The sequence below is a fragment of the Cyprinodon tularosa genome, unplaced genomic scaffold (assembly GCF_016077235.1).
Source record: "Cyprinodon tularosa strain WSP-4 unplaced genomic scaffold, ASM1607723v1 ctg24, whole genome shotgun sequence".
NCBI classification, from domain to species: domain Eukaryota; kingdom Metazoa; phylum Chordata; class Actinopteri; order Cyprinodontiformes; family Cyprinodontidae; genus Cyprinodon; species Cyprinodon tularosa.
The window spans coordinates 1,859,732-1,931,820 of record NW_024038896.1 but is presented as its reverse complement, the minus strand read 5'-3'; the positions used below and the strand labels follow the sequence as shown (position 1 = coordinate 1,931,820).

General features: G+C 36.8%; 3 protein-coding genes across 6 annotated transcripts in view; 2 read left to right on the top strand and 1 right to left on the bottom strand.

The window, feature by feature from the left end:
* The window catches only part of si:ch211-142k18.1, a 14,010-nt gene extending 402 nt beyond the window's left edge, over positions 1-13,608 (top strand). The window contains exons 2-3 of the mRNA XM_038287565.1: positions 11,082-11,608; positions 13,088-13,608. Coding sequence (XP_038143493.1) covers positions 11,088-11,608; positions 13,088-13,247 — 681 coding nt within the window. The 5' untranslated portion in view covers positions 11,082-11,087 and the 3' untranslated portion in view covers positions 13,248-13,608. The remainder of the gene's footprint in view (positions 1-11,081; positions 11,609-13,087) is intronic.
* A 2,172-nt stretch (positions 13,609-15,780) lies between these two features.
* Positions 15,781-29,647, top strand: chrna2b (cholinergic receptor, nicotinic, alpha 2b (neuronal)). The gene is made up of 7 exons (XM_038287564.1): positions 15,781-16,030; positions 16,101-16,307; positions 23,644-23,795; positions 24,712-24,756; positions 24,870-24,979; positions 26,308-27,475; positions 28,719-29,647. The coding sequence occupies exons 2-7, from the start codon at positions 16,241-16,243 to the stop codon at positions 28,842-28,844; spliced, it is 1,668 nt and encodes a 555-aa protein (XP_038143492.1). The 5' UTR covers positions 15,781-16,030; positions 16,101-16,240; the 3' UTR covers positions 28,845-29,647.
* Positions 29,648-32,663: 3,016 nt separating this feature from the next.
* ptk2bb (protein tyrosine kinase 2 beta, b) lies at positions 32,664-63,905 on the bottom strand. 4 transcript variants are annotated; one of them, XM_038287515.1, is made up of 31 exons: positions 63,769-63,905; positions 49,674-49,909; positions 49,197-49,375; positions 48,997-49,084; positions 47,793-47,872; positions 47,543-47,605; positions 45,487-45,541; positions 45,237-45,377; positions 45,047-45,121; positions 43,499-43,600; positions 43,286-43,403; positions 43,146-43,188; positions 43,020-43,054; positions 42,890-42,934; positions 42,694-42,791; positions 42,527-42,608; positions 42,341-42,441; positions 42,106-42,221; positions 38,680-38,780; positions 38,484-38,573; positions 38,164-38,368; positions 37,469-37,577; positions 37,301-37,360; positions 37,101-37,223; positions 36,854-37,006; positions 36,578-36,613; positions 33,957-33,981; positions 33,838-33,872; positions 33,589-33,723; positions 33,372-33,452; positions 32,664-33,207 (listed from the first exon to the last, which is right to left on the bottom strand). In XM_038287515.1, exons 2-31 carry the CDS (start codon positions 49,869-49,871, stop codon positions 32,989-32,991), a joined length of 2,991 nt encoding a protein of 996 aa, XP_038143443.1. In that variant the 5' UTR covers positions 49,872-49,909; positions 63,769-63,905; the 3' UTR covers positions 32,664-32,988. The 4 variants fall into 4 exon arrangements, with proteins under 4 accessions (XP_038143443.1, XP_038143444.1, XP_038143441.1 ...); XM_038287516.1 differs by having other exon boundaries at positions 43,020-43,048; XM_038287513.1 differs by having other exon boundaries at positions 36,578-37,006; positions 43,020-43,051.
* Between the last annotated feature and the right edge of the window lie 8,184 nt (positions 63,906-72,089).

Genomic DNA, 72,089 nt, shown 5'->3' with positions numbered 1-72,089 from the left:
GTTCCTAATCCATAGGGTTCAATATGACGTCGGTCCACCCTTTGCAGCTAGAACAGCTTCAACTCTTCTGGGAAGGCTGTCCACAAGGTTAGGAGTGTGTTTAAGGAAATTTTGTCCAGTATCTTAACCAAAAGCGCAATTTTGTAATGGTCGCACACTGATTTGAACGAGAATCCTAGCTATCATCTACATGCTAATTCATCATAATTTTGCAGACCTATGGTGAGTCTGAGGACCTTCTGTGGAGGACATGTAATTCACTTTACACTCAAACTCAGTCAAATATTCATTTCTATAACTCATTGACATTTTTTGCCTGATGGCTCATGTTTGATATACACGGGTCCAGTAAACATAAAAAAGAGAAATGAATTCAAAATTCAATCTTTGTATGATTAATTAGTTAATCACTGATACAAATTGTGGCTCAAACCAGATAGCTTCAAACACAAACCTCAAAATAAATCACTACAAAACACTCCACAAATCAACTGACAAGATAGCTTCCTATGGCAAAACGTCATCAATTGCAAAGGTAGTAGCGATCGTTTCATCAAAAACGTGGTTTTTTGGCTCGACTATGACCTGGATCTATTGAACACCAACACACATCTAGCTGATGCATTGCACATTGTGAATTATGGCTTAGAACTCAGTGCTCAGCCATGGAAACCCATTAATGAACTTCTTTCAGCCACTGATATTTTTTTTCTGACTTTAATCAGAAGGCCAATGAAGTTTGGAGTCTGTATGATTGACTATGCAGAAAGTTACAAACCTATTGCACTAATGCGCTATTCCTCTGACCTGCTCCGCACTTTCTGCCTAACCACCTTCGTGTGAGTTCGTCTGTTCTAAAACTTCCATTTCTTATAATCACACTGACAGTTACATGTGGAATATAGGACGAGATTCACGACTTGGATTTGTTGCTACAGGTTGCATCCTAATACAGTTCCACGCTGAATTCACTGAGCTCCTGAGAGCGACCCATTCTTTCACAAATGTTTGCTAAAACAGTCTGCATGCTAGTGCTGCTGAATTTATACACCTGTGGCCATGGAAGTGATTGGAACACCTGATTCCAATAATTTGGATGGGTGAGCAAATACTTTTGGCAATATAGTGTATGTTGTTCTTTCTAACTAAATTTTTTTTTTTGTCATAATTGGAATCGTACAACTTTAAATACAAATAAAAGTGTTATCCATAATCCTCCATATCTATAGAAGACTAAAACTACTAATTTTCTCAAGTAAAAAAAAAGAATTATAAAGAAATTTTGTCCCATATAGGTGTAAAACTAAGAGAAACTATAAGAAAGTTCCTTGAGACTGTACTTCAACTTAAAGAGTTTTGGTATTCTGAGCTGTGACTAAAATGTGGGGTACTCATACTCGCAGTCATCAACTCTTGCTTATCTTTGACCGGGTTGATGGGGCAGCAGTCTCGGCAGACACTCCAAGATTTCACTCTCCCCAGACACCTCCTCTTGGGGGGAAGCTCGAGGATTTCTAGGGCCAGACAAGAGACATGGTCCCTCCAGGGTCCCCCTTGGTTGCCACTTTGGACCTCCTCTTGATGGGCCATGCCTAATAGACTTCCCGATATACGCTTCCAGGGAGCATCAAAAAAGATGTCTGAGCCAACTCAGCTGACTCCTCTCGATGTGGAGGAGAAGTGGCTCTACTCCGAGCTCCTCACCCTATCTCTAAGGGAGACCACCCTGTGGAGAAAACTCATTTCAGCTGGTTGTATCTAGGATCTTATTCTTTTGATCACAATCCAGATCTTGTGACTGTAATTGAGGCTAGGAACGTAGACCGACCAATAAGTCGAAAGCTTCGCCTTTTGGCTCAACTCTCTCTTCACAACAATAGACTGGCTGCAGTGTCCGCATTGTGTGGGGACACTGCAGCCAGTTCTTCCCTCATTAAGAGGAGGACCCAATACTTACTGTAGAATCGTCGATGTGAGGCAATGCATCTCCTCTGATCTGAAGCAGACAAGTTACCTTTTCCCAAATGAAGAACCATGGACTCGACATGGAGGAGCTGATCTTCCTTCCTACCAATTTGGACTGGACTGCGACCATGTCATGAATGAAAGTCACACGTATACAAAGTTCATCTATGTTTATGTTTAGATTGTACTTTGATCTGAAAAGGCTGTAATCAGGTAAAATATTCTGTTTTAATACTTTGACATATAATCTATGAATAAAACAATGTTAAGGGAGCCCATCTCTTACAACGTTTGAGCTACATGATGAAGGGTAAGACATACGTACATGCCTAATTGTTGGTTTATCAGATCCCATTCCCTCTGTTAGAGAGGAGACACAAAAAAACATGTAGGGAAACCACTAGAAGCATGAGGTTATCCAAACTTGATGTTTGTTAAGACAAATAGGATGTTTTCAAAGTTTCTATATGTGGAAATGCAGATAAATACATTTGGAAATATAAACTTTATCTTGACCAGACTAGGAACCATATAAGGTTTAACTTTACTTATTTTTTCCTTTTAGTTATCTTTTACTCAATATTACTTTCATTTAATTGTATTCAGTTGATTTGTGTTAGCCAGAAAAAGAGTATCAACTCTTACCTAACTTTCTTACCAGAGACATCGTTGTCATGGTGCTACTGAAGTTAATGTGTTTTGACAGCTGTAAAATACACCTGGTCGGGCTTTGACAGGGAGGTCTGAATGGCAGCCATCCAACAAACACTCAGATTAGCTCCTAAACTCACAGCAAAGGAGTAGGATGTGTGCAGGCAAGAGCATCTGATTTAACACAGCTAATGTTAGAAGTTAAATCAAGTTTCACTAAAACATTTCTGCACATTAGATAAGAATTTCATACTCAGGCCTAAAAACCAGAAAAAAAAACCTTTCCTATATTATGTGGCAGTAGGTAGACATTTACAAACACTTTCTAAGAAGAACCCTGATAATCATCCCTTGCTTTCTTGGATTACATTAAATTGTTCTAAATTCTTCCTCTTTTTCGTTAAATATACCTAACTGCCATTAACCGCTCTCATGTGTGACATTATGTAAAAAATGTATAAAGATAAATCAAGATATCAGGAAGAGAATCACAGACCTTCATAAAGCTGGTTTATCTCGGATACACTTTTTAGATCCCTTAAGTTGACAAATTAATCTATTCAAACAGCGATAAAATTGATATGATTGTTGAGGCATCATGCTGATCAAGAAAGAGACTGGTTCTGTATCCCAGAGATACACAGTCAAGATCATCCCAAATACTTAAAGGAGACCTTGTGAAAAAGTTTTTTGGACCTGATTGCAGAGTAAACAGTGTCCTTAACTGAAAAGCCACTCTGCTAGAAGAAACCAAAGGAGAACATTTGTGAAAAAGTCAAAGATCTTATTTAACTTTTTTTCTAAACATGTCTTGCTGTTTTTTTAAACTAAAATGTAGTGTATGGCCCCGATGACTATTGTTATATTCAGATTTCTACAAATCTGAAAACTCCATTCCAACTATGAAGTTAGTAAGCGGAGGTATAATAATTGTGAGGGTGTTTTGTTGGAGGATATACTGCTGCAATTCAGAAAACACACAGACTTATGCAAGATTTCAAGAAATACTTCTTCCAGATGAACAATGACCTTGAACTTAACCTTAACTGATTTTCAAATAGTCTAAGAGAACCCAGTCAGCTCTTGGAACGGGCCATCACAAAGCCCTGAACTGACTCCCTCACTGAAATGTGTGCAAACAAGTTGACCAATAAAGCAACACTCAGTAACATCAGTTCTGTCAGGATGAACAAGTGATGGTGCATCCTCAGAAGCATGTAGATGAATATTCAAAACATTCCACATAAATCATACAGTTTCACACAAGTCATATAGTCCAATAGACAATTAGAGTAACTTCACTATAAAAAGTTTTTAAAACTGTCTTAAAATTTCTCTAATTATATTGACTTAAGGAAATAACTTAACTATATTGACTTAAGAAAATTTGAACTAACTTATATAGTAGAAGTTGGTGAGTATAAAAATGTCGTGTATCTTTTTACATTGTGTTTGTAAAGTTTTGGTTTTAATTGCACAAATCGCTTCAAACCAAATATATTTTGAGAATTATTCCCCTGACCGGACTTGCATATCCTTCTTTTTAAAGATTACAACAAAGAGCAAACTGCGGCAAATTGATGGCTTTCTTTTTGTTTAAACACTTCTGCTATTTTGGGCAGAGTGTAAAGTCAGCCCATAAAAGTCACTTCACTGTGACGGATCCTTTGAAGTGAAGTCAGGAAAATTTTCACTACACGCTCTACAGAGTCCAACAAAAACATAATTTGTACCAAGCTGCCTGAATCTTAACTTTCCAGGCAATTTTAAGAAACAAAGACAAAAGCTGCTGCAAGTCTGTGATGCACTGAGGAGTGAATCTGGCTCTAGTTGTTTAGCAAAAAAAAAAAAAAAAAAAAAAAAAAGACAGTCAGTGTAATTGTTTTTTCTTTTTGTTTAACAGACAGATTACATTTTCATCTGACTACCTTTTGTCATTAAGCCAATGTTGTAGCTTTGAGTCAACACTCATTTGTTAAACTAGAGCTGAAACAAGCGTAGACAAAGTTTTGAGCAACAAAATGTTTTAGAATTGCCCCAATTAGGGGACATCAAATGCTACTGACTTAAGGCAGGCTTCACATTGAATTTATCAACAAACAAGCTATTTTCCTCTGTTTATAGTTGACTAATAAGCTTTTACAAGTAAAATAATAGGCCTGTTCCGTCTGAATAAGATAATTGCAAAAACAGATTTAATGCATGCTGTCATTGAGACTTGGAATACATCTGGAACATTCATTAAATATCCTTTTATTTCAAATGTAAATTTATTCTAATGGCAAAAGTTGCATAAGCCTCACTGTAACCTTTTAAATACTCTTGACAAAACCACAGCAACCATTTTTAAGTTATTCTCTGGGTTGTTTTATGGTGCAATTATACTGTTAGTGTCAGCAGATTTGGTATTAGCACTATGAACATGATACCGATAAGAAAGAAAAAAATACCCATTCTTTTCTCTTGGTCTTAAAGAGTTGAACAACTGTTAAGCTAAAACCAAATGTGCTCTGACAGCAGAAAGATGTCTGTGGTGGCTCCCCCTCTAAGGACTGGTTGAGGCTTTCAGATAGTTTCCATTTCTAGATGGAAATGTAATAAGCTGAGAGAGCCACATAGGTTCACCGGAAACCGTAATCGTTTATTGTTTTATTTTATCTGATGGTTCACTTTTTTCCCCCAGTGTATGTTCTGTAAAAAAAATCCCAAGATGTTGAGACAGATCCTTAGAAAACCACCAGAGACAACAGGACCTATGCTGCAAAGAGGCCTTTCAGCTTTACAACCTTGGCGCGACAATAGCCACCACATAGTCTAGCCACACAATGTGAAAAAAAGCTCATTGCTTCACAACCACAGCTACATCAGCAGAATTTTGTGCAATATATTTTTATATAGTAACAATATAAAGCCACAGAATTTAAACTATTTTCTATTTGAAAACAAAAACACAGATATATAATAGCTAATTCATGTTCTTTTTTTTTTTTGTGGAAAAAAAAAACATTCTGAGGAATGTAAAATGCATTTGCTATGTTATACACCTTAAATGAGCTGTATACTACAGGGCCACTTTTAGCAATTCTTTTTTAGCAGGTCTTAGGGTTGATTCCCGGCCAAGGGTCACTTTGCGAGGAGTTTGTATTTCCCTCCATGCATGCATGGAGTCTATCGAGGTATTCAGGCAGTCCAAAAACATGGCCATGAGATTAATGGTCTCTTTAAATTGGCCTGAGCTGTGAGTATGTGAGTATGGCTAGTTGTCCTGCATTTCTCTGTGGTTCCCCTGTGATGGGTTGGCAATGTGTCCAGAGGGACTCTGCCTTTGACCTAGTGGCCACTTTAGATAGGAACCAGAGTAGCTGTAAGCCTGCAAGGATAAACAGATATTGATAATTTGAGATTTTAATGTGACAGACCAACCTAAAATAGTGCAAGACTGTGAAGTGGAGCGGGGGGAAAAAAACACTATTTGCACAAATGTGTATTTAGTCCTCTGGAACACGCACAGTTTAAACCTTTGCTGCTCTTACCGCTGTTCAACAACTTTCCACAAGCAAAGACTGGAATGTTTTCCATTTGCTCTTTGTTAAAGAGCAATTCTTTTGTGTATTTAGATCAGTTGGAGAGCTCCTCAAGTAATCATTTTTCAAAAGTCGTGCTGCTTCAAATTAGATTTAAAGCAGGACTTTAACTGAGCCATTCTAATACATGACTGTGCTTTGATGTAAACCACCAGCAGCAGGTTGTACTGTGGAAATTGTGTGCCTAATGTTTGTAAATGTCTACTTAACTTTGTGCATGCCCTCCATGGGGTGTTCCTTGGTCTTCATGATGCTGTTTGCTCACTAATGTTTCTATTAACCTCGATGACCTTCCTAGAAGAGTTGGATTTAAACCAAAATAAAAATTATACACAGGGTCCATTTTACTTTTGATTTCTCTAGAGAGGGGGAATGTATTCCAAACAGGTTAGCATTTTATCTGAGGGCAGCAGAAAAAAAACAACAAAACAGGATGGTGATACTTCCACACCGATTGATACCAAACAGTTAACTTAACATGCATGTACCTGGAGAAAACCTTGGCTGGGATTTTAAACCAGGTCCTTTTTGTCACATGGTAACAGTGCTAACAAATAATTTTTTCATCTAATCATATTTTTATTTTTTATTTTTTTGCAAAAGAAAACTGTGTTCATTACTTCAACATTATGGCCGATTTTGCTTTTATAAATTACCCCCAGGTAAAACTTGAAGGTGGACAAACTAATATATAAGGAAAAATCTTACAATAAACTCTTTTAAATATATTATATCTAAGATCCAGAATGATAAAAAGCAAGTGCAGGAGATATTTGAAATTCTGATTGGTAAATAGTATAGATTTACTGTAACTATAAAGCAAGCTTTCAAATAGAGTCTTTCCAATGATACCATTAATATGAATTTAGTCAGATAGCAGAAACCTATATATGTAAAACACTAATGCAGTATTCGTCAAGATAATCCACAGTGCATGTATATCATATAATCTTGATGTGGAGTTTCCCTAAAGTTTAACAAAATAGTTGGTTAATAATTTGCATATAGAAAAATAAAATCCTTGCTAAAGTATCCAGCATAATACTCAGAGAGCCACATTTTTTCAGCCATCTGCATGTTGGAGATGAGTAGCAGACAATTTTACTTGTGTGGAAACTTATATGAAAAGGTTTAATGCTTCTGGAAATGTCTCAGTGTTATTTAAGGGGTTTTGAACACTTCTCTTGGTCTACTACAGGGGCGTTGCTAGGCACAAAGCTTTACTGGGGCACTGGCCCCCTAGTGCATATGCCCCTCCTTCCATACATAAATACAGACAAGCACACTGCCCCACCCTGATACATTCCTACCAAAATTACCAGTTGAGATATTAATGAGTATAAGAGCATATTTGTTTTAACAAACATGAACATTTTCAACATTGCAGCTATAAAAAATAAGACATCAACAACTTTGACAAATAAAAAGTTTCCTTATACACATTCTGAAGTAATCATTAATTCCTAGGTTACAGAGTTTTAGTTCGGGGGAAATTTTAACTCATCCTGAGCTAAGTTTTCCTTTTATTTTTTGAGCATTAAAGGCACACTATGCAACATTTTTCAGTTAATTAATGTGTTCCATAACGTTATGGATGATTAAATGATTCATTTCAGGTTGAACAAAGGTATTCTCGGCCGCCCTGGTGGTCTGTGGGGGAAATACTGCACTTTCAATTGCAGGAGCACCGACCCGCACCCACAGGCTCAGAAGTCTCGTGAGAGTCAGTCTTGCTTTACGGTGAGAACTGCTACACCCCCCAGTTAAAAGCATTCTTGTTGCTAGCACAGTGGCGATCTTTGTGCAGTTATGCTACGTTCACGCAGCAAAATCGCGTCTGCTGCTTCATTTTTACTGCTTGTACCAGTTAGTTCTGACGCGCGGCTGAAGCAGCTTTGCTGCTCTGGCTGCGCGGTGCAAAAGTGTGTCTGACGCGCCTTGGGCGGAGCTTCACTATCCTTTCTCTGCCTTGCAGCTATATTTGCTGTGATCAGTGGGAATAAAGTAGTTTTAAGATGCTTTTAAGTGAGAAAATACACCTGAAAACGTAATCAGTGCAATCAGTTCATTCAGATTATTATCCTGCCTTCAATATTTTTTCTGTCGGAGCCGCTCAGACCCCCACATACCAGCGGTGCGCCGACAGAAGGAATCCCTTCATCAGAAGCCTCTGGCCGGGTCGCCTCCTCGCGGTTCACCGCAGCAGCTGGTAGGTGTTTTTCATCTAAATAATCCAAACTGCATATTCTGCCGGCAGATTAAGAGGAGTGATCATCAGCGCTGTGTCTCTCTCCCTGCGTCAGATGATTAAACGACGCACTGCTTCAGCTGCTCAGACGCGCTGCGCCTGCTGCTCAAAACGCGCCGCGGGACCTTTTGCTGCGCCTTGACGCGCGTCAACCATTGACTTGACATGTAAACTCGCTGCTTCTATTGCGCCAGCTGCGGTGTGAACGCAGCATTAGTCATTGGTTGCGTTCGCCTGTCAGCTAAGCTCAAAACAACCGCGCCTGGCTTGACGGAGAAAGCAGGAGAACAGCTGTGCATATTTACGACAGTGCACTTTTACTTTCGCCCTCTGGGGGGAGCCTCGCTGGAAAATCAACACCGGTTGCATAGTGTACCTTTAAAGTGTACCTCCTATTTATCATTTTTGCAAAGTGGTCAATCACTTGTGACTCAGCTTAGATAGTTCTTCCTTTTCAACTGATAAAATAGCAAGATGATGGAGCCTATCTTGTCCCATTGTGCACCTCGGCCAAGTGTGGAGCCTTCTCAACACACTGAATGAGCTTTCACAACTCCAGCTGTAGACTGGGATTGTGAGGGAGATCTGGATGACCTGCGTTAGTGTTGGGAATATGATGTTATCAAGCAAGTTGAAAACACACTGCATATCCTTGATAACAAGGCTTTCTTTTTTAACCAGGAAAAGCTCAAACCATTTTGAATTAAATGAACGTTTTTTTACTCCAAATTTGTGCTGGGGATGGTGGGACAACTTCACTTGTTTAGGACCATCGTGTTTCCCCCTTAGTCACTAATGTCCCCTTCTTGTTTGTGGAAGCTGGTTGTTACATCCTCATCACCTTCATGGTCCTGTCTCTCCTGTCCTTCACCTGTCTCTTGCCTGTCAGTCTCGCCTCCTCCTCCCTTTCCTACTCCAGCACCTGCATTCTCATTCTCTACAGCAAACATAAAAAAAACGCAAATTTATAATTATGTAAATATCTATCATATTACTTATAACGTTCCTAATGTAACTGGTTACATTAAATCACTAATTCATTACGGGACCTTACCTCCCTCTCTCTCATCTTGTTTTACTGCTTCCCTGTCTCTGCTTCGTGTGAGGAATTTCCTGATATCCATCTACAAACCAATGCAGTAATTTTCAGTTAGTAGCCTATAAATCATGTGGTTTCACTGGGAAAATAATAAAATTGACAGGTAAGAAACATTACCAGATCTAAAAGTCGTGGCCGCACAGTTTCCCATCCAACTCAGTTGAGAGCAGCGTGTTAATTTACCTGCAGTTCATGCAGTGACATGCGCTGACGTGGGGGCACTAATACGTCCTCAATTTGGAGTTACCAACACACTTGCTGCGCATTTGAGTAGAAATATACGTCTCCTTCCGTTGGAAATATCTAAATTGATGCATTAAAAAGATGTAATACTGTTGCAAATATTCATGAGATTTATACTGGGGCACAGCTCATTTATACAGGGGCACGTGCCCCAGTAAATGGGGTCTGGCGACGCCGATGGTCTACTATATTTAAAAGTAAAACAATTTGCCCATTTGGAGAGTTTTTGAATACTAAAAGCAGATCTGAAAACAGAAATATGGATAAAAGTCCTGCTTATTAATCAAATGCAGAGTGTAAAATGCTTAAAAGTCACAGCTCAGCCAGGTGAATTTAAAAGTCCCTGCTTAGCCATGTGAATATGAATCTTTTAACCCCACTGCCACTACCTCTGATTCAGCAACATCAGCACTAGTGGCTGCATCAGAGCTAGTAATTTTGGAGAATTAGTCCACCCAACATTATATTTCCAAAGAAAATTTCAGCCCTAAATAACTGCAGTCTTATTTACTATTTCATCTACTCATCATATTCTGTATGTATGCCTTCTAGGCGTACTGGATGTTAAGCAGGTCAGATAGGCCCCCTTTTGAAACTTGCACAATAAAGTTAAGATAGCATACATCTTTTTTGCATACATCTTTTTGTAATGTCCACTCTTCATATAGCACCTTAATATTTGGATTACACATGATTTAAAAAGTCATGCATACAAAACAAAATAAAGCAGGTGAATAATGTGAGTCAGTAACTAAAAAAATTAAGTATGAGGAGCTTGGATCAAATTAATGATATACACTGAATGTAATTAAACAGGTACCGCCATTAGCAGGTGGCGTCACATTCAGAAAACCATGGTACCTCTTAGGGGGTCGAGAGTTATCTGATGTAGCCTCTTGAGTCCCGCTGACATGCTTGGACCTTTTCTTTTCACATTAGTGAGTAGCGCTTTACATAGGAGATATAGATATATATAACAGAGACAGAGGCTAGCTAGGAATCGCTTGGTTCTCAGGACCTCTGGACCTCTCAGTTCAAGCCACACCAACACGGACTACCACTCTGGGTCCCGAGCAAAGACCCTTAACCCCCACACTGCTCTCTGACCGCCACACAATGGCAGCTCACTGTTCCCCAAAGGGATTGGTTAAATGCAAAGAGTTCATTTCATTGCTCTGTACTTGTGACAGTGTAACGACAATAAAATGCTGGAAAAAAATAATAAATATCAAGCCAAGAAATATTTCTTCTTTTGACAAAATGTAACAGTCGTTCATCTTTATTTCTTCAGGTTACCATGTGGCAGTTTTGGACGATGCTCCTCTTGGCCTTGATGTCCCGAGTAACCACGGTGTTCTGCCAAAGTGGAGACAGTGACTGGGGTTCAGGCTTTGACATCTACCCTCCCTTAATGGCCACCAATAACACATTGAAGGCCTTTGATGATGAGCCTGAAAATGTCAAAAACAACTATCTATTAGCCTCGCCATCACCGCCCCCCTTATTCCACTTTGAGCCCCAACCAGATGACTGCTCAGTCCACTTCAGCACGAATGGAGCAGTTTCAGCTCGAAGGCTGAAGGCATTTGAAGAAGAGCTGGACTTTCTACGGGCCATCCAACATAGAAACAAGGTGGTGATGGAGAACTTGGAGCAGTTTGTGGGTTCAGAGCTGGGGGATCAGAAATATGAAGATGTGATTAAAGAAAATGTCATTAGCGTTCAGGAAGAGCATAAGGGCTGCAATGAAGATTTGGAGAAAGCTGAAGAAGAATTGAAAAATCAGCTGAAGGGAGATGGCTTTGCCGTGATGCAGAAGTGAGTACTGTAAAAAGTTAATGACTAACAATAGATATAGGATGATAATTAACTTTTTATTAAAATGAATGTTTGTATCTATGTAGTTCAGTCTAGTATTTCATTTAGAAAGATATTTATGAGGAACACAGAATTATGGTCTGTTGTGGCTGTGAGCGTTGGGCCAAGATTAGCGGTGTCCTTAAGAGTGTAAAAAATATTGTTTAGTCTTAGTCTGTAAAACACAAGTTGGTTAAATATTCATTAGCAGTTTTTAACACAAATACACTTTCTGTGCTCATTAAGAAGATTATAGCAGGATTCTGGCTTAATATTTGACCACTCCTTATAGGAGTCGGTTGAGTTAATTGGTTCTGCCCAATGCTTCTTAGCTTTATCCACCAGTTTGGTTAACAATGGAACTTTAAAAAGTCATTGCAGAAAATCACGGGCCTGTTTTTTTTTTTTGTTTTTGTTTTTTTTTAAGTTTTGAGTATGATATTTAAAAAAGAAAAAGAAAAAAAGTTATCATTTGATGTCTTGAATTTTAAGGTCCTATGTTTTTCATTAAGTATCAATCACAGCAAAACTTTTCAGACTTATCACCTTGTGAGACAGCCTTTATAACATTCTTTAGCTCTTAAAAAAACATTTTGATAAACTAATGGCAGTATGTATTTGATTTTGTTTGACCCAAGATGATTTTTGACCCCCGAAAAATTTAAGAAAAATAATTTAAACTAATGCATCTTCCTCTGATCATGTTAAAAACTATTATATTATGTTGTACAGCTATTCCACCACAGAAAAAGAGCAGTTTAAATTACCCATTAGGTCCTAAATTAATTAATCATATCTAGCCAGTAAACCTTTTTTGTTGCAAAGAGAAGACATTAATAAATCACTTTATTTTAAATGAAATACTCTTACCTTGTTTGCAAGAAATCAAACACATATCTTATGTAAAAATCAACATGATATTTTCATCTTGTGGTTAGTGTATATATGTATTTCTCTCTACACAGAAATATATTCTGTATGATCAGACAAGTAACCAACCTGGTCGTCAAGTATGCGTACCTAGAGCAGAATCGCCAAAAGGTTTTCTGTCCAATGTGTTGAAACGTCTTGTTATCTTAAACCTGAAAAAAAATCCTGTGAAGGGACCTAAAAAGAGCTGACCATTAGCATTGTTCTACAAACCTCAATGTGATTAAGCAAGGAGAGCGTGCTTAAAATTTATGTGATAATTAAAGAGCTTAGTTGTTTGAAACACAGGTTGATGAGTAATGACTGGCAATGTCTTGAAATTGCAAAGAATCAGAACCTCCAAAACAAGACCTTTTTATCATACTTTCTTCAGTATGATGGTCTGTCTTTACCATCACAAAACACCTTTCATACAATATTTTACTCCTGATAAATGTATGTAGGTCAAAATTATTTCTTTCACTTGTTTCACCTGTTTTTTTGTTTTGTTTTTTCTGTATTTTGGAGCAGAGTAAGAGAAGAGTCTGTGGTCTTTGAAGAGATGCTTCGTGCTGCAGCGGACATTGCCAGCAGGTTGGAGAGGTCATCAAAAGTGCTCCATGCTTCATTTACTCAGCAGCTGAAGACGTTATCAGAATCCACCACTAGGAAAATGATGAAATCAATTTGATTATTTAATAATTACACAAACTGTTTTGTTTCCAGAATGACAGACATTTTGTGTGTGTATGTTTTTGTGACTGAGATGCAGCAGTATGTCTTCTGAACCTTTAACAGACTCATGTTAGTAAAGGAAATGTATTGCTGAAGAAAGTGATAAAAGCTAAAAGAAAGGGGAGGTTTTAGAAGTTGTCTTTTCAAGGAAAAACATAAAGCCAAATCTTGTTGAATATTATCTTAAACTCAGGTTTTCTTTGAGAGGTAAATGGCAACAGTGTGTGGTGTGAGATTGAGCCAAGTCTAATATTTATGTATAAAAAAAAAAAAACAGAATGAAAGTGAACGACTCCATCTGGTTCCAGGGTAAGAACTGAGGTCATGAAACATAAAGAATAAGATATTTGTTAACTTAGACTGTTTTTTTTTTTTTTGTTTTTTTTCAGCAGTTATAAAGAAGATCTTTTTACATACTGATAACTCAGCTGATACCTTGCCAAATAAAATTTACCAGCAACAGATTGAACTCCCACCAATTTAGGTGATTTGTGCTAGAAATACCACTGATGTCTAATGGACTAATCACCAGACCGGAGTGTACCCCACCTCTCACTCACTCACTGACCACTGGAGATACCAGCTCCAAACATCTCCACCCCACCCTGAGACCAAGCAAAGATAAGCTGGACAATGAATGAATGGATAAAAGCTCTACATCCTGATGCTTGTTTTAAGATGCAGGTTATCTTTATTACAATGATATAATGAGAAATATATTAAAGTGTATATAAATGCATAGGGTTTAGTTGTAAGGGTGTTTATTCTATAAAATACATGTGTTATTCTAAAACCTTTTTTCAAATTTTTGCTCAGATATGTGGCATTATCTCTGTCTCTAGTCTCTCTGTTCAGTGAAAAACAAAATACTATTTGCTATCTATCAGAACTCAAAACTTTGGATGTATTGAAGAAGACATTGTAAAGACTACATCCCATTGCATACCAGTGAAACATTTTAAGACCACAAATATGGGTACTTTATGTTTTTAATCAAAAAATGTGTACCCATCTACTTTATTTTGTTAAATGAATTGGACTCTAGAAAGTGTTGCATACATTTGTGGAAGAATTCTTTAATATCAGACACACTGTCTCCAAGGTGACAGCATGGTGGTGGCACCATTATGCTACGGTAAGGGGATGTTTTCCTTGAATGGCTTAAGAATGGCATTAATCCTAAATGAACAGAGATATGATATTTTGTTTATTAAAATGGTGTCAAATAAATCTCATTGGGGATCTACGTATAAAAGACCACTGAAAAGTCCTGCTTCAAGGCTGTACATACATTTTTAAATTGCTCATATAAAACATTGGAGTGAGTGGCTAAATTTTGCCAAAATCTGAAAAAAAAAATAAAGAGGTATTAGGTATTACTCAGACATGGTACAGCCTGCTCATTTGTTGTTGATTTGATTAGGGGAAATCAAATCAAATATTAGAATAAGGCCTCCATTCTCAAAATTCTATGAAAGTTCACCTTCTATATTTATTTAAAAAACACAACATGGAGGAGATAATGTAAAAACTGTTGTTATTCTTGGTTTTCTCGGATCTGGATAAGAACATTTTCAAGAAAGGAGCACTTATAGGGGGTTTCTCAGACATTGTGTGTTGGTATTAACACTATATATAATGTTTGTTCAGATAAACCATCTTTGTTTATTTATTTTTCTTTGTGTTTCTCCAAACATTTGAAGGACTAAATCGTCTCCAAAGATATTAATTTACTTAGTCTGCCCTCTAGCTGCCTTCACGAGAAATATTGTTAAACAAACTCAGCTTCTTAAAGTTAAAGAAGGCTTATTAAAAGGGGAAAATATGTGGCATAAAGCTATAAGTGAACATTTTCTAGTGTTTTGGATTCAAAAGTGATTTTTCAGTCTACTTTATTGTAAAATTGTGTAGCAAACATACTGTGTCAGAAAGAGAGAGAGAACATTAACAAACATATTTATTAATACCTATAATAATGACAATGATAACAATGATAACTTGCACTTATAATCACATGACATATGTAGTTCTAAGTGCTACAAACAACAGCTAAAAAACAATAATGAAAAACAAAAAAAGTTAAATAAATGAATCATTTAGCCAGTAAAAGCTTCTTCTGCACCCCTGGTCTGACAGAGACTATTCCAGTAAGAAGAAACTGTAAGGTCTGCAAAAAAAAAGAAAAGAAAAAACCCCCACAAAAAATAGTGTATACCTCCAACAGGTCGTCATAACAGCCACATGATCCAAAATATTTCAAAGATAGTCATAATTAAATGCAACGTGATAGTCCTTCATACAGAGGGAGAAGAAAGCTTGTTAATAACCTCCCTTTTGCATAATGCTTATGCTTATTAAGTGATCTTATTTCGTTTGAATGCTTTTCTTTGTTCTATTAGTCTCTGGTTTGTACAGAGCTTGAAAATGTATGTGTTTAAACTACAGAGAGAGAGAGAGAGAAAGAATGAGAATAAAAGAGGGGGGATCTTGCTGTGCGCGATGTCCTGCCAAATAAAAGCGCACATTCCCTGCTGGCTGGACCAACCTCTGTCCACATCAACAATTCTCAGTCATTATAGCTTAGAAACAAGAACGTCGGAAGCGTGCGTAAAATGCGCATCAGTTTGGATTGGCACCGGCGCAAACATGGATATTTTTTCCACGTTTCCTTATGATTAACTTTCTAAAATTGCAGGTTAAAGCTGGAAAGGCAACACAACACTTCAGATGTGACCGAAGGTACATCAACTCAACCTTAGAGACAATGCAGTAGTTGGTGCTTTCCAACTCTCTCCTCTCCCTCTAGCAGCAGTTGTGCAGTTTTCTTGATATGCATCCCAGCTGTGAAGATGACACATGTGTCTCCCACGGAGCGGACTGTGACGGGCGAGACATTCTCCGCTCTCCTCTGTGATCAGGACGGACTTTTCTTTTCCAAAAGAGCGCAAAATGATTTCCATCCACCTTTTCCTGAGAGGGACGGTCATTTTCTGGACGCTGCTTCTGGGTCATTCAGGTGAGCGCTGCTTTCTTTTCACGTTGTAACTTTAAATGGGAATTTAGAAGACATTAGCCTGTAAATAAAAACTTAATTTAAGGTACCAAAACCTGTGAATTAGGATGATTTTATTTTTTCCCCCAAATAACATTCCTCCACAGTTCTACTGTAGGTTTGCCCTAAAATCAATCAAATCACTGATTCTGCACTAAAGACTTTTGCCAGTTCAATAAACACCACTAAACATAAAATTATTTTTTAGGTACATATTTTATAGTGTACCTATTTTCTAAAATTTCATGAAACTTGTGTCGCCATATGTTCATTTTACCAAATGTTCTACATGAAAGCCTTTTTATATCATTTAATTTTCTATATTTTGTTAAATACATAAAATTATGTATCTATTAAATAAATTGTACATATATTTTGCAAGAGTAAGTAGCATCAAGGATGTTCTGATATGGATTTTTCTCCCCTAATATACAAGTAGAAGAGGCTAAATCCAAATCTTTAGTTTTTACTGCAGACTGGAAAAGAACATATTTATAATTACAAATATTTTAGTTGACCATGAACTAGTTCCAAGCTCTCCTCTGAAGAACGTCTGTGTGTATTTATCATGTTATTTTCCTTAAGGGGGATCTTAATTAACTATTGGCTTAGATAGTGTCTTCGCACAGTTGCATTGTGCATTATTTATTTCAACAGGTTGAGGTGTCAATTTGTCCAACATTTTGTCCTCTTTGTTTTTGTTTTTTTATTTCCTCTGATGAAATCTGTACTCTGGCACAGTTGTTTTAAAGCTAAAGACTGCAATCCAAAACTTGGGAGACATTCTTGACAGCAACAGGTAATCTGATTTAAAGGTTAGATGGCATGTTTGTTCAGTTAACAGACACTGAAAAAAGAAAAAATTAACAGAGCATAAAGATATCAATAAAGCCACTCCTCCACTGGCTGGCGAATGATGGATGGATGGATGGATGGATGGATGGATGGATGGATGGATGGATGGTATTTTTTGTCTTTTTAAGTTAAGTATTAAGGCCAGGAAGGACTAGAGCATACATAACTGTATATACTACCTATACAATTGTACGTTTTGTGTAAAAAATTTTTATACAATTTTCCATTGATTGTAATGTAAAGTGGGACCAAATTCTTTCTGTAGATATTTGGAAAAAATCCCAATAAACATAGCAATAGATTTGTGAAGATTTTCAGAAAAAATTTAACCCAAACTAAATATATGTATGTGCGCAGCAGAAAACTTGTACCAGTTAGCAACAGTCAGGTAAAAAAAAAAAAAAAATCAGGAATTCATGTATTGAAATACTTTGTAAGATATTTCTTGAAATTCATCTATATAGTGTGATTGACATTAGAGCAAGCAAACACTCTTTCTCATAACAATTAAAACTGCTCTATATCAATTATATACATTTTCACAAGAATGCAATTTGCAAAGACCAAGCATTTGCAAAAGCTTGCTCAAGGAAGGCTAGAAAAGAAAAAAACATTAAAAATTTGCATCTCTATTCTTTTTTTATTTAGCTTTTTACTGCTTCAAAATCTACATGATCTGGTTTTGGTTCATTTGCCACCAAGTTTAAGTAAGGATTTTTTTAATTTAAGCCTTACTGTTTTCTTTCCCTGATGCAAGTGCATGTTGTTCCTTTGCTAACTTTTTACTATAAGCACTTGACAGCCCAATTTTACCAAGAGCGCCTCTGGCTGAGGAAGCTGCTGACTCGATTCTCCAAACCAGTCAGTGTTTTATAGACCTGGCCAAGAGGCCTGGCTGGCATCCAGCCTTCTGAACCCAGTTTGTTGGATTCAAAAGGTGTCATCTCATTTCAAGACTCCACTGCCAGGAGGTTCTTTGATCTATGGTGCCCAGGATCCTTTATGTTTAGCCCCTCCTTTGGTGTCTCCCAGAAGCACTGACAAATGTACGCACTTCACCAGTACTGTCAACCTGATAAGAAGGCTCAGCTGGGATCTTCTTGGTCAGATTAGAATTAACAAACAAAGGCAACGGATGCGCCCAAAGTAGTTTAAAACCATTTACATGATTTATGATACTTTAAAACACCTCCTTGACCATTATCTTTATTTTAGAAGAGCATTTTGTTTAAATGTCAGTTTTATGCAGCATTTAAAGTTTCCACTGGGTTTTCCTGCATGGACAGCTTGGTTAAATGTTTTGGCAGTAACTGATTTTATCAACATGTTTTTGAAATAGTTTTTTAACTTAAATGTTTAAATATTGTATAATTTATTAAAATGCTGTCCACTATTTCACCTTAAAGTGAATCATAAAGTAATCAAGAACACAGTAATACGAAATCATCATAGGATATCTCATAATTTCTCTGGGGTGAAGTATAATGAGCCATGGAGCATGACCAATTCTGAAATGTCAGAATGTCAGTATAAAGCTTTTTCTTTCTAATAAAGTAAATTAGTTTAACAGACTTAAGTAGGTAGATTCTGACGTTTTAAGGTTTAACCTTACAGTAAGAGCCACTTGATTTTTCTAAGGATATTTTCATCCCTTCAAACATTATGCACTTATAATTACTTCAAAAATGAGATGTGTTGTTTTATGCCATAGATGTTACAGAAAAACATTAGATATGGCATAATGAAAAATCCTTCATTGAAAGATAATTAGTTGTCCTGCAGTGATCTGAGCATTTCTATTACCGTATTTTCACGACCATAAGGCGCACCGGACTAAAAGGCGCAGTCTCAGTTATGTGTCCCATTTCTGTATTTAACACACACATAAGGCGCACCGGACTATAGGGCACGTTTTTTATATACAGGTACATGTCCTCTACTACCTTTAAATAGCTCTACTGCGTATTTAAAAATACAGCGGGGGCAAAACTGAGTATGACTGTGCTTTATTCATGTATTTATTACAAAGTATTAATCAAACCTGGCAGCTGGCCGTGAGACAGACCACATCGCAGATGACACAGCGCTGTGATCACTCCTAAATTAACTTAAAATCCTGAAACCTGCCGACGGAATATGTTCGCTTTTATTGCCGGTATCCTGGTGCCTGCCGTTTAAATTATTTAGATGAAAAACACCTGCCAGCAGCCGCGGTGAGGCTGCTGTTGAAGGGATTTACTGTCGGTGCAACGCTGGTATGTGGGGGTCTGAGCGGCTCCGACAGAAATAGATAATCTGGATGAACTGACTGCAATTATTAAGTTTTCAGGTGGACTTTCTCACTTAAAAACATATTAAAACTACTTTATTCACACTGATCACAGCAAATATAGCTGCAAGATTTAGAAAAAACACCTGCCAGCCACCGCGCTGAAGAGGAGGAGACCCGCCCAGAGGCTGCTGTTGAATTAAGTTTTCAGGGAGAAAAATACAGCGGGAGCATAACTGAGTATGTTTGTGCTTTATTCATGTATTTATTACAAAGTATTAATCAAACCCATCAAAGTCATCATCCTCTGTTTCTGAATAAAACAGCTGCGCTAAATCAGACATGCCAATTTCCCCTTCTTCACTGTCAGTCACCTTCCGTGCAGCGCAGCTCCTCAGAAATAATGCCGGCTTTTGCAAAAGCTTGAACAACAGAGCCAGCAGACACTAGTCCAAGCAAGTGCCTTCCACTTATCCTGAAACTGTGGTCTCTGTCGGCCATCCATCGCTCCCACGCCGCTCGGAGCCTTACTTTGAACCCCCGGGATAGCGGCGAGCACAGCGTTCATTTGATTCACCTTTTTTTCACATCGGCTGTGAGATGGGCACGCAGCAATGGTGATGCGTGGAAAAAACCACCTAGTCTTCTCAGATACACCTGCCTCAGCCACGCATCCACCCAGCCTTTTTCATTTAATATCATATGTCATCAGAGCGCTGTGTCTGTCTCGCTGTCAGCTCCCAGATCTGCTTCTCTGATTGGTTGATGCGGCGCGTCCAGCAGCAAAACTTCAATTTTTCCATCTCGAGCAGCAGCAGCGCGTTGGCGGCGCTTCAGATGCTTAAACGATCCCGACACGCTGCACCAAAACGCGCTGCAGGACCTTTTGCTGCACCTTTACGCGCGTCAACCATTGACTTTGCATGTAAACTCGCTGCTTCTGCTGCACCTGCTGGGTCCGGTTCACACCGATGTCGAGCGGTTGAACAGCGAGCACAGCGTTAATTTGTTTCCCCATGTTTTTCACATCAGCTGTGAGATGGGCACGCATGGAGTTACAGATTAACAGCGATGGTGAGGGGTGGAAAAAAAAAACACCTGGTCTCCTTACATTCAGCCACTCTTTCATCATCTCCTCAATGAGGTGGTCTCAAAAGTCGCAGTTACAACACACATAGGGCGCACCGCACATTTTGAGGAAAAAAAAAGACGTTTAAGTGCGCCTTATAGTCGTGAAAATACGGTAATTATTATAAATAGATTTTTTTTATTATTCTAAAGGCTTAAACATTTGCCCTTAACATTTGCTCTTATTTGCAATCTGTTTTTGATTTAGATTTTGTATAGGACATCTATGAACATCTATTTTCAGGTTTGTCCACAGATTACAAATTAAATTCAGGAATACATTTGTCGGGGCCAGTCCAACATATGATCATACTTTGTAAAGCATCCCATGTCATACAAGGCTGTGATAATAAAGCTGGAACCAGACAACACGAATAGGTTTTCATGTTGTTTATCATTGTTTATTTAAGGAAAGGACCTCTACAAAAGTGCATGAACTGACAAGGAACAGCAGACAACTGGGACGCAGGGGAACTATCAGGACAAAACAGGCGAGGGGAAGCAGTCAGTGATGAATGGACATAGATAAACAGGGAATCTGGCGGGGGGACGAGGAAACCGACAGGCATTTAACCACTGGGAGAGTTAATGACTGGCATGAGAACAAGAGGTGACAATCAGGGCAATGTTGTGAAGTTAAAGACGTAAGTCAGGTAAACAGAAGGAAGGTGACTTTATAAACACAAAAAACACAAGGGAAGCTGAAAAAGACACAAAATTATCTACTACTTCACACAAATGTATGAAATGGTACAGTAAGAAGCCATTAATGAATAATAAACCAATGGAAATAAAACAAAAAAAAGGTAAAGGAAAAACACACTACCTGCAGATCATCCTATCCTGATGTGACTGTGACTGGATATTTTGGGTCATTATCCTGACAGGAGGTAAATCTCTGGTTCAGGTGAAAGTTTTTTGTAGTGTAACTGGTTTCTTCTAGAATTACTCTGTGTTTAAACTAATTGATTTTCCTATCAGCTCTGACAGTGTTCCATTTCCTCAGCTGAGCAAAAACATCTAAACAGCTTTACACTGCCCCAACCTTGTTCCAGCATGGTGGTGTGTTCACAGTCATATGTGCTGTTAGTATTTTCCTTAACATGTAACACTTTCGCATATTGGCCGAAAAGCTCAATTTAAGGTTTTCTCTGCCCCAGATCACTTACTTTCATGTGTTTCTTTTCTTCCCTTACATAGCTTGTTCAAAGCTGCAAATTTAGTTCTTGTAAATTTCTTTATCCAATAGGCTTTCTTCTTGCTCTGTTAAGAGATAGTATGTATCTTTGCAGCTCCCTCAGATTTTTGTTGAACTTCTTGGTTGCATTTTTGTCTCTACTCTCTTTCCATGTTTGGATGATGGAGCTGATCTTTGAGAGATGTTCGAAGACCAAAAGCCTTGTTTATTTAGATAACCCTAATTTAAAGGTGTAGTGGAGGATTTTTGAGAATTTTTGAAAAGACCCTTCCTCTCCACATAAAAAGAAAGTGAGGGAACGCTGTGAAGGAACACCTATTAAACTTGTGCGGGAGCATGCACAGGCACATTTCTCCTCGTTTTACAAGCAGTGATGCTAAATAGATTTCTCCAAAATAGCATGCCAAACTTTACCTGTTGAGTAGAAACTTTGCAACCAAGGCATCAGTGGGAAGCCCAAACTGTGCTGTCAGTGTACGCCATCATGTGAAAGAATCTCCCAAAAACACTCTGGTCTTGCTTCTTTCTTCTGAGAGCTTTCTCTTATTCTCATTTGCTTTCAAAGAACTGCTGTGAGAAAGGCGAGCTTCAACGACTGGCTTAAACTGTAGCTCAACGCATATATGTATACACCTGAAAGTGCAAATATGCAGAAACATATTGCCAGAATGATTGATAATTAGGAGTAACACCACCCGGAAAAAGAACACCCTCCACTATACCTTTAAAGCTTATTTTGTCTTTCATTTTTAAACTGTATGCATAAACTGTCTAATATGTTATCTGGTCCTTCTAATGCTGTTTTTTTTTAGTTTATTTAGCAGCATTAAATTAAAAGGGATATAAATAAAAATGTTTTCTTTAGCTTGTAGATTGTTATTTGTAAAATATGCTTTTCTTTCAGATTCTCAAACATAAACTGTTTTGTGTTTTATCTCATTAAAATCCCAATAAAATACATGAATATGTATTTCCTGAAATGTGGCAAAAAAAAGAAAATGATTTTAAGGCACCGTATAGACAGGCTTTTATAATATTATCCACTGCCTAAGCTTTAAAAAAAAAAAACTATCAAACTTCATGCTTTTCTACAGTTACTCAGCTTATAGTAGTAAATTGATGTAAAAAAAGATGTAAATTTGTCAGGAACTCAAATTAAGAATATAATGCACTGTGAGAAGCAGCAGATATAGATAAATATCAACTGTTTTTGTTAATATAGAGTATTCACCTTCTTTTCTACATTTCAGCAAGCTCTCATGTGAAGGTTGGAAAAATAGATCTGTTAATATGTTAAAAACAAAAGAGGGAAAAAAGTCAATAGCACAGCGGAAGGACTTCTTAGATGTTTAATGTTGACTTCTGTGATGAAACACCCCCATTTTCCCAGCTCTGGCACTTTCTTCACCAAGACCAAAAATAATGCCAAAGATTAACAAGTGTTTGTTGAATAGAAGAGAAAGCAATGAGGAAAGAATGCCATTACGATTCATTTGTCCACTATTGAATGCTTGTCTGCACTGAGATGGACTGGTGACCTGTCCAGGGTGTAACCCACCTCTCGCCCGTAGACAGCTGGAGATAGGCCCCAGCACCCCTCGTGACCCCAGCAGGGATGAAGCGTGACAGAAAGTAGTTGGATTGATGCTTGTCCATTTAATTGGAATGTTTGTGTTAATGAAAAATTAATAAGGAATACGTGCAAATACAGACTAAATGCATTGATATACATAGCAGTTAAGGATTGTATTTAATTTAGAAACTATAATAGAACAATATCACGATTATTATATTCTTATGAACTTATGAACAAAAACATTTTAGGCAACTAAACATCTTATTTTCCACAGTTTTTGGTCATGTCAAGACCCACTCTCATGCAGAAGATGAGCTCTTTAAGACGCTGTTCTCTGGTTACAACAAGTGGTCAAGACCTGTGCCAAATATCTCTGATGTGGTCATTGTCAAGTTTGGACTGTCCATTGCGCAGCTAATTGATGTGGTAAGTTTAAACTATGTATTTGAAAAATAGTGTTAATAATTGTAACAAAAGGATTAAAACTATCTTGTTGTTTTAATGGAAAATACTTTCCCCAAAAATGCCTAATAGATAAGTCTCAACCAATCAAAAGATTAAAGGATCTTCATATTTAAAAATAATGCAGGATGCAATGGGGGAAGTACTGAACTATATTGGGTCCAATTATAGAACTGTAGGTGCTGCTTTTAAATCTAATGATAAGTAATTGCAGTCACAATTAAAAGAATGTAGAAATGAACCTAAACCTGAAAAAATAGTTTGTTCAAGAAGTACATGCAAATAATCCTGGATCTGTATCAAATATGAAGATCTATACAATTGAATGTTCTTTCTTTTTACTGTATGGCGTCTGTGTAAATGCTCTATGAGGAGCTTTACTTCATACAGACGCTCATGAAGTGCTCTTCACACGCATGTTCTGCATGTTAAATGTGCAAATAGAGTATCACTGGCCCCCAGTATATAACACACATCAGTGCTTGTAGCCAATCACAGGCAGGTTGCTTTGTCGGGTCGGTAATCTTTCAAAGTGACAAAAGTTGACATGAGTGCACTGAAAAATCAAACCACACATGATCAGAGAAGGAACAAGCACTCCTGTGATGTAATTGAGGCCCCATGGTACTCTATTTGTGCATGTAACATGCACAAATAGAGTTCATGAGCGTCTGTATGAAGTAAAACTGCTCATAAGAGTATTTATTGTGGACTTTTGGCAGAATACTGACTCCATACTATGGCAGTTTGTTCTGACTTACAGAGATGCTGTCCAATAAACAATCTAGCGTGTCTAACTCTGCAATGCTTCAAGTTTATACTGACATTTTAAACTACTCTCAACCTATCTTTTCTTTATTCAATTTTTTTTGCTTTTTAGGATGAAAAGAATCAAATGATGACTACTAATGTGTGGCTAAAACAGGTTACAACTTTTTAATCTGTCATTCTTTCTAAGAACTGTATCAACCTTCTATACCAAATTTTTAGTGAAATAAAAACTCAAAGATCACATAATTTTCTGCTTGTCCCTCCCAGGAGTGGAATGACTACAAACTTCGCTGGAGGCCATCAGACTATGACAACGTAACATCGATCCGAGTTCCATCAGAGCTCATATGGGTACCAGATATAGTCCTTTATAACAAGTAAGTCTAAGCTCCCTTTCCATTCTCATTTTCCCATGAGAACTTTCTGTTTTGGATGGATTTGTTTTTATTGTATGCCCATAACCATACACAGGTATGTTAAATATGTGTTGTTAAGGCTTACTGAATTATTAAGTAATATAAGTACATAAATTCTTGTCAAATGCAAATACGAATTTAATAATTTGAGTAAATGGGTTTTTATTCAGCCCTATTTACTATTACTTTTGATAAAATACTGTGCAAACTAAATACTACTGTAAGGCACATGCATTTTAGATTTATGTTTGTAAAAGTCTTAAGAAATTTGTAGCATTTTCCTTTCACTTCAAATTTGAGAAGATTTTGGACTGGTCTACTATATCAAATCCAAATTAATGGTTAATATTTTAAGGGGTGTGATCTCGGATTCTAGTTTTATCAAAACCGACTCCATAATATTTATATTTAAGCTACATCTAATTACAGGCTCAGTGTTTAACCAGATACCAATATTTAAAATTATTTATTTTTCTTGCAGCTCAATGTATATAAGGTGACTTAGCTTCCACTTTCTATTGTTCTGTAATAACATCTTTTCTAAATCGCATTAGCTATTATTTTTGTCTTTGTTTAAACAATAACCTTAAACATCCAAGTATCTTATCTATTTTACTTTGTATTTACCTTTGATTTTATTTACGTTTTATGATTAACTGTAATCACATATATAGAATAATATTACATTTTAATGTTTTCTTTTAAATGGTTGATATTGCTATTCAAATACCATTTGTAGAAATCAAAACACTAATGAAACAGCTTGTTTTCTTTATTTTTAAAAGCTCCCTTTCAAAACCAATCTGTTTGAAGGTTTTTGATACGTGCATAGTGCCATCTAGTGGTGTAGTAAGTTGAATACTATTCGGATATTATGCTATTTGAAGAGCTTATTTCTTAATATGTTGAAGTTTATTCATTTCAAAATGAGGGCAGCTTTCATAAGTGAACTATTTTCAAATAAAATCCTACCTTTAATTTCCATTCCCTGCCCCTAAAGTCATTTCTCTGAGATTAAAATCAAGCAGGTTGATGATGCGAGTTCCGCTCCATTGAATGAGTTTAATCAGTCTGTGAAAATTAAAGTGGTGAAACTGATTAAATGATAGCATCTACTCAACATAAGCTCTTATAACTATTAGAATAGTACATAGGTTTTAAAATAAGAAGCATTTTCATGACTTTAAGGATAAAATATATTTCTATTTATAATGTCTTATTCCTCAAATTTGCTTTCCTCCTTGGTATGAAAATGTTGCATTTGCTTTGTAATATTTTTTTTCCTCTAGTGCTGATGGGGAGTTTGCTGTGACCCATATGACCAAAGCTCACCTCTTCCACACCGGTAAAGTGCGTTGGGTCCCGCCTGCTATTTACAAAAGCTCCTGCAGTATCGACGTTACCTTCTTCCCCTTTGATCAGCAGAACTGTAAAATGAAATTTGGCTCCTGGACCTACGACAAAGCCAAGATCGACCTGGAGCGGATAGAAAACACTGTGGATCTTAACAACTACTGGGAGAGTGGTGAATGGGCAATCATCAATGCTGTGGGAACATACAACACAAAGAAATATGACTGCTGCCATGAGATCTACCCAGACATCACTTACTTCTTCATCATTCGAAGACTTCCCTTATTTTATACCATCAACCTCATCATTCCCTGCTTATTGATCTCCTGTCTCACTGTTTTAGTCTTCTACCTGCCCTCTGACTGTGGGGAGAAGATCACTCTATGTATCTCAGTCCTTTTATCCCTTACTGTGTTTCTCCTGCTCATAACAGAAATAATACCCTCAACATCTCTCGTTATCCCTCTCATCGGCGAGTACCTCCTCTTCACCATGATTTTTGTCACCCTGTCAATTGTCATCACTGTATTTGTGCTTAATGTGCACCATCGCTCACCCAGCACTCACAAGATGCCCCGCTGGGTACACTCCGTGTTTCTGGACCTGATCCCACGCTGGTTGTTCATGCGCAGGCCAGCGCCTGACGGTCGGCGCCGCAGGCTGCTGCTGCTCCAACAGGAAATAGCAGCAGAACGGCGACAAATTCAAATAGCGGGGTACGAATCGAGCCACTGCATCAGCACCTCATACACCTGGATGAGAGAAGGGAGCTCTCTGAAAAACCCAGAGCGAAGCAGTTATGAGGATTTAGAGCTTGGAACACTGACATCATATTTCTCCTTCCGGCCCCCGTCTCCAAGACCTCCAGAGTCCAGTCCTTCAATGCAACAGAAAAAAAGCCAGAACTGCCAAGACTTGCAAGATGGTGTTGCAGGATTAACCAGACAGCCAACAGCAGCCAGGCTCAACTCAACCCAGAAGCCCTCTAAAGGGGACAGTTCGGTGTCAGAGTCACCTTTCATACTTTCTCCAAGCGTAATGCGTGCTTTACAAGGGGTCCACTACATTGCAGACCACCTGAGAGCTGAAGATATAGACTTTAGTGTAAGTATTGCTTCTCATATCTACCACAATGCTACAATTTCATCTCATCTTAAAGTAGCAGTCAATTAAGATAAAAATAATAAAGTTTATGGTAATTATACAACACCTCTTTTGAAACTAAGAAAATTCGCCATTTTAGATTATAAAGGTAGCATGTTGCACTCAGAAACTGTATGGTTGTATGAGTCAAAGGATTTTTACCTTGACCAGCATCCAGAACATTGTTCATATTTTAGTCACTACCTAATTCTATACCAAGATGGTACCTGGTAGCACCTGAGAAGAGGTGGAGCTAGAAGGGGTTCCGTCGGATGTGTGTGTTTGAGGGGTTCACCCCAAAACACAGGGCAGCAGCAGTGATACTCTTAGGTAGAAGGTTCTTACTAACCTGATTCTTCAGCTGCTACTATATTAACAATAAACTGATAACATAATTACAATATTTTAAAAATTCACACAAAAATATTAAGGTAAAATAGGACAAACAGAATTCATGATAGATAGATAGATAGATAGATAGATAGATAGATAGATAGATAGATAGATAGATAGATAGATAGATAGATAGATAGATAGATAGATAGATAGATAGATAGATAGATAGATAGATAGATAGATAGATAGATAGATAGATAGATAGATAGATAGATAGATAGATAGATAGATAGATAGATAGATAGATAGATAGATAGATAGATTCTTTTTGGTGCATTTTGTGGTCTACAAACTGCATCAATACAGAAGATATTTTTAGGAGTAGACTGAGATCTTTCTAAAAAGACAAGCAACTAGCAAATGTTTCTACAGATTTAAAAAACATTTAAAAAAGAAAGATTTTGATAACTCAGGAAAGGATAAAAATAAGATTCTTACCACACCAAGTTAAATAGCCATTTCAAAAACAATGACATAACAGGGTAATAAACTCCATTTTGTGCCTGATTTTATATGTGGATAAAGGGATTTTAAAACTACAAATGAGAGCAAAGACCAGCAATTTCAGAGTTTTTTCCTGAGAGGATTGATACTGTCCATGTACCATAAATCTCTGCATTAAGAGAATAGCGAGAAACAGTCTCTGAACTGACACGTTCAAGAAACTATTACTCTACCTAAAGGCAGTTAAAAGGCCAGTTCACAAACAAGATAGATTTACCTGATAAAATGTGTCTATTCAGTAAGCTGCATTTTTCTCTTTTATTGATTTTTTCTTCCCTCCCACTGTTGCTCTTTTATTCCACAGGTGAAAGAGGACTGGAAGTACGTTGCCATGGTTATTGATCGGATCTTCCTGTGGATGTTCATTATTGTGTGCCTGCTTGGAACAATAGGCCTCTTCCTACCCCCATGGTTAGCTGGTATGATTTAGCTTTTTGTGTGAAAGTTTGAAAAGAAGGAGAGAAAAAAAATTACAGCGCAAATCCAATTACAGTTTTTACTAGATAGTACAACTTTTATGAGCTCAGAATTCCCCTTGCTTTACTAAGAATGTTAAGACAACCTACTTCTTTTTCAGTTTTCCTTCTGTTATTTTTAATCTTTGTAGTTCTATTGGCAGCTATGGGATCTAACATGCAGTTTTTCAGATTTATTAAGTGATTATTGTGAAGATTTGACACTGCGGTTTAATGGACTTCACTGCAGCAGACTAAATATCAAAATGCTAACAATATGCTCTAATAAAAATGGATGCTGAGTTAAATCAGTATTGAGATGTAACTAAAAATAAACATGTGAACCTTTGTGTTTGTAAAACATCAAATTCTGTAACAGACCATAATCTTTGACCTGAATCAGTTAAGTTAAATACATTCAAGGTATCATTACTGTTATGAAACATTGGATGTGTCCGCCCTAACTCCTATATCCCTTAATCACTAAATAGAGCGCGGACTATATAGTGGACTTTATAGTGAACTCAAATAACCGTTCGGACAGATGATCCTTATTTTTCGCTCCCCATTGGTCACCTAACTCTGCCTCCCCGCATGGTACCTGCACCATCTTTGTTATTTGTACCTGACAGCGGGCCGCTATGACAACACATCCCATGATGCTTTGCAAGGAGAGCTCCCCTTGCAAAACATTCCAGGACCATGGATGATCATTACTTTTTAAAGTGCATTGTAAGAAATTTCAAGTCCACTACTTTTTCATCCTCTAGACCAGGCATCCCCAAACTCGGTCCTCGAGGGATGCTGTCCTGCAGGTTTTAGAGGTTTCCCTGCTCCAGCACAGCTGATTTTAATTGAAAGCTGATTAACAGGATTCTGCTCTACTGCAGTTATTATAATCAGCTGTGCTAAAGCAGGGAAACCTCTAAAACCTGCAGGACAGCGGGCCTCGAGGACCGAGTTTGGGGATGCCTGCTCTAGACATTCAGACAGTCATCTAAAATGGTGTAACGACTATATAGTGCCCTATATAGTGGTTGCAACATTTTAGGGCAGACATTCGGACACAGCCATTGGGTCTGGTTTTCATGTTTAATGTTTAGCTTTTTTTTCCTGGTTTTCTTTTTTATTTCCTTGTTTGCTTCTGTCCATTATTTTTTAATTTTCACCATCTTCCTTTAGCTCTTCCAGTCCACACAGATGTTGATCCCTCTGTAAATTTGATTAACCCTTTCCAACCTCCCAGTGTTAAGACTTTCCCCTCATTTCTGTTTGGGTTCTTGTTATACACCATCATGTTGGTCACTTGTGTTTTCTGAGAGTTTCACAAAACCAGGACAGCAAATTCAGCCGGGATTTTACAGACATCCTAGTGTAATTTAGTGTGGACTCGGTTTCACAAAAGCAGTAAGCCATGAGTTCCTATGGTGATTGATTCTGTGCAGCTAGCCTACTCCAGACCGGGACTACCATCACACTAGTTAATCCTGGGGCCTTAGCTGGTCAGTCAGTGGACACATAGCGATCAGAAACCAGTGAGTTTTATCGTATAGTATATTGTTTTCTTATCTATTGTTTTGTGTGTTTTTTTTTTGTTTTTTTTATCAGCCTATATTAAAACTCTGATAATACAGAAAGACATTTAATAGACTATTGCTTTGTTGTGGGGATTAGAGAAATGGCTGATAAAGAAGCAAAGATGTTGTCAATAAAGTCAGCCAATAAAAGTAGCTCCAAACACACGTCTTCTTTTTCCATGGACCGAATTACATTTTAGATAATAAAGAGTGTTTTTCTGCGGATGACATTTACCACCTCTGCCAACTGCCTTGACGTGTGTACTTGGCTCAGATTTTTGGCTTATGGTATGTTCCTGTATAAGGTAGGAGTTGCTGAGAATCTTAGCAAATGTATTGTTTGCTGCACCCTCAAAAGTGTTCAGCATTAGAAGAATCAGCACATCCTCCTAACCTTACCTAGCCACAGATGAATGACTACATCAAGGAGGGACTCAATAGCATTGAAGGTAAAATAAATTAGGCTACACATAACAAGAGAAACCTTGGAACAGCTGAACTACTTTCATTTCTGATCAAGGACTTCCTAAAGCTATCGGTGTCCTAGACTGTACACACATTAAAATAAAAAAAATAAAAGAGTGAGTTATGTTCAGGCCTGCCAACCACATACATGTGTTACGTGGAATAAATTACCTAAACGCATCATAAGTTTAGATGATCTTCAATGCTGACTGCATTTTCAGGAACACTGAGGAAAAAAGGCTTTTCTCGCTTCATGTATGATGTGTTTCAATTTCTCCTAATCCTCGTATCATAATATGTTCCTCATTTGATGTGAAGTATAGGGCACACAACCTCTCCAAAGTAACATTAGTGAATCTTTGACCAACCTCACAGTTGCTTTAAGAAAGGTACAGATGGATTACTTACCCCAGGTTTGACACGGTCGCTTTTTGAAAAAGTGAACCCAGACTGTACTTATCAAGCTAGGTCAAGCCTGTGAAGCCTGTAGGATAATCCATGATATCTAATATCATGGATTATCCTACATTTGTGTAACAGCCCTCTGGTGGTTTTGTAGTCTTATATTAAATAAATAAATCTGATGTTTCTAATTAACAAAATCAGAGAAAACATGACATTTGGTATGAGTGTCGTTATAGAATTTGATGCAATGAATTATTTTTGGTACCAATTTTTATTTGTGTTCAACAGAAGCAGCAGTCAGAAATTAAATTGGACAAAAAAAAAACATACTTTCTGCATACTTAGTTTAGTCAACTACTCTCTAATATCAATATATTCTAATGTTTTATTTGCCTTTACAACATAAGTTTGGCATTGTGAGTGTTTTGCTTGTTTGTCTTTTTCTTCCTAATGTTTTTTGTTTAAAAGCTTCAATAATTAAACTATTTTTTGAATGATCATATGAAATAATGTGTTTTGGGTAATATTTTTATTGGCTTTTTCTGGGTGTCATACTCATGTTCAATACTGTGCTTCTTAAGACATCTTTGATTTACTTTAGCATGTTTTCAAATTTGATATTTTAAAAACATTTAAAAACTTTGTCACTCCCTAAAAAAATTATTAGAAGCAGAGGGAGAGACAACAAATTAGTGAGTTAATATATCAAATGCAGTATAAATAGACAGATATTTCATGCCAGCATGGTCTAAGCATGTATAGGTGTTTATTGTAACTGATAAAATATATTCCAGATTAAAACTCCTTTAACATGGCAGAAGTTTGCTTTTCTTTGAGTATGGATGATAAGTGGGGGCTACAATGCAAAAACCATCTAGGATAAAGTAAAGATTCTTAAATTGAGTGTATTTACCCTTATTTTTTAGTAGATATATAAGATAATTTGCCAATGGAATTAGTATTTTTACTCCTAAAACAAGATAATTAGATAATATGCACTTGAAATAAGACAAAGCCTTTTTTTTCTTATTTTAAATGTAAATTGTTTTGTTTCATTGGTAAAGTATCTCAATTACCTCCTCAATTCAAGAAAAAATGCACTTAATTTAAGCAAAAATGACTCATTTAGATTTCCATTTTTTGCAGTGTATATAATATGGATTGGTTATCACCTCTTTAGAAGTAGTTCAAAACATTTGAACAATTGCTTTAACAAACCATTTTGGCCACAAATGTTAAGCTGCTAAAGCTTTAGGTAAGTTTATTTTGTTGTTGTTATTTACATGTCACATGTGATATAAGCTGTTAATTATTTTGTATTTTGAACATTAATCACAGGATTCTTAATGTATTTACAAAGATTTTAATTGAGTGTCCCAGCTCAGCTGTGGCAGCAGTTTAAACATCGCTTGGATATTAAATCAATGCTCCTTAAAGCTTCTTTTACAGGACTTTCTTTTTTAATATATCAAATGTCAGTGTGCATATTTGATTTTCCTCTGACAATATCACTGAGCTAATCAGTAGTATCAAATGCATGTATATCATGATGGTTTTCCAAAGAACCAGAGGATGCAGCTGGCTCATGTTTATCAAAACCATACTGCCTGATGAGGTCAAAGTGTTATTTTAAACAAACATAAAAAAAACTCATTTAAACAAAAAAAGCCGATCACTCTGGTTCAGCTGGCTTGGCTAAATTAGCCCTGACTCTTGCTTGGTCCACAGCATCTAACATATTCTTGCTGTCCATGGCCAGAGTGTGTGCGGCAGCCAGCATCTGTTTCTTGCACTCCTCCTTTAATGTTGTTATGGCGTTCTGCTGGGCCAGGCGCATTTTGCTGATCAGCTCAGCCATGTCATTGTTCAGCAACTTCTGTGTTCCTTCAATCTAAGGTAGCAGTAAAAATAAAGGACTAGATTAGAGCAATTAAACATTGGCCTCATTTATCAGCTTTATTTATAGAGCACTGCTTCTGTGAATACAAGGTAGCAAAACTAGTGTTCAAAACTGCTTTTCTTGTGCTTGATAACCCACAGTATGAGATACTGTACCTCAGTTATGACTGACTCATGTAAAGTGGGTAGTACGTCATCCACACTGTGAATCAGATCTCTTAAGGCCATCCCAACAGACTGTGAGCACAGATCAATAAAGAAAATGAATTAACAGTATGACTCAGGAGGTTTTTCTCTACATTTTAAATTAGCCAATAAAACAGCAACAGCTGACAAATTGGAGGTGAAGGAGAGGTAATTTGTCTCAGCTTACCTTGACAAGGGTGATGTATTGTTCTGGCTGCAGCTCAGTGATGTCGTTTTTGAGTTGGACAACAACTTTCACCAAGTTCATAACGTGGTGGTATACTTTATCATCAGTGCGGTCAATCTCTGCTGTGGGAGCAGCCTAGAGGGGAATTGTAATCGTTATGGAACCCATTGCCCTCACAGTAAGCAGGAAAGCTTATTATTTAGTCTGCTTCCAGAAAAAAATGTAATAATTTTATTATTTTCTAACTACCTGTGCTTTGAGTCGTGGGGGTTTTTCAGGCGGTGCTATGTGGTAGGAAAGTTCCATTACACACCAAAAAAAGGGAAACAGAGTTGAACATACTGCAGTAAGTTTTTCTTGGTGCTTACCATTTTCACTTTCAGCTTCAATTTGCTACAAGGGGAAAACAAATAGGCATACATGAGGACCACAAAATTATATAAGGTAAAATAGAACAATCAAATATCTCTACCTAATCAGCATCTTATAGTTAGAAAAAAGCAATAAAAAAGTTGTCAATTTTTTGTTTTATGGTTGAATCGATACTAATCAGCTCATTGAATTAAAACACCCCTATAAGCAGCAAAAAGTCATTAATAAGCTGATTTATCAGAGTGTTGTATCCAGACATGTTCATAGAAAGTTAATTGTAAGGATAAACTGTCAAGAAGATGCCCCAGCATAGAAACAGTCACATTGAGAAAATTTTGAAGCAGTCCATTCAGGAGTTTTTTAAAGCTTTATAAGACATAAACAAGTCCATGCATCAAGTGCCACTATGCAAACAGAATCACTAAAACAGGGCTACAGGTATCTTACCCGGGCTTCGTATGAAAAAGAAGTAGACTGTGGTTCAGTGTTTCAAAGTCCTCATTTCAGATACAGTAAGTTAATGATGCATTTTATTTTGAAATTAAGGTTGAAGAGTCTAGAGGAAGAGAGGCAACCAATGTTGTTTGAAATTGTATGAAGATGGTGATTCCATTTTTCAGCAGGACTTGGTATTGCCCACACTGCCAAAGGTGCCAGAAGCAGGTTGAATGAATATAGTGCTACAGTGTTGGATTGGCCAGCAAACTGGCCTGATTTAGAATAGAAAATCTATTGTGTTTTATCAAGTGGAAGAAGACAGACACATTAGACCTGTCAATACAGAGGAGCCAAAGGTCTGTCATCAAAGCAACCTGGGCCTCCATAATATCAACAGGGCCACAGGCTGGTCACACCCATCCCATACTCCATTGATAGAAAACGGGCTAACAAAGTATTTTAACAACCTTTTCGTCATACTTCTCTTCAAAAACCATACTTTTCAATAATCACGCAATATTTAAATTTCCTTAGACTTTGATTTAACAGGTTTGACATATTTTACTCTATAAAATAAATGTGTATATATAGAAATTTCACTTTTGAAAAGAGGGACAAAAGATATTATCTATGCACGAAGAATAAAATATCTGAAAGCATCTTAAGAAACCAGCTACCTGCTGTAAGGTTCTTTGAAAAATGTTCACCTCTAATGAATTACCTCAATGTATTCATTTGAATTTTATTTGGAGAGGAGAGATATAAAAACTAGAACATAAATATAATATGGAAGGAGAGTTTGTTTTACCTGAATGTATTTTAAAATCATCCCTCTTTACTCTAGTTATCCATAACACAGGTCAATAATAAAGTCTTTCATATGAGTAAAGTAGGGTTAGAAAACTATCCTTTAAGTTTGAACTCCCACCAGAGCACAGCTCACTACATCCTCAAACATGAAAAACTACACAACACTTCAAAACTCAGGTGGGATAGTCTTTAGAAAAGACAACCCTTATTTGTATATACTACTCATGTTAACTGTACGGAAGAGTGTCAAAGGCAAAAGCCATCCAAGAAGCACCTGTTTTCACTTTGACACAAGCAATATAGGGGCCAGATCAAGCATGTGGTATAAGATGCCTTAATAAATATCAATGCTTAGCCTTTGGGTTAAATATAAAACACTATGTAGGGTAAAAAACTAACAGCACATTAGCCTAAATACAAAATCATTGCTGTGAAACGTGCTGGCATCATACTAGTGTGGGGATGTAGGTACAAGTGCAGAAAGCTACTCGGTGTCACAGATTTGCACTTTTTGGTTCTGTTTAAGTTTTCTTTTTGACTTTTCATATGTTTAATTTCCATTTGTTGGTGTTTTCAGGTTGCATTTGAGTTCTACATATTTCTTGGTTACCCTCTGTTGCCTTCTTGTGTCAGCCTCCTTCTCCTAGCTCCCTTCTACATTCTTCTGTCCACACCTTCTCCCAATCAGCTGATTAGCCTAATCTGTGTTTAGTCTCCCATTTATACTCCTCCTCTTCAGTTACTGTTTCCTGGTTCGTCATCATTTCTGTGCTCCTCATGTGTGTTTCCCCTGACATCTCCTAGATTTAGTTTTTTTTATATATTTCGTTTGTGGACTTTTGCGTCTGTTGCCCTTTGGATTATTAAACCTGCCAGAAAACACTTCAACTCCCATCTTTGCTCTTGGGTCCTTTTAAAAACCTCCACTCACCCTTACAGTCAGTTGATGTATAAAAGCTAGGTGTAAACGAAAAGCTATAAGATGATACAGAAGTCTTCAAACCAGGTTTCACCTTCTAGTAGGAAAAAAAAAAAACTCCTAGACAGAGCCACAATAAGATAGTTTAGATCAAAGCACACCCAGTGTTAAAACGCCCCAAACGTGAAATTAAAAAGTGAAACTCGGCTGTGGTTTTCGGCACACTATCCGATATTTTGAAAAGACATGCAAATCTGGAAGAGATGTAGGCCTACCCTAAAACACTTGCAGGTATCTTTTCACCAAAAAGTAATTTCTCTTTACAATTATTTATTTCTATTTACAATTATTTATAATTTAGCATTGGTGAAGTAAATCTGGTTACTTTAGACTACCTGCTATCGTCTTTTAGTTTCAGTAAAATCAGATTTTGTACATATAGGTACCTACCCCTGGATTTAGAGTGTTATCTTGTCCCATGGGGTCCTGCAAGAGAATAGGCAGGTTCATTTTACACATTAAAGACATGGGGCCTCTCTTTTGAACTGTTATAAGAGGAACATTCAATTGGACATTAGCGGGACGTTGAGGTTGAACAAGAGTTTTGATTATGCTTAAAGGTGCCATGTTCCGCTCAGGTTCCAGGTTAACACTGAATTGGTGACTAGAGGGACACAGGGACATAGAGAGGGAGTGGACAAAAGTTAATGATGCTCTGTTTCCCACCAGGAGTTTCTCCTCCTTCTCAAGCCACTTCTTATCCTCCATCATTTGCTCTTTCTGCAGCCGTAGAGTGTCTTGCATGTGTCGCCGTTCCTTCTGCCACAGCCGCTGGGCATCCTCCCTGTTGTTTGGATCCATTCGGAGAAACTCGCCCTCCTAATTTAGAAGTTTTACAGTGTATTTGAAATCTAGAATAATGACAATTATAGTATGACAGCAGTTTTGTTACAAATGCATTCAAAGCTCTTACCCCAATGCTGCGCCTACGAGGTGACCTAACGGGCAACGCAAGTGTGTTTCTGGAGTCAACTGGGGATTGGTATTCACAGGGGCTGGCCAGGTCAGGAGAGCTGGCACACAGAGCTTCATTCAGCTGCACAAACACACAACAAATCAGTTAGAATGTAAATGCCCTGTAAATTTTTAAGGTTTTTACCTGAACTTGCGTACCTGAATATGTAGACCAATACTAAGAGTGTTCCCAAACCGGCCTGGCTTTGTCCTTGAAGGCTGCAGTAAAGGTGAAAAAGGTAAGTAAATGCCTTTTTTGTATTAGATCACACAAGTGTTCTTATAATGAACACACTGATACTAAATGAAGTGGACGAGGTTTTATACCTTGGGGGGAGCTTCTCCAAAGTTCACCTTTGGTTCAAAAAACTTGGTGGAGCGCGCTCTGTCTCTTTCTCTCTCTATATCCTGCTCTTTCTCCATCTTTTGCACATCACTAAAAGACACATTTGGATCACTTCTTTAAAAACTGACATGTTATTTCGGAAGGAAAATTAAGATCTTTTTTTAAACTATGATCGGATTGACAAATATAACCAAGATCAAATTGACTGCAAATATAAAAGAGGAAACTCAGAGAGTCAATAATGTTAGTTGAGGAAAAGAATCCAAGATTAGACAATGTAAACATCTGCATGGTGAGTTATATTTATTAAAGATTCAGATGACAAAAACTTAGTATCTCAATATGTTTGCACAGATTATCTATTAATGATTGTAAGCTGTCCAGAAAAGACTGGGCTTACTGAATGAAAATACCTACACTTTTTTTCTCTCTTCCTCTGCAAACATGGAAAATATCTTGCAAATGATTATAAGCAAAAATGTTTATAAGCACTGAATCCACGCAGTTGAATTTCCTTTAATATATTTTTCCAATACCTTTTAAGTTAGACTTCAACGAAAACTGTATTAATGTCACACTCTTATACAAACGATTATGCAAATTTTTTAACCCAGAGAATGATGTTGGCTTCCTTCCAATACTTTACTCAAATTTTGTCATTGGGTGGGGGGAATACCTTATCTTGACCACAAGCTCAGTGAAATTTGGTCTCTCTCCGGGATCATAGGACCAGCAGCGCGTCATGAGTGAATAAAGAGCAGGGGGGCAGTTGTCCGGTTTGGGCAATCTGATGCCCTGCTCCAGCTGGTTGATGACATCTCTGTTCTCCAGCCAGAAGAACGGCTGCTGTCCACGGCTCATTATTTCCCACATGCAAACAGCTGCAGAGCAGCACACACAAAATACAACTAAACAAGCTGAAATATTTTCACATATAAAACATAGTATTATTTATATATACATGGAAAGAAAATCAGTGAATGCCCATGAGCTCACCAAACATCCACACATCGCTAGCTGAGGTAAAACGTCGAAAGTTGATGGATTCTGGGGCCATCCACTTGATTGGTAATCGAGTAACAGAAGCTTTAGAAAAAGGAGGCAAAATTATGTTAATTTTTAGATTGCCTTCTAAAATACTGATTGTAAATCAGTATTTTAGAAGGCAATATATTTTATTGTCTGCTGTTACCTTTGTAATATTCTTCATCCTCGATGTATCTCGACAAACCAAAGTCTCCGAGCTTTACGCAGTCAGGGCTTGCAACTAACACGTTCCGAACCGCAATGTCTCTGGAAGCAAGGCAAAAAAAAACAGCAGAGTAGATTGCTACAGAAACAGATGATAAAAGGCCACAAACCTTTGACAAAATGAGGGGGAATATGCATATAAACTAACATTTGGATCAATAAGAAGCTTTGTCCTTAGGAAACACTAATTCATCTTTAGATTAACTGAATCAAAAAGGGGGAAGTAAAATGTTCATAGTTGTTTTGCAAGGGAAAAAGTTGTTTTTTTTGACAATGTTTTGGCTTCATAGAAGCTTTGAGCTGTGAAAGGCTGCATTGCTGCCTGAATCCTATTGATAACATTTGTTTTTTCTGTCAGTAGCTTAACTCACTCAAAGGTTCTGCCTTACAGTGATAAATTTGGTTAAAACAGGCTGAGCCACTCTGCCTCAGAGGGAGAAATCAAATATCTTGCTGTTTTATTTGAGACAGACGTCATTAAAGAACTTTGGATGAAAAGACTGATCTGGGTCTAATCTATAGTATTATTTGCACTTCTCTGGCTAGTAGTAAACATTAAGGGATATGATATAAGGGATATAAAGGCAGATATTTCTGCCTTTTTCTCACCAACTTGGAATATTATCTTTGGGATATGTGTAGTAATCCAGATAACATCAGCTTCCTAGGATGGCTGGCTAAAATAGGATTAGGAGCTCAGAGTAAAACTCCTGATCCACCACATTAAAAGGAAACGGCTGAGGTGGTTAAGGTCTCTAATCCAGATGCAAACTACAAACAGAAATTCTGACACGTATTTTTATCATTTTATCTTCCATTTTATCTTTCTCTTTTGACATGACTGAGAAAACATGATTCTCCACGTTAAAGATCAGCTTTTGATTATATTTGGTGATTGGGCATCAGATAGGACAGATTTATCAATAAAGTTTTTTTTTATTTTTTATTTAGAGATTAAAACTGTTGAAGTTTGGATAAAACCTGTAAGGACTCCTTCAACCTATTCATACGTGTTCTTCTTCAATCGAAGACAAATGTTGAACAGAAGAGGCTGTGGAATGGAACAAGGCAGAGCACACTTTTTTTTTACTTTCTGATGTTGTAAAGTACAGTACTATATATTACTAAGCAAAGTTAAGCCATGGTGCCCTCCACAGACCTAACTGGAATAATGTTTAAATAAACCACTTTTAATGTAACAGGTTCTTTGTTTTGTTTGTTATCATGTCTCTTCCAAGCACCAGATAAATGAAACAGAAACAATTTATAAAAGGAGATCAATATTTTAACATGATAACTTGTGTTTTCCTTTTTTCATTTTCTACCTGGTACCAGGTAGAATTCCTGTAATACCTGTAGTTCTTTTATTCCATATTTAAAGTATGTATAGATAACACACTTGTGAGGTATAAAAACTAAAAATAGACCAAAATGTACATTTTTGGAATATATTTAAAATACTACAGTATGAGCAGGATACCTCAGATGCATATATGTAATACACTGTGAACCACAGTGGTGGCAATCTGATGCTGGGATCAGAGAGAAGAAATCTGAGTCTAGCTGATATATAGATGGATGGAACTAAATTGAAAATAAACCTGTAAGATGCTGCAAAGACTTGAAAAGGGGGCTGCAGTTTAGTTTCAAGCAACATAACAACCCTAAAGATACACCCAAAGCTGCAGTTGGAAGGTTTCAACAAGGCACAGAAAAGCTGAATTGAATTGTGAGTCTGTGGCAAGACTTGAAAAAATATATTTTCTGTAAAATTACTGTAATGAGTTATTTTCAAAAGAAATGTGGTAAAATATTGAACTGTAGCTGTACTAAGGGTGGTTTTACATCTACACTATTAACAAAGGAGCTGAAACGAAAAATGAATGCATTACATTTCGGTTTAAAAAAGACAAAACAAATAAATAAATAAATAAATAAATAAAATGTTTACAAAGGTGATATTACTATGTGTTGGCCTAAATAAATAAATACTTTAAACCTAATACGGTAAATCTTAGAAAATTGAAGACATATTAATGGCTGTAGGAAACTATTTTTTAATAAAATTAACTTTGGTACAATTCTTTTCTTGTCCAGATTTGTGGGTTTTATCCACTGATCTCTATTTATTCACTGAATTAGAAAGGGGTGGAGTGAAGCCACCGGCCGTCATATTGGTACTTCCTAGTTAGACTGGTCACAATGTAAACCATTCGTACGCTACAGCATCGAACAACGATAATGTTCTCATTTTCAGGGGGGCTTAAGAGTTTTAAAATAATGATAAATTTATCACTTTGACACACACTGGCTGTTTCATAGCATAAGTAGATTACTGTAATTTATGATCAAATAAATAGGCACATAACATTGCATGGTCATTATGAAGACAATGAAGTCTATAAATCATGTAATATACAATAACAATAACAATATAAAAATCCATATAAAACCAAATTAATGTGTTAATGGAGCATAATAATATAGAAGTGCCAATTGTGCTACATTGATAGTATACATGTAATATACATGTATTGATGACTTATAATTTCAAGATTTTATATCAAGACTGAATTGCAAGTACATGTCTGTTAATGATATAGTATTTTTCTATTTGCAAATTGTGCATGTATGACACCATATAGTTTTATGCTGTGTCTGTGCATTAGCCTTTAAAATAGTTAGAGTTGCTTTTTTTTTTGTCTATATAACATGCCATATATTTCGGCACTACTTTTTCAAATGAGTAATACAACAAACACTACAAACACGACAGTGTCATCCACTTTATAAAGTATTACTACATTGACATTTCACGGTGAATTACTTTCTATTTACTCTTCTTTCTATTTTCTAACATTAGACACAACTTTGATGGCTAATTCAGTCAATATCTTCAACTCAGTCCGAGATAGCAAGACTAATGTTATGCTGCATAATATACTATGTGTTACATTAGTGTATATATAGATTTTCTTTGTTAGTACACCCACTGACTGTGAAATTACCTGTGAAACGTCTTTCCACAGCCGGCAAACTGCTTGTTTTTGCAGCAAAATGCTACACAAGTAGGCATTTTTATGGCCCGTGGGAGTGGGGAGTAGCAGAATGGCAGCCAGTGGCTTCAGTTTTTTCATGCTATCAGCAATCCAGTGAATAAAGAGAGATCATTGGTTTTATCCTAAATGTTCACCATTTTTTGATGACCTGTCTTTTTTCCTCTTTTATACTGTCTGACATTCATAGAAACGTACTTGCAATCATGTATACAAGTTAAAATATACAAACTGCAAGCAGAGGAGCTTGATGTTTCAACCCTGTGAAGAAGAAACCTGAACGTTTGTTAATCTCTTAATCCTCTCCTCACCTGTGCACCATGTTGCACCCTCCAAGGTAGACGAGGGCTTTGCAGATCTGCAGGCTGAACAGCACCAGGGTTGTGTTAGTCAGCTGTTTTTGGTTCTTAGTCAGGTAGTTACCGAGCTGTAAGGATGTCAATTTTTTTGTTTTACCAGTTAAGTTCACTTATTCATCATTATTGTCGATACAATGATGTTGGATCTAACCAACAGTTTTACAAAGAAGAAATGACTGAGACAAACCTCTCCATACTCATAAAGCTCCATAACGATCCACACAGGATTATCTTCTATGATTCCAATCAGTTTGACAATGTGAGGATGATCAAGGTTCTTCATAATCACTGCAAAGCAATGTTGGTATTTAATCACTCTCTTTCATGTGCACTGCTTCTTCTTTCTGTTATCAACCAATGTTTGCCCTCAAACCTGCTTCGCTCATGAATTTTTCCATCACGTCGGATGAACAATCCTTGCAGGTCTTGACAGCCACGTTAACTCTTTCCCCATTCTGTCAATAAATAATAAACAAACATGCTTTTCATGCTCCTAATATGTATTAGTATGTGTGGTTCAGCATCTTAAAAGTAACTTACGGCTTTTTTGTACATCCCATCGTACACTTCTCCAAAGAAACCCTCACCCAGAATCCGCCCCAGAATTATGTCACTTCTATCAATCCCATATTTCACAGCTACGGGAGGATACAGTTTCATTATTGATTAAAAAAATATAAAAATACTTCAACTGCTTTTCTCTTAAATGAGTACTGAATAACAGCGTCAGACAAACCTGATTTTGGTCTCTCATCAAGGATCTCGCAATAAATATCAGAACCTGAAAAGGCAAATGGAATAAACATCAAGGTATTTATTTACAAAATTATTACATAAGGTTGGAGAAACTGCAGTTTTTGGCTCACCCATACTGTGCCTGGCTGAGCTGCGGTCTCTGCTGCTAAACAGAATAAAAACAACAACATAAACAATGAATCTCTAATACCGGCTCCTCAAAATTGCTAAGACAGAGATCCGGTGAAACATCTCACTCTGTAGGGATGTCAGGTAGGGACGTCCGTACAGGCTTTGGATCTAATTTGAAGATGTTTTAAAGGAAATTTGTTTAATAGTTTACTATTCTTTAATAGTTTACAATTCATAATGAGGTGACTTAGAAAGATGAGCACACCTTTGTTTGGTCGGTAAATGACGCTATCATCTGTGTCTTTTTCCAGTCGACAGTATCCATCAATGAGATCCATCATGTTTTCTGCCATAGGGACCGTAGCCACACTGATAGACAAGCTCTGTTAAGGAAGATTGCATTCAGTGGGATAAAATATCTGAAGTGGATCATTTTCCTAGAACCTTTAGTGTTGTTGTTTTTTGCCGCAGCACTTACTTGTTTGGCGCCTTCAACACTGATGTTTAGGAGCGCCTTGCCATCGCCTTGTGGCAAGCACTGGATTTTCTTTATCTGTTTGAAGTCAGTTAGGAACAGGGCCTGAAAGGAAAAATAAAGGTAGGCTTATTTATGATAAAAAATGCTTGACTTGAGATATAGTTTAAATTTTGGCTGTAAACATGTAAATTAAGTAAATATACATACAGAGGCTTTCTTAGACTATAGTCACAAAGTGCTCCACAGAAAGAAAAATACAGTTATAACATTAGTTTTTTCCTCTCATTATATTCACCACTTTTAGAAATGTATTCTTATTCAGGGAGCTTCTGACTCATAATTTCAAACTTTTGTTTTTTCTTATTTAAAAATGAAAAGACATAAATGTGTTAATAAGAGCTTGCCTTATCTTACACAAGAAGAGATTATTAAATAATGGCCTAGACCTTCCTACCAATGCTGCACACTGATGCCTTATATCAATATTTCAAATCTATTTTTTATAGGTTATCCTACAAGAAATTGACAAAGAAACATCTACAGTAGTTCACACCAGGAGTATTGAGTAGCAAAAACTTTCAAATGGCAGAAAAGAATGAATTAATTTCTCTTTATTATGTATTATTAATTTGAACAAATGCACAGCAAACTTCAAACATTTCCACCATAACTGAGGCACAGAAGAGACATATCTTTAACCCTTTCCTATAAGAATTAAAGGTTAGAGCTCCTGATACAGTGCGTAGATTTTCTTTTACCACCCAACATATATGGTACAAAAAAATCACAAAAGATAATCCTCAAGATTTTCTAAAACATTAAAATGTTGATAATGTACATCACTAATGGACATCAATGACCATGAAAGTCACACTATATTACTTGGTAACAAGAAAAACTTTTTGGATAATTTTGGTAAATGATGTGCTTCAAATTTTTGTCAGACAAGGTAAAGTAAGATATTTTAGATCTCAAACTGTTATTACCAGGTAACTCGTATTCATTTCACCGACAGCAATAATTTAATGTCTTATTATTTAGTAAAATGCTGTTTATTATTTGCCATATAAGAGAAAACAAAACCTAGAAGTCAGCAAGCCAATCTTCTCAGCTAAACTCTTATTTATATGTAACTTGAGTGCGGTTTTATAAAGCTTTATTTACCTAATCATAAGCTACGATTTACTTTGTAAGGCATTGGTACGTGGGGGTCGATAACAGAAACTGTTATGTAGTAACCTAATGGTAATTACCCACCAAATGTCTCCATTCTTACATAGTAACATACAACTGTAATAATTGCATGCAGGTAAATACTTTGAAATTATATACTTAAATTTTGGGGTAATTACCAAATACAGTTTTTCTTGTTACGAAGTAATATAGTGTTACTTGCTATGTTATAACCATGTTATTACATTGTTATTCATGTACTGTAAAACACAGCATTACCAAAATGTTTATAACAACCTGAGAGCAAGAATAAGAAAAAAGCTAGATGTAAGGTATTAAACATCTTAGGAATTGTAGAAATAACTTTTCCCTTACTGCTGAATCTTTCTGAGAACGTTGGCGAATGCCCCTTCCTCCAATGACCAGCTCCACAGACAGACTCCAACCTTGCTGGTAAAGAACAGAGAAGTTTGTGATGCTAACATTAATGGCTGCTAACGTTTTCATTTCATACAGCTTATGAGATTTATTTATTTTTTTTTTGGAGAGGGGCTATATAACTCACCACTAACTCACACGGAAAAACCTCTTCGTCATAGTTGATAAATGTCTTGAAAGTCTCGAAAAACTTAATCATACAGTCATCCTCCTTAAGTGTTGCATACTGTTGAAATGTTTGTTGGATCATCTTCCGTAGCTGCTTAGACTGGATCATAATCACAAACAATTGTTAACATCAAGTATTTCTGTTATGTAAACAACAATCTCATGTGCAGTTTCCTTCAAACAAAGGGCAAGTATTGAAAAAGTTTTACCTTCATGCTGTTTATCAGCTGCTGTGGGAAAAAAAGGTCCAGGCCAACTTCTTTTCTAAAGGACACATACATATACACTTAAAATAAGTACAAATTAAAAACAATTTTAAAAGATTAATTCAGTGCTGGACATAGCTAAAGCGCCATCTGCAACCTTGCAAAACATGTCGTAATACTTCAATCCACAGGTGTATTTTGATTATTTTCCTATTGTTCTTCTTTCCTTAGTTATTTGCTTACAGCTAGGCATTGTTCCTATTGGCTGTTTCTTATTTTATTTTTTATACTTTTAGGTTGTTTCTTTTAAATACACAGCCTGTCATTTCTCCACCCTGCCTCAGTATAAATTCTCTATGTTTTCTTGGTTCCTCACTGGAATCTCCTGATGTTCTGCCATATGATCCATGCTGTTTTCTTCCATTTTCCCTTTATTAAAGAACTTTATATTTGTCATGATCACACTCTGCACACTCGGTTCTCCTTCAATCACAGCCACAGACTAGTATATTTTAAAGTGGCAATAGCTGAATAGGTTTGAATGAATAAAGTTAGAAGTCTAATGTTATGTCATGGTATAAGTTGGTAGTGTTTACAGTAAGCCTTTTAACCCATCTGGGGCTGCAGGTTCTGTAGTTTTTTTACAGCAGTCATCCACAAAAAATAACTTTCCCATCCCTACTTAAGAGAAGCATCTGCACTGCATGACACCTCCGTCACTATACTGTTGCACTCTGCAAGTTTAGCATAAACTTTTGCTCTAATGTTACCAGACCACAACATCTATAACATGTCTTCTGTGTCACCTATTGCCCTTGTGGCAAACGGCAAATGCAACATGAGAAGTTATTTATTTCAACAAATTCCTCTTGCCGCTCTTCTTCCAAGGTCAGATTTGTGGAGTGTAGGACTCAAAACTTTAAGTGATATTTTGCAAGGCACTGAAAATATTTTGTTAGGACTCCTATTTTTCCAAGATAACTGTAATTGTGTAATCTTTTTCCTGACTCCAGATGTTTTATATTCATGTCTCTCTTTTTCTGACTTAAGCAAAATCCTATCGTCTCTTTTATATTATATTATTATACTTAATTCCTTCACGTTTTTTATTTATTAAAATAAATCTATGTGTCTCAAATTCATGACCTTTCTTCTTTGTGCTTTATTCTATCCTAACTAACTAACTAACTAACTAACTAACTAACTAACTAACTAACTAACTAACTAACTAACTAACTAACTAACTAACTAACTAACTAACTAACTAACTATTTAAACAGTCTATAGACAACATTTGTTTAGTCTTCTGCTTAAAATCTCACATATTGATAATCAAGGACCTAATTTAATTTAGCCTTTTTGCTGCTATGTACAAAGCAAGCCATGATCTGCTTTCTAGCAATATACAAAAGAATTTTAATTAAGACAATTACAATCTGAGAGGAGTGTGTTGCGAAGATGTGGTGTCTGCACTACAATTAGAATTCTGGGACTTAGCCAAGCAGGAGTTATGATGTGGAATGGATTAGATATAGAAATAAAAAGAAGTACCACACTAAGGCAATTTAAAAGCTTGTTTAATTATGTTATCTTTCAAAAATATGCATGTAACTCAAACACTTAAATGGCATCATTTCTAACATCTTCGATAAATACTACTAGATGTCTTCTGACTGTTCAAAATAAGAAACTGTATTAGTGATATTGTGCTTAGATTTGTAATGTCTCCTTTTGTCAAAAGACCTTATATGTTAAACGTGATATGAATATTGTAACTGGGGGTACGTTCGTATAAGTTATTGAACTTCTAGCAACCACTTTTGAGCTCTACTAACATGTTTTAGCATCTCAATGTAAATCTTGCTTGTATTGTTGCTCACAGAAATTGGACAAGAAAATCTAATATCTTAGTGACCAAACATTAGGGGAAACAATAAAATTAACATGAACAACTTGAAAACGTATTTCGAACAAGTTGGGAGCCATCTAATCTTAAAAAGAAAATAAACCAAAAAACAGCTTCATTTTAGAACACCTTTAGAACAAAGTGACCACTTACTCTAGCAGCTCAAAGTTAGATTTCTTTTCAAGGCCTTTTGCATTCATATCTTTATAGAACCTCCTGTAAAAGCAGAGGCACATGTAAGGACACTGCTAAATTCAAACATGTTGCAGTTATTTCACAATTATCTCATGAAATTCATGTAGACAAAGGTAAACAAAGTACCTGCCTTTAACCTCCAACGTACAATGTCCTGAATTTCAAAACAAACTCACTGACCTGTTAGTTAAGGAATGCAGTGACTCACCTTATCTCCAAACAGCCAAGCTGCAGGGCCATCCCATCGCTGACCTTGCTGGCATGAAACTGCATGTAGTCGCTACGCACCTGTGATGAATCATTACCTGCTGTCATTCAGAGAAGTGGAAGCATCTACCCTAACTGAGTAATTCTCAAGTGTCATAACTGTTCATCTTTTTCAGACACTTTGTGAAAAGAAATCAATAGGGATCAAGCCAAAACAAGCTGAATGTGGAGCCACTTAAGTATGGTCCATCCATGGGTAATATTTCAAACTATCTAAAGGTATTAATTTCATCAAACTTATGCAGTTGTAAAACGTTTGGGTCTCTCCCACCATTATAACATTCAGGAAGGAGAAAGATTCTCTTTCTCAGGGATGACCATAGTTTAAAGATGCTTGTAGAACAGCGTCATTATCTGGAGGGTAAAAGATGGGCTGAAAGGCCAATGAGTGAGAGAGGAGCCCTTGCTAAAGAAGAAACTTGAAAGAGATTGGAGTTAGCAATGGTTTTAATTTCTGGCAACAAGTAATGTTCAATCGGAATAACTATTACCACATTTCTAGGTAAAGAGGGGAAGCTTGTAAGCATGAGACCATGTCCTTAACTGAAGCAAAGTGGTGGCTGCAGTGTATTGTTTTTTTTCTTGCCACAAGAGAGACTGGTGTACTTAAAAACTGATTTTAACATGAGCTTAGAGCATTGTGCGAACAAATTAAGGCAATTTTTCAAGTTCAGCCAAGATATTAAAGGTTTGGCTCAACCTTCTAAAAAAAATCTATCAGAATCTTAAACCATTTGTTGGCAAAGTTGAAAAAAAATGTGTGGTTCTTAGCAGGATAACCTAAAAACCTTACACAGCGACAGCAGTTCTGTTAGGAGAAAAGTATTGACTGAAGCTTGTAAAAGAATAGTCCAAATATTTGACCAAATTTCAGATCAGCTTACAAAGTCACTTTAGATAGTTATTTCATTCAAATCACACAGAAAGATTGGTTAAAAAGTTTCTAAAGAAACATGGACGAGCCCCACAATGATCTCCTCAAGGATGAGCATGTAACAAAACAACGTCACAGTCATACAGCATAAGAGCAGCTCTGTTTTCTCATCTACATCTGTCTTTAAACTGGAAAGTAGTTTCTGGATACATTAAATATAAATGCACTCAGAGAGAAAGAAAGAATTAGTGAATAGTTCCCAATTCCATACCTGCTGATAAAAATAAAGAAACGTGGATCTGTCCATTTGAAACTTCTCCAGGAAATTAACAGGAATGTATCTGATCCTTAGATCATACCTGCACAGAATAAAAGAAGAAACATACTAATATCAGAGATTTTCGGGAGTTATATCTTATGTACCATAGGAGACATTCATGCAAAAATAAGCCCCCAACAATCTTTGTTTACCTCCACTCAGCCTCCACATGATGACTCTCGTAGCGTTGCTCAACTTCACCAACAGTCAGATCTGGATGCAGCCAGTGAAGTTCCTCTGACTTTAAGTGCTTTAACATTAAACCATAACAGTTTGACAGTTCAACGTTTGGCCCCAATCGACCGCTGACCAGGATTGAGCGTATTATAGCCTGAGGGAACAAGGAAGACAATTGACAGTATTTTAAGACACATTTCCCTTTTGCATCATTTCTTTCATTTAAACTGAATGCAAAACACCTTCAGTTTTAACAGCAGGAGCAAAGTAAAGAGTGAAAAAGAAATCCAATTACATTTTTTTGGCCTAATCAGAATAATCAAACCAAAAGCATTTTGTAATCTTTACCATATTCTATTAGAATTTGTTAATAAAACAAATTTAGCAAAAGATTTCCATTCTCCTCTCCATCTTCCGACTCTTCTTCTATACCTGCGGTAGTTTCCTCTCACCTGGATTTTCCAGGAGCTGTCACATTTCACCAGCTTGAAGTTCTTCCCCAAGCTGCTGTTGGTGCAAAAGCACACTTTAAGGATTTTGACAGGTCCTCCCTCCCCAGTGAAGTCAGTTTCAGGGCTGGGGTCAGTGCTACTTTGTCTTGGGCTGGCTCCTTTCCAGGCCAAGGTATCACCTGACATCACCTCATACATCGTCACAACCAGGTTGCCGTCGTCACGCCCACATCATCCTTTGAACCAAATAGAGACAAAAAATTTCAGGGTGAAAACTGACAACTTTCTTAAATAAAATAAACTTATTTTCTCTCTTAACACTTCTTATGAGCTTTTTAAACACAAGGGACATTTTGAGTGCTGACTCATATTTGTAAATTGTTCTGTTTTAAGCTTGTAAGATTTGAGATGTGGAAAATCTTTACTGTCTTGCAATTTAAGGCAGCCTTTGAACATTTGTTTATCGAGGAACAAAATTTATCGAAATGATTAAATTAAAGAAAACTTGAGGTATTCAATACAGATAATGAAGTTAAAGAAAATAATCAGTAAAAGTGAACAAACGACTATGTCTGTGCGCAACAGGAATACTGTATCACTAGCAAGCATGTGGGTTTATTATTCTACTTCAGTCATGTTTCCTATGCTATACATTTGATCTTGAACCACATGGGAGCAATGATACATAAGTTTTGATTTAAAGATAGTCCGATTGCATTTTTCTCATAGTTTCCACCGCAAGCTTGGACCTGCATTATCTATCAACAAAGCTTTGGTAGACAAGCTAAAAACAGAACTCTTTAGGGAAAATCATGGCTTCAGTTGCACCTAAAGTTTTATCACTGATGAAACAGCATTAAGGAAGAAGCAGCTTGAGTCAAAATAACAGAATAACAGAATATGTACTATAATAAACCAGCAGCTGAGACAGAAAGGTTTACATTATGGCAGTTTTTTTTTTCTTTAAGAAAATCAAGAATACAGCCTTAAAATAAAAAAAATACAAGAATACAGCTAATTAAAAATTGCATCTAGAAACATTAATTGATCCTTCCAAAGTTTTACTTAACATCAACCTTTAGTTAGGTTGTGTTTCATTCATACATAAATGTTCGAATTTCTAAGCTCTATGTCTAATCAGATTAAATTTAATTCCTTAAGGATTCTATCGTTATTACTGCATGCAAAGAGCTTGTATAAAAAACATCCATGACCTCTGCTCAGATATCTGTTATTCAGGTAAGTTTGTTTTTATTTATAGAGCACCAATTTGCAACACACTCTCAAGAGACTTCACAGAGATAATTCAAATCAAACACAGACTACCGGTAGTTAAACGTTTTCTATTTAGGAAAGCCAGCTGATTGCATTGAGTCAATGACTGTGCAGGGTTCACTCCTCTTTGATGTGCATGTAGCGACAGTAGACATTTGCTTGATTTGTGTAGCTTACTACAGCATTCCCTCACACAGTGCATGCATGCAGCAACAGTGGAGACAGAAAGAGACCTTCAGCGAAACCAGGCCCATTGAAAGGGAAATCAGAAACCATCCAGAAGTGCTGAAAAAAGAGTTTCCTTTTCAGTTCAGTATTAATAACAATCTATTAATTCTCATAGACAAGTTTAATATGAATGACTTTATGTTTTTTTGTGAATTGTAGTTTCAGCATAAGTTAAGAAACTGTGTTGAAGTATTACATTAATCAAGAGGAGGCTTGATTAGATGTTAAAGGTTAAAAGCTGACTAATGTATACAGGTGCGTACTGAAGTGAAACTAGATGGGGTGCGGACAACATCGACTGTTGATGAACAACCTTCTGAGTAGAGATGGACCGATATGTTTTTTTTTTTAAGGCCAATCCTTAAAGCGATATTGCTTTTTCTTCCTCCATTTACATGATAAAAATGGCACACTGATAAATATTACACAACTCTTAGGTTAAAGATCCCATGGTATGGCTGCTGATTACACAAATAATTAATCTGATACTGATACAAGATTTGGTCAGAAATGTCAACCAGTCTATCTCTATTTCTGAGTTTAAAAGGTCATCTGTAGACCAAAGATTAGAGCTTCTAGATTCTGAGCATCTGACAGAAATGACTGATCTTTCATTTTGTTTTTGAGTAGAATACGATTTCTGAGGTCTGTATAGGAACATAATATTTAGAGAAAAAAAATGCAGTTTAGGGGAATCAGTAGCATGAAAACACATCTGATAAAGAAAAAAAAACTGTTAGAACTGGATAGAACAAACTGACAGCGAGGGTGTTTTTAAACAACGGGAAATTTTTTCATACCTCAACACATGGCTGAGATAAATGATGTCAAAATCCCTTTAAATATTAAACAATTCTCCAGACTGGTCCTTTGGAGGAGTACTTAGGGTGACTATTTGCTCTTCTACAGAAGGTCCTGGTACATTATTATTGGCAATTTAATTAAGACCTCTAACTACAGATCAACCGATACAGTTTCGTTTAAGGCCAATGCCAATTATTTTGACATAAGTATATATCACATACAAGTTGCATACAAGCATATGCGACTTGTATGTGATCTCCTGTGTGAACTGCATTCATAAAAATGAAATGTCCCGCATGCGCAGTAGAGTGACAACTAGGGCTGCAACAACGAATCGATAAAATCGATAAAAATCGACTTTTAAAAGCGTTGGCAACGAATTTAATCATCGATTAGTTGTGTCGCGCGATTAATGCGTCATCCGCCGCCGCCGTCAACCGGGGGAAGAAAAAAAAATATGGCGGAGCGAGTCAGCGCCGCAGTTGCAGTGTTGCCAACTCAGCGACTTTTCAGACCCCTCCAGCGACTATTTTTCAAAAAAGCGACTAGCGACAAATCTGGCGACTTTTTACGGTGTCACTGGCGGCTTTTGCCTGCCTTGGGGCGCCTCCCCCATCCCAACGCCTTTTTCCCTCTCCCACAGGAATCCCTCTCAGTCAGAGCCGCAGGATTTTAGTGAGGAGTTAACCCTCAGCGTCCAGACTGCAAATGAAGCGCGCATGCGCCGGGATTGACGGCGCAAATTGATCACAATAATTAAAATAGCCGGCGCTTTGTAAAGTGAAAAAAGTCGTAACATGCAACTTTTGTAAAAACAAATGAACATGGCACGGAAGCACCACTGTTATGACGCAGCACCTGAAAAGAAAACACGTTGGAGCCTTCAATGGCAGTGAAGAGAGCTGATCAGCAGGATGAGTAACCATGTTTGTTTCATTTTAAAGTGGGGAAACGTAACGTTAGTTTCTCAGGTAGCTCATCTGATGCTTTCCTTACCTTGTTAGTAGGTTACAGACAGTGATAAGGTTGGCTACTTATTTTACTTTTAATTTCATTTAAATTTGTTTAAGCAGCGTTTATATTTTCTTTATAAATAAATTAACTTGCAAATTATGAGGGCAAGGCTTTTAAAGTTTAAATCTTCTGGCAAAGATAAAGAAAAGAAGATCCTGCAATTTATGGAAGTAAAGCAGAACAAAATCCAGCAAGATCAGTAATATGTCAATTAATTATCTGCCACATTCCCATGTAAATATCTGTCTTTGGAGGATGTGTCATTTTTATTCCAAATACAATTTATAATTTGAATCACAGGGCTATTTTTATCTCTATGGTTCAGTATTTTCTCAAGCAGCAACTTTAACTGCTATACTTTCCTGTCTTAAAAGGCAGAACTCTTCTAGTCTAAAAAAACTCATTTGTTGAAATGGGGGGACCTATTGTTTGAACCCCTTAGGGGCTTTAAAAAACAAAAATGCCTGTCTCTTTTTGCGCTTTATGAAACAAAGTAGCCTATATTTTGTGGATGTACAGCTACATTTCTCATGTAAGTTTGCGTAGTTTTTACACAAACATTTATTTTTCATATTGCACCAGTACAGTTAATGAGCAACCTGTACTTGTGGGCTTGTTTGTTCTGTCTAAAATGTTTATTTTGGAATAAAGAGGTTAATATAAAAAAAAATTTTGTCCGATTCATCGATTAATCGAAAAAATAATCGGCCGATTCATCGATTTTTAAAATAATCGTTAGTTGCAGCCCTAGTGACAACAGAATTAGAAGTAAAGATAGATGGTAGTGCTGAAGCACATCTTGTAAGGTTACATTTAATTTCCAAACAGAGCTAGCACATTTCTTGGTAAACTAAAGCATTCAGGTTCTTAACAATAGAAGACTGCCATGTTGAACCTGGTTTTGCCAGAGGTTTCTTCCCAACAGGGAGTTTTTCCTCTCCACTGTCGCTCATGCTTGCTCATCATGGACAGGTTCTCTGAAACGGTGTTATCCAAGCTGGACTTCCATCTCCCAGGTCCCTGAGTGAAGCTCTAGTATTAGCCCACGCAGTCCACTGGATCTCACCATAAAGCTCAGCATACCTTCTCGCTAGCCAGCAGTCTACAGACTGACCAACATCCTCCATCTCCATTCCACCACCAGTTTCAGGCCTGGGGGGAAACAGCCCTATTCTTTACTCCTGTTCATCCATATAGATAAAAAATTAAGCTCTATGTTTTCTTCCGACGTCTGAGCACCAAAGAGTAATTGTTTCAATAAACTTCTCTCTTCGTTTTTTTTAGATTGAACTGTGCTTTGTGCTTTTAAGAGATCTAAAGCATTGAGGCTGAGTTGATGGTTTTTATATTTGCTTTCACATTGTTAACTTTAATTGTTGACCATGGAATGTTCATTAGTAAACACATAATCAGAGCTGGACTTATTGCACATGTAATTTCCCATCACAGTACCACACTGAAATCCACTGAGAGTCAACAATCGCTTCCTAAGTGTTTGTAGTAGCTGCTAATAGCTGCTAAATGCTAATTTTCATCTCCACTCTTCTTGAGCCCATCAGGGAACGAATCAACTGAATTCAATGGATGGTAAATTGAACATAGTATTGCTCATTTATATGTCTTAGCTTGTTTTGAGATATCTTAATCCGTTCTCCAGGGAATACCTCCTAGTAAATGCTAACAGAATAAATATGGCCCTTTATGTGTTTTGAACAGTTTATTTCCCATAAATTTTGTTTTATTGAAAACATTTTTTACTCTGCATTTTCTCTGCATCAGATGATGGCACAGTTACTGATAATTTACAACAGTCCATATTGAATGGGATGCATTTTATAATCAACATTTTCAGGAGTTTCTCAACAGTTTTGTCTGCATCCCACAAAAAAAACAACCCTATAAATGTTCCGTTCAACATCATTTTATCAGAAATTACTGAAAAAGACACATATCTAGTTGTCTACTTATACCGTAGTTAATTAATGTAGTTTTGTCTGGCATTCTTTAAAAATGTTTTACATCCTTACCTTGCCATAGTGTTTCAAAACACTAATTTCACAACCGTTTGTAAAACATGCATACAAACGTTTATTCAAAAGAGTTTTTCTATTTTCTTTTTATATACCGGTACTTAAAATACCCTACTGCAGGAAAAAGTTTAACCGTTTTTAAGTTCTTTTTTTGTAGACCTGTTATACGTTTTTAGTTTTTGTTATTGTATAGTTTTTATTTTGAATAGGTAGGCAAAAGAGTAAATGCAGTTCTGGACGTCTTGATACTGTTTCTGCTATTATCTAAGCTAAACAGAGTTTAACTTCCGAGGAATTAATGAATACATATACAAAAATGACTTTAAAGAGGCAATAGCAATTTTTTTAAAAGACCCACCCTCTCCACTTTAAAAAGAAATACACATGCACAACCCTGTACCTGCTGCCAAGAGGAAACACCTATTAAACGCATGTGAGAGCGTGCACAAGCCCATTCTCCATGTGCACGGTCTGTTTAAAAGTTGCTGTTCTAATCGCTTAAAGAAGCTTACTTACCAAATGAAGATTTGTCATTTTGACACTATGTTAGACTCACTACTGATAAGTGAAAATGGGGACTAGCACATAGGATGGCCTTACGTAAATACTGTTTATCACCAGACTGATTGAAAATTAGCAGGACCACCTATTTTGATGATCCACCTGTAAAAAGAACATCCTCCACTATAGCTTTAAGGTATTTCAAAAAGCAGATAAGGATTTCACCTACATGTGTCTGATTAATTTAATGTTAGTAATGATAGCTACTCAAACAGACTGACAATTCATCAACCTGGGCAGTGGCCTAAATTGTGTCAAAATGTAAATATATGAAACAAATCAGTTCTTCAACAAAGGGACCACATTCTGTTGTCACGTGCCACTGTTTCTCTCTTTGTAATGTGTTCATAATCCAAGAAGGGTTATTGTTGAAAACCGGACTGAACTATGAGGGCAGAGATCACAATTTATCATTCCTCCTAGTTCACTACATTCAGAAATAAAGTATTTCAATTCTTAACTCATTTATTTCAATAAACAGTGTAAGTTTATAGAGGAAAATATTTTTTTACAAGAAAATAGCTGTAAATCTGATTTTAACTGTAATATTATGCTAAATCAATGCAAACACTTTGTTTTCCTGCACTGAGGAAGATCCCTACAATATCCCAAATGTTTGTAGAGTCCATCATGGTAGGGAGGTCTAACCTTTATTCTGATAAATCCATTAAAACATCAACCTAGGTTAGATCATTAGTGCTTAAACTAGAAAGTAAAAACAAAACTGTAATGATATGGATTAAATATTTCATTCTGTCTTTATGCATTAGCTTATAGTACCAATGTTAATTTCACCAACTTAATCAGAACATGTTACAAAATAAAATTTAAAAATGCTGTTAGGCTCTAAAAAGTAAATGTTTAGTTTTTCAAACAGTTAAGATATATCTATGGTTTTTAAAATTTTAGAGGAACCAGAAAAAACTACCCTAAAGAGAATAGGTGTAATGTAGAGTAAACGAAAAAATAAACTACAATTTCTTCTCAAAATTAAAATTTAAATGACATGGTAGAGAACGCTATGGCTGCAACTAACAATTATCTTACTAAGTGATTAATCTGTTGATTATTTTTTCAATATTTATTATTATTGATTAATTAATATCTATTATTAATTTTAATTGATTATTAAATAGATAGCAAAAAAGTTGCTTAAATAAGATGTTTTTAAAGAATTAAACCAGAGAAACTAAATTGTTTCAACTTTTTCTGGATATAGCATATTGACAGGCTAAAAAGCTTTTTTATCGTAAATGCAAAATATTTATCAATCTACTTTTTATTCTGGTATAATTACTACTTAAAGTGAGTGGCTCTGTCAGCTTCAGGCATATTTTAGAGTTTCTATACTCCACCTAACGATTAATCGATCACTAATTAGTTCATGATTATTTCAATAATCGATTAATCCCGATTAATCCAATTAATTGTTTTAGCCCTAGTTTCAGGACAAAAATAATCTTTAACAATGTTTTGGAATTCGAACCAACATTTAACTATATCAAAAAGTTTGTGCTTAGTTCAAATACAAAATATGCACCACATCAATTGTTCTTCTCTTCTCTTCCACAAACCAGATAAAATAAATTTATCTCGACTTTTATCTATTTATTTCTTTGTTCTTTAACAAATTCATAGTGAACTTTCTGGTCTTAACCTCTCTTTCTGCCAGTAGCCTCTAAACATTTTGTAACATCTATTTCCAGACTAGAAATGCATCTCTGCAACCCTGACACCCTTACACTCTGACCACCTGGTTTAAACAAACATGGCAAGCTTGGTACCTGTAAATGATCATAAATCTTTATCGCAACACAATACAAACTCGCACCTTGGAATCGTCTTGGACTGTATCCTGAAGTCTAAAAATGCACAATTGAGAAAAGCAACAGTAAACTGTTATTAGACATGGAGTTACTTTAAGAGTCTCTCTGCCTGAAAACTTCCAGCTGCTCTTTGACTCAGCATGTTTAGAAACAATCTTGCAAAGACACGTACCTTGACCACGAGATTTCTGCCGATTACCCACCTTGCAACCAGGCTGGTGAAGAAAGAGCCTTTTAAATATCATTACTGAAGAGCTTCATGCTGTTAGGGCGCTGTGAGCGCACTGAGCTGTTTAAGTTTCGCTCTGGGCTCTCCCACTGCTGTTAGGTTGTGTTTTGTTAGCCTGGGGCCACAAATTCCCCAACAGGATCATGTAGGCGTGTTCTGGTGCGTGAGTGTATTCAACGAGGAAGCGAGAAGAAGGAAACAGACTGAGAGGATGAGAACAAAGCATGTTGCACCATCACCTGGGTTCAAGTGGCCCAACAGAGGGGTTTCAAAAAAACTGTTTAATTAAAATCTTTAAACCTTCCCCTAGAAGAATACAGGAAGAAGACTTGACTTAGAAATATATATTCCGCTAATACTACAAAAACTATTAAATGCTTTAAAGCAAATGTTCTGTTAAAATACTCTACATGCAGTTATTGCATCAATAGCTGGCATTCGTTAAATTTGTTTGTGAAAATTAAGATGGACTACAGGGTGGAATAGTTGGTAAGCAGTGCTGTCCTTTAGCAAGACAGTCATGGTTGAATTCCAGTCTGTGGTCTTTCTAGGTATAGCTTCCATGAGGTGTTTAACAGTCTTGTCCAAAGATAAAGACAATTTATTGGTAACACACAGGACAGATCAAAAGATGAGTTCAAATACTTCTCTAAGCCTCTTTAAAGTTTTATATGATCAAAACTAAAAATTAAAATTATCAACCAATTTATTAGTCAAGAGGTGTTATGGTTTCCCCTTCTTGACTTTGAGTTCTTAGTTTTCAGTTATCGAAGTAATTCTGTTTTGTTGATCTTTGGTTTATTTTCCATTTTGTGTTATATTCAAGCATTCTTAAGTTATGCTCTGTTGCCCCTTGTGCATGTCTCCTTTCCCTTAGCTCCCTTCTAGTCACTTCTATCCACACCTGCTCCATATCAACTGATTACGCTAGTCTTTGTTCTGTCTCCCATATATAATATTCCTGTGCAGTTTTTCATTGCTGGTTTCTTGTTGTTACATGGCTCTCCATGTCAGCTTTTTCCTGCCTGACATCTCCCGTTTTTTTGGGATGATTCTTGGATTTTGTTTCTATTGCCCTTTGACCACATTAAACCTACAAGAACTTATCTCTGCCTCCCTTATCTCTGCATTTGGGTCCTGAACCAACCTCCACCCATATGTTGACCAGATGAACTGAGAACATTCACAAAATTAGTCTTTAAAAAAGCTATAAAAACCATCCAAACTGTGTGGGGAACCGCAAATATCTCCCTTCTTAGTAATGATTTAACTTTGATCGACCAAAATTTTATGCGAAGCTAAGTTATAATTTCTTAGTTGAACCCAGGCCAGATTACAGCTATGGCTGAAAAATCAGGAAATAACTTAAATAAACATAGAGGAGACAGTAAAATATATTAAAATGGAACACACCATGTCTGAATTTAAAGAAATTAAAGAAAAGATGAGAAAAAAGACCAGATCTTTCAGTTGTTGTTTTTTTTAACTCCATCAAACCACAGTGAGAGCCAAAATCCAAAAATGGCAACAGCATGGGTCAGTAGACAGAAATTTCCCCAGTACAGGCCCCCTAAATTACACTGAGAGCACATGGACCAGTTCAAGAGGTAAAAAAAAAACAGCATGTATAGTACTGCAGGCCTCACCTGGCCAAGTTGAGGTCAGTGTTCATAATTCAGCAATAAGAAACAGACTAATGAGATGAGGACAAAACCTCTGTTGACCAACAAAACTCAAATGTCAATCTCAGATTTACCAAAAAGGTGGAACTTTTTAAAAGTTGTCAATCTGATAGCATTTTTCCGAAACTATCACAGTACTTTAAAGGAACATCATAGTGGCAGTAACGTATGGGTGTCCTGGTGTGATGATTTTGTGCTTTATGACTTGCCATAATTGATGGAACCATGAATTCTGCTTCCTAGCAATAAATGTTCCGGAGAATGTCAGGCCATAAGTTTGACCACAAGCTTATGTACAGATAATGTACGTTGTGTATGTTGAAGAACATGGGTTTAAATAGGACTGAGATGCTGTAGCCTGGCCTTACACAAGAAATGTGGTTGAACTGGATTAACTGCAAAAAAAGAAGAAAAAAAAAGGAAAAAAGAATAGGGTAGGGAAAAGGGCAAATACTTCAGGAAATTACAAGCTCCACATGTCGACATAAAAGTCTCCTGCAGGGTGCTGGAATTTCAGAATAATCCCAGTATAAAACATTTTATCATTCTCATTAATTAATGTCTAATCAGCTTTATAGATATGCATACAACCATTTGCTACAGTTTGGACCTGCATAAACATCTCTTAATACATAATGTACATTGACACATGTTGATTTCTCTAAATGGCAATATGCTAGATCAGACACCTCTCCTTGTGACCAGAAGTGAGTAAAACTGAACCTAAACCATCTTTTTTTATATATTCTTATGTTTTATATTGTTTCCAGTATGAGGCATAAACATTAACATTGTCTCTAATAACATATAGCCTACATGGATAGTTTTTATTTATTTGTTTGTTTTTTTATTAGGTAATTATTCTTAAAACAATGGTATATGGTTTATACATGCATTAGAAACAGAAGATCTGAACTCAGAATTCCTGGTGTGCATCAGTGTGTTTATGGTTATTTGCATGGGTTATAGTTGAAGTGTTTTAAGCTCATTTAAAAGTAAATCTTACTGTTCAGAATGTTATTGTGGTGTGGTTTACTTTTCAGTTTAAATTTCAAGACATTTACTGAGTTCGAATTCATGGGCTGGGTCCTCCGAAGGCCAGATTCGTAGGCCAATTACGTCATAGCACAGCGCCGAGGACTGTTTGGATTGCAAGACTCCTCGTTATGCGGCCTACAAATGCGTCTTTCTTTTTCCTCGTTTGAAGGACGGGTTCGGTGTATCCTACGTTACCCTTGGATATCCCGTGATTCATTGCTAGTCCAAGCAAGCTGTCCGCTCCATGCTCAGAGGAAAAAGGTACTTGGCGCCAAACAGTGGTGAATATTGGAAGTGCAGTTTATTCTAATACAAGTATGTGAATAGTTCCGTCTGAAATAAATGAAAATAGTTTCTTAAATGGTTATTAAGGGAGATATGTGGCGGGTAATGTTTGTTTTATCGAAAGATTTTTATCTGTTACTGTGTAAATGGTTTTAGCTGTAATTTAAGGACAGATTCTAATATATCTGTAGTGTGATTTTCATTTTTATTGCTATTTTCCATCTGCTTAAAGTATTTTTTGTTGTTGAATATAAGAGATTTGCAGAGATATTTTTATGCATACATTGCTTAGATTCACTCATATCTTTCTAAAGCATTTATGTCATAATATTTGCTTTTATTTGCTCATGCTCCACTCATGTCGTAACCTTTATTCCACTCTGTATTCTCATGAGTGTAGTCTTTGTTCACTTTACAAAAAGTAACAGTAGCAAAAAATTCAGTTTTCATTCTTTTCCTGCTTTTTGTGTCAATTCCCACGGTTGCTAATCAACAGAGCGTATGGGCGGTGAAAGCCGTGGAATTATGTACCTGTTTGAATCCACAGCCAAAACACTTCTGGTCTCCTTATTTTCACGGAGCGTGAAGGATCCAGTCCAGATAGACTGGGTCCTTGAAGGATGCAGCCTTTGAAACTGAATACACACAATTCAACTTCCTGTCAAATTTTCTAAAGTTATTTCTGAGTCAAGTTCGTCCTCTGCAGCCCCCCCACCCCGCCTCCACCAGTCTGACTACTGCAAATCTGCCACATATTATGATGGAGAACAAAAATACATGGCTTCAAGAAAATAATGTTCCAGCAAATCCTTCCTTTGCATCTGATACAGTAGTATATGCAAAATTTAATTAAGAGCTAATTAAGAGCTACGTAAATTGTTTTCTGTTTGTTTTTGTTAACAATTTAGGATCAGATAAGGAACATGCCCATAAGTCTCCTAAATCAGCAATTCTCTTTTTTTATGTAACTAGCAGCTAAAACATTTTTTTAACGCCTTGCATAGTGATCCAGGCAACAGTGTTCAAAGTGAGATCCTTGCATGACTGCATGAACAATATGATCTGTTGGTGAGCCTTGTTGGGTTTTCAGTTCTTATTTCTGCAGCATGGTCATCTGCCTCTTTAGTTTTGCAATGTATTATTTAGAAAGCACACATTTTTTCAGAGATGGGTTAAAATAAGTAAAACACTTACCTAACGTCTTTACAAGTAGTTTTAATTTGCACACAATTTGGTTACAAATAAAATCAAATAGGGTTAAGTTAACAAAGCTTGACATCTGAGACCATTCATGGGCTTTCTCGAAAACTAAGTTCACTGCAAACTTTTGCAAAGTAACATTAAGCTGTTTTTGTTCTGATGTTAATGGCTTTCTTTTAGCTTTATTAGTTTTTTCCATTTAAACTCAAGCTTGGCACACAAGGCCCTCATGTATCACTCTCTAGCGGACACTTGTAATGGTAAAAACTGTCCACTACGAAGAGTTTTTTTTCCATCTATTCGGCTGAAGTGGTATGAAGTAACTCTTTCAACATTTCTTTGCTGCAGAGCCGTTACAGGACATTAAGTGTGAATATCCATCAGCCAGACTTTTTGTATAGATAAAACTGTGCATACTTTGTGTCCTCTGTCCTTGAACAGCCTTGCTGTACTGAAACATGAGGGGAACTGTGACAGATGAAAGTAAAATTCCTTAGGGGATGGGGAAGAGGCAGGAACATTAAACAAGACAGCACTTGAGGAAAGAGGAAGCTCATGTATACAACATTCAGCACAGCTTGTATTTGACCAATACTAGCAACACACACACAACTAGGGGACACTTGTGTAGCGTTTAACAGATGTTTTAACTAGCTTTGAGCTAACTATTCCATCCTATCTCAGACTGTAGTTTGAGGCCATGTGATAAAGTGAAGGGTGAGACATAAATTGATGAAACTTCTTCATTTTATCTTTAACTAAACTCAACTGCGGTTAGGCGTATAACAGTAAAAGGCAGCTGTCCACAATTTAATATCAAAGTGTTTTAGTTTCCGTCTAAAGAATATATCCTTTACATCTTTATGTTATTTTCAATTATGTATTACATTGCAAAAATGTATACAATTAAATTAATATACATTGAAGTCTGTGGTTTTGATTTGTACAAAACGTTTTCAAATAAGCTATATACTCTTGTGGAGCACCATAAGATGACATGTAAACCATCTCTGTAAAACTTAATAATATTAGTTATCTATCAGTAAAGTTGTGACATCTGGTCTTAAATGGACGGTAATTTTAGTAACAATATCACTTTAATGATATGTATTTTTTTAATCTGGGTAAAGTGTTAATCAATATAATTGTTTTTGTGTTTGTTTGTTCTGTAGAAATATTATACAATATAAATATTGCATATTTCTTTAATTCCTTCATACTGGCCCTCTTTCCAGGTACACTTCAGCGGTTTAAGGGAAAAAATGCTTTGCAAAAATCTGTCAAGACATGCATCCCGGGGTGTACAACACTGTTCCACCCTACAAGGAATCAGAAGGCGCTTCTTGGTACTGACAGTGTTATACATGCATTAAACCCTTCCCATCACGTTTTAGCTTTCTTAGACAGGAAAACTCATCTGCTTGTAGGAATCAATGACAATTTTTAGATAGGTTAAAGACTGAAAAACCATCATCTTTACTTTTAAAGCAAAATCCCTAATCCTTAAAACAGAGTAGTTATTAAGAAGGCGCGTTTCCCAACCTGGACAACCCATTCAGACATGCCTTTGCTCTGAACAGAGAGCAGGGGGTCTGAGTATCGCAACATTCTAACCTCAGGGCCTGGAATGCGGCACAGACTCCTCACCTGCTCGGACATGCTGCGCTCATGAACAAAGATCTCCTCTGGAATGAGCGCCTTCAGTTTCACATAGTGCCGTTATAACCACCACAAATAATACTTTACAAAACACAGCAAAAACAAAGCATGACTTTATCATTTGCTTTCTTCTGTTACAAAAAAAAACTTTTTTTTTTTTCCTGGGTGTCCATAAACTTCGGGCCCTTTGTACACACATTTATGAGGATATTCTTTTAGTTGGTAAAAGAAAAAAAAGGGACAAAAAATAAACTCGATTCTTACCAGAGTCTGTTGAATTTCTCGTAGGATTAAAGTTTGGTAACAAAAAAATAATCTGTAAAGTCCCTTCAGGAGCGATCAAGCCCAACAAAGTGTCTTCTAGGCTGTCAGAAAGTGGAGCAGAAGGTGTCAGGTGGCCACTCCCTCACCTCTGAAGCCTACAGATAAGGTAGCTCTACTTCCTTATTTCAGGAATCTTGGCTTACTGATTGAACCAAACGAAATATGGATTTGTTTACACCTCAAAACCCTCCAACTATCAATAATTGCGCATTTTCTTCATTTTTTTTCCTTAAAAAAACAACATTTCTATAAGTTTGTTTTTTTTATGTCGCCAATACACTTAATAATGTTAATTTATTCGGATTAATTACATTTCAAGTGATAATTATTAGGAATGACCATATATTTTCTCTTCAGTTTTGTGTTTTTATATTTGTTGTTTTTTTAGGGCGTATAGTTTTGTTTACACTTGCTAACCAGCAGATGGCGGTGTGCGTGCTTTAATAATACACGTTCAAGTTGCAACGTTTGTTAATGATGTGACAAAAAACACATACTGTACAATGTGAAGTATAAAAAGGTGAGCCGAGAAAGATTTAGATGCAAATTTAATAAAAAAAAATAAAATAAAAAAGTTAAATGTAAGTTATTCAAAATATTTGAGATTATTGTTGTTGATATGATAATATTTCAGTCATAAATGTTTACAAGATTACAGGATACACAAAGTGTAATTAAAAACTTGAAAGAAAATTTATAAAATAAGTTTTAAGTTATAAACAATAGAGACAATAAGAACAGAAGTGTGTCAATCATTGAATTAAAACAGTGCAGATGTTTTTTGATTGTTTGTGTTTTGTTTTTCAGTTAAATGGCGTAGAATAAAATGGCTGGCTGTTTTCTGTAATCATTAAAGAGGACAGTGTTAAGACAAATCCTCTTTTGATGCTGACAATGGTTCACAAATTTCATAAATAGTATGTAAATTAGTCTCTGACAACATTCAGCGCGATGTTACTAAAGTGGTTTTCAAATGGGTCCTTGAAAGTAGGTTGCCTTTATTAAGGTTTTTTCTTTTGTTGTTTTTACAATGTTAAAGATTATGCTCCTTTTTTCATGCCACCTGACTATAAATCTGACTAAATGCTACTTTATTAAGGTCTGCTTGAATTAGACATTTAGCTAATTACTATACTTTTTAGAGTTTTCCTTGCAATCATGGTTACTACCTGTGCAGATATATCCCAAAATTCTTTGCAAGAGTTTTACTCACAAAGCCTCATGGGAATGTTTTGAGGGCGAGATGGTGCAGGCAGTGTGTATGAGAGCCAGAATTATCAAACATACTGGGACTAAAATTAGTGGTTATCTGTCCAAACGGTCGGTTAACATTTAAAGATCATCATAAAGTCCGTTATATAGTCCCTGATCTATAAAATGATTGAGGGGTTAGAGTGGACATTTCGACACAGACAATGTTTTGACATTTCTCTGCCTCCACACACCTGACATGAACTAATGGTGGATTAGCAGTCCTCAGCCACTCTTAATGTCTGCTGAGGAGATAAAGCAATCATTTAATTCCGATATGCCGGGGATAATGCATCCAAAAATGAAAGAGCAGTGGATCCTGAGGTAAAGAGACTTAAACCAAAGCGGAGATGCATCAGTGCTGTCCCAATAGGTTAAGGATGGAGGTCAGCCATGTCGTATCCCACTTTGGCGCCTCACCTGATCTCTGACCTCCTGGCTCTAACAAACAAACACATCTCCGTCATCGGCAGTGACTTCACCCTCTGGATTGTCGTGCCTACATCCATCTGCTTGGTTGTGATGTCTTGCTTGTCCTCTGACCTCCAGTACATCAAGGTCTGGGACTCTGTGCTGCAACCGCTCTGCTGTGTTGGCAGCCAGCCGGCCAGATCAATCCTCTACTGTACCTCTGGACTCAGACTGAACAATAGGACCAGGTTAGTGACTCACTTGTTTTTGATCACCCACTTCCAGAAAGACTTGGTGACTTACCTGCTGTCTCCACCCACAGAGGTTTCTACCTTAGACCTACTTAAATCTCTTGTTAATAAACCATTCTGAGAAGTTTAACTGTTTTCTCTGCCTTGAATTAATGGATCCTTCTGTTCTGACCTCAGACATTTGGTGCACATGCGTAACCACTACTACGTTTTCAGAAGGCTGTAGTCGCAATTTAACCTGCATCATTCATATGCCTGTCTGACGCCCATAAGCTTGAAGGCTCTCTGGATTCAGCACAGCAGTCTGGAGCCTTTCCTACCCTGGGTTGTTTCTCCTGTTGACCTGAAGGAAAAGGAGCAAGGTGATTTCCCAAATTCAGAATAAGCATTTCCCATCAGCTTCAGCAGGCATCTTTACAAGATCTTTTCTTTTGAGGACATATACCGGTATATACACATATTGTACACCAATAAACATAATAATAATAATAATAATAATAATATAAGCTATATAATATAATGCATCCTTCCTTTTTCCACATTGTATTCCTTTGCTTTATGCTGATCCAACCGGAATATCCATATCCAAAAAAATCTTGTCATCTTGTCCTCACAAGGAGTCCCGCTTTAATATAGCAAACCTTACAAATTAATATTCTTTATGGTAGAAAAAATATATATAGTTTTCTTTTATGACAGTCCTCATTGTGTATTAAGAAATGTAGGAAAGCTCCTGTCTAACCTCATAAATGCACATCAGGGAATCAGAAATTCAAGGATGAGAAGTTCCAAGAAGCTCTGACTTGAAAAAATAGCAAGAAAGAAAGAAAGCAAGGCAGACCATAAAAACAATACTTCAGTTACATTTAATTAAGATAGAATGTTAGATTTATAAATGTTAGATTAAATTGTTTTTCAATAATTCACATCAGTCATCAGCATTTCACAACTCGTCCAAAATGTGCAACTCACCATGTGAGAAAACAAAGACAAAAAAAAAAAGATATCAACTCATTTTTACTTTCCTTCTTCTAGCCTGAATGCTGTTCCTTCTAAAATCCCAATTATCCCATACATTCCCAGAAGGGCTGGGGTAACAGTGACTCACATTATTTGCTCACTTGCATGCTACCATAACATACAGTATATGATACTTTTCCCCTGTGTACCTCAAATCCCCCAGGGAGGAGTGCAAAAGTAACGCCACATGCCAAAAAGCCATCTGTGCAGCCTGAGTGTATATTTCTGAATGCTGGCACAGCCTCATGCATGATGGTGACACCCAGTGAGGCATAAACGAGGACAGAGGAGGGGAATATGATGATGACAGCTTAGGGGGGAATGAGGGTAAGAGAGTTTTTAAAAGTGTTAATGATCACATAGAGCCTTCTGAATATTTAAACTATTGTAACCGCTAAAGGGCTCAAGCCTGCTACCGTGTGAATGGGTTTAAGTCAGAGATTAATAAGCACCTGTTTAAGGATTCCTTGCCTTGATGCTGCACTGATCTGGGTGATGGAGGGTGTGGTTCAGACTTGTTCTGCCCCAGACTTGAACTCTCTTACAGCTGTCACTGTTGGACAAAGTTATTTCAAAAGCCCTTTGGCTCAAAATAGAAAGCAGCAGTGGATGCTGCAGTGAGGGAACAGGGAGGGCTGAGGGAAGAAGAGGAGCTGCCACAGGCAAGGCTTCAGATCTATGTGTTTGTGTCAGAGAGGAGGACCCTTATTACCAGCAGCAACATTAAAGCTGCTGTTGTGTGTATGTGTGTGTGGTCTGGTCACCATCGTGTCTTGCAGGAATTACTTTGGTGGTTGTTGATACCTCTATTTGCCTTTTTAGCCCAGAGCCACATATTGTAACCTAGATTTAGTTGTAAAGAAGTCATGAAATTTTACAGGATAACATCAAAACAAAGCTTGATTTATTAAAAAAAGAGGTGTTCCTTGTTGAACAATAGGAAGTCATTATATAGTCCAGATTAACTTGTGGCTTCATTGGGCATATTAATCATACAGGAGAGTTTTACATTGGGCTTTTGATTTTTGATAAGAAAGTTAAACCCAGCTAACATGTTGTCATTTGTTTTTTCATGTTAAGACATCGGTCGATTGTGGGTTTGATTAATTTGTTTTTCAATCAAAACCGCATTCCATAATTTTTACATTGTAAAATGTTTTTTAAACTGCCATTATAATAACAAGAACCAATAACCTTTGTAAATTAACATAATTAGTTACAGGGCTTTTTGGCTCATGTTGATCGGTAGCTGCCCTGCCCTGTTACGCAGCTTAGTAATATGATTTAGCTTCCTGTTTTTACTGGTGTAAAAGTTCAGACACCTCTTTTTTATGAGGAAGTTTAGTTTCTCTACAAGGCAAGGACTGCAAGCATCTTGTGTCTCAGCATGATAGTGTGGTATGGGAGCTCCACAGCAGAGGAGGGGAAGCCCTTTGCACTGATGGTGATATCAGCTCAGGGAATTGTGGGATGCTGTCTACCAGATCTAGACGCGCTCTGCATGAAAATCCCACAATGCACTACTTTTCCCACTTCCATCATGGTTCAGCTGCATCAAATCCAAAACTAGTTACATTTACTCACACGCTTAGTTTACTTGAGCAACTTTATGACAAACATATAGTTTTATTTTACCATACCTTTTACATTTAACTTGAATAGCATCTTCATAAAAAACTGCTAATCTTATTTGACTAACATGTTTGGCTACTTCATTCACCGTGAGTAAATTAACTGAATAAGGAGCCAGATAGTTTTAAACAAAAGTGCTTCAAACAAAAGACACACAATCAATGTTTATGTCAAAATTAGTGTGCCTTTGATGAATATAAGCTTACTTTATATGTTTTGACTATTGTGACATTTGGAGTTGTAAGGAGTAAATATTGTCACTAAAGGTACTGGCAGCTAAGTTCCTCCTCCTGCTGCCTTGATGTTCTACCCACAGCTTTCTTTAAGAAAGTTTTGCCTGTCATAGCTTCTGATTTGACTCAGATAATAAACATGTCCCTTCTGTCAGGTGTTTTCCCGCAGTCCCTAAAAACAGCAAATATCAAACCACTGCTGAAAAAGAACAGTTTAGACAAACTACTACTCCAGAACTACAGGCCCATATCAAACCTTCCCTTTATCAGTAAGATTATTGAAAGAGCAGTGTTTCAACAGTTAAACACTTTCTTAGATATGACCAGCCGCTTTGACGTGTTCCAGTCAGGTTTCCGTGCTCACCACAGTACAGAGACCGCCCTTATCAAGGTGTTTAATGACATCCGTATAAATACAGACTGCGGAAGAACCACAGTGCTGGTACTATTGGACCTCAGTGCAGCATTCGATACTGTAGATCACTCCATCCTGTTAGAGCGCCTGGAAAACTGGGTCGGCCTCTCTGGTACAGCTCTCAACTGGTTTAAATCCTACTTAAAGGACAGGGACTTTTTTGTGTCAGTAGGCAACTTTACATCAGAGATGACAAAAATCACATGTGGGGTTCCCCAAGGGTCCATTCTGGGTCCCCTCCTATTCAATATCTACATGCTCCCTCTTGCTCAGTTAATAAAAAACAACAACATCAGCTACCATAACTATGCAGATGACACACAGCTTTACATCACCATGTCACCAGGTGACTATGAACCAATTCAAGCACTGAGGAAATGCTTAGAAGAAATCAATGCCTGGATGTGCCATAATTTTCTTCAACTGAATAAAAACAAAACTGAGGTAATAATCTTTGGACCAATAGAGGAGAGATCTAAAGTTAGCACACAGCTTCAGTCGCTTCAGCTAGTAACCACTGATCAGGCCCGAAGTCTAGGTGTAGTGCTGGATTCAGACTTGAACCTCCAAAAGCATTTAAAGACAATTACAAGGTCGGCTTTCTATCACCTGAAGAACATTTCCAGGATTAAAGGACTAATGTCTCAGCATGATCTGGAAAAACTAATCCATGCGTTTATTTTTAGTCGAATTGATTACTGCAACGGTGTTTTCACAGGTCTGCCTAAAAAGTGGATCAGACAGCTGTAGCTGATCCAGAACGCTGCTGCCCGTGTCCTCACTAAGACTAAGAAAGTAGAGCACATCACCCCAGTTCTAAAGTCCTTACACTGGCTCCCTGTATCTCAGAGAATAGACTTTAAAATACTTCTGTTAGTCTATAAATCTCTGAATGGCTTAGCAACTAAACTACATCACAGACTTGCTATCAGTTTATCAACCCTCCAGACCACTCAGGTCTTCTGGCTCCAGCCTGCTCTGCATACCTAGAACCAGAACTAAACTTGGAGAAGCAGCATTTAGTTCCTATGCTCCACTTATCTGGAACAAACTTCCAGAAAACTGTAAAAGTGCGGAAAGCCTGAGTTCCTTTAAAGCTACAGTGTGTAATTTTCAGCGACATCTAGCGGTCAGACTGCAGACTGCAGCAACATGAACGTCTCCCCCCCACCGCTTCTCCCCCCCAACAGTACGGCGAGCGTTACGGGACAAAATGTCTTCCACGACGTCCGCATCACCTACCTTCTCAAGTGATGAGGTTTGTTTACATAGATAATTTTACAGATAGTATTTCATTAGTCTGTGTAGGGTATAGATTTCATGTAGACTTAAGATAACAAATATACCCGTTATTTTTTCTACGTCGTTGTGACGTTTTGGTGAGCTGCTTTGCATGGTGATATAAACAGACGAAGTAATTGTAGTCATTAGTTTAACAGCGAGATTGTGTTCGCTGGAAGAATATATATTCCCCGTTTACAGAGTCCAAGTCTTGTTTGTGGCACGGGGGTTACAAGGCAAGGAAGAGGGAAAGGAAGAGGGCAGAGAGGCCGGGGTGAGCGTGCAGCTGGGGCCAGGCGAGAGAGGGGAGCCAGCGGGGTGAGAGCAGAGGAGGAAAGGCTTGAAGATCTCCAAAGGAGCCGGAGAGAAGTAACCGAGGTATATATCCAGAAAATTATTTTACAGAAAATTACTGAATCATTACCTGTGAAACGTCAGGGACGTTGCTGAATAAGTATACTGGAGAGTAACAGCATCATCACGCAGCATGTTATTGTTTTAGACAGGTCTGAGCATTCTGTACTCCAAAAACTGCAGTGATATTAGACAATTGTGTGTATAGGATTAATTACCTGTCCAAGAGAAAACTGGCAACTTGAGCGTCACTTTGAAAACCTTTTTCCTCCATCAGTGACTTCCATCGTGTAAATGCCGTGCCAATGTTGATCCGTGTTTTTTGTCGTTTCTTGTCACTCTTGCGTTTATTCTCGTCGTGTTTCCGCTTCTTAGATGACGGGGGTTCGGTGTCCGCCGCTTTTCGTTGTGATACAGAGTAGGCATGATCCTCCATTCGTCTGATGTTTGGCCACACAGTGCCAAACAGTTTGCAAAGTCACTCACGCCTACCGCCTTGTTTACCTTTCTTGTTACCGAGGCGCAGTATACCTGCTTCTTCTTCTTCTTTGGTTTCAGGCAGACTAAACGCTTCTCAGGCATAATACTGCCATCTACTGTTCAGTACCGTCTCAGTTCATCTCTCTCAACTTGCCGTAGTTATTTGCGAGCGTCATGGGAGATCTCGCAATCGCTAGTTTGTTGCCTCTGCGCTGCCGTAGCGCAAAGATGTCAGCCTCCATGGCTGCGAGACCCGCTCCTATGTAATTATAAATAACGAATTCTAAGGCAACGCAAATGTTATGGTTAAAAGGCTGAGCTCATAGGTGATGATAAATAACATAGTTATGTATAATATATTAAATTTCTGAATTTATATGCCTGTAATTATTACACACTGTAGCTTTAAATCAAGACTAAAAACACATTTGTTTAGGATTGCCTTCGACTGTTCTAGTTAAACAGTTCAACAAAAACATGTTTTCTTTAATCCAACTGTTTTTAATATTCTTTTTTTGTTTCCGCATTTTTTTATTTTATTTTATTTGTTTCTTATTTTTTCATACTTGCTTTGATTCTGTTTTATCTTCCTGTATTTTAATAATGTAAAGCACTTTGCATTGTCTTTGTACTGAATTGTGCTATACAAATAAATTTGCCTTGCCTTGCCTTCATAACATTTATAACCAAAATTAGGTTGGAAAAGTGTTTGTTCTGCCTGAATTTATTATTTTTCAATTTTATCTTTTTTTTTATTATTTTAATTATAATCTCTTTGATGTATATTTTGGTCTGCCTTTTTAACTTATTTGTACATTCAAAATAAGATATAGTGATGAGTTATTCAGTACTTGAGTAACCTTTTTACAGAATAAATTTTTTACTAATAAATAATTTCTTGAATGGCTTCTTTTTACTTACTTTACTTTGAGT

What these genes read in the sequence shown, in the direction of transcription:
- chrna2b (XM_038287564.1), top strand. Translation starts at nt 16,241, where the DNA reads ATGATTTCCATCCACCTTTTCCTGAGAGGGACGGTCATTTTCTGGACG. An exon ending in GCTGCTTCTGGGTCATTCAG is followed by an intron (nt 16,308 to 23,643) that starts GTGAGCGCTGCT and finishes TATTTTCCACAG; the next exon opens with TTTTTGGTCATGTCAAGACC. An exon ending in TTGCGCAGCTAATTGATGTG is followed by an intron (nt 23,796 to 24,711) that starts GTAAGTTTAAAC and finishes TTTGCTTTTTAG; the next exon opens with GATGAAAAGAATCAAATGAT.
- ptk2bb (XM_038287513.1), bottom strand. Translation starts at nt 49,871, where the DNA reads ATGTATGAGGTGATGTCAGGTGATACCTTGGCCTGGAAAGGAGCCAGC. An exon ending in ACAGCTCCTGGAAAATCCAG is followed by an intron (nt 49,376 to 49,673) that starts GTGAGAGGAAAC and finishes TTGTTCCCTCAG; the next exon opens with GCTATAATACGCTCAATCCT. An exon ending in AGCTGATAAACAGCATGAAG is followed by an intron (nt 45,378 to 45,486) that starts GTAAAACTTTTT and finishes ATTATGATCCAG; the next exon opens with TCTAAGCAGCTACGGAAGAT.